Source organism: Nannobrachium achirus (genome assembly GCF_963921795.1).
Source record: "Nannobrachium achirus genome assembly, chromosome: 23".
NCBI classification, from domain to species: Eukaryota; Metazoa; Chordata; class Actinopteri; order Myctophiformes; family Myctophidae; genus Nannobrachium; species Nannobrachium achirus.
The window spans coordinates 36,337,485-36,409,573 of record NC_137830.1 but is presented as its reverse complement, the minus strand read 5'-3'; the positions used below and the strand labels follow the sequence as shown (position 1 = coordinate 36,409,573).

Sequence of the window (72,089 nt, the reverse complement as noted above, 5' to 3'; positions counted from 1 at the left end):
CTTCACATGAAAAAGTTTGAGAACCACTGACATAGTAGTCTCTCGAGAACAGACTAACTGAGCTCCATTTAAGTGAAAAGGACCTTTATTTTGACCATGGCTGGTCAGATTGCTGACATAGAAACATAGGTTTTTCAAAAAACCTTAGAAGGATTCAAAAGACACTTATAGAATGGGGTCAAAATTCAAATTTTCACGATTTAAAAAAAATAGCAGATATACAAGCTCGCAGCGCGGCACTCGGTAATATCTGTTATTTTTTTATAGTTAAAGCATAAAATAATGATACACAATAATGTGTACCCGTTCTAAATGGGTTTAGGCGTAACCACTTGGAAATAGTTGATCTACAAGCTCACAACGTGCTGCGATGAGATGTCCTGTGAGCTCTTGTAGATCTGTTGTTTTCGTATGATGAAGTAGAAAATGGGGCTTACATAGCCCTGAATACATGACTCTCATATGCATGAGAGTCATGCTGTGCCCTTAACATGAGGACCAGTCGGGAATCGAGCCCTCAACGGTTTGAGCTAGGAACGTCAGATTTAAAAAATAAAGTGCTTACCCAAGCCAACTCTGCTAACGATTTGACGCCATGCAACGTTCATTACACGCCGCTGCCGGATTGTTGAATAAAAAGCATTTTTGTCCGAAATTATTTTGCTTAAAGGGGTGGTGACATCCAAAAATAAATTTTGAGTTTTTTATGCTTTTTTTTAATGTTCCCTGGCCTCAATTACACCAAAAAAAACACAACTTTTGACATGCAGTGGTTTTCCTGCTATCTGTGTGTTTGTGCCGGTTTCTGCATAATGAGTCTCAAACGCGCAGTTCATTGGATACTGGACTCATACGTCGTCAGTCCTCCTCTAGTCTCTCCCAGTCTCCCTGTCTGTATTTCTCCCATAGAGTTATTTCTCCACAGCCCAAGTTTTGAGGAAGTGACCTCTTACATTATATCGTCCTTTAATTGTAAATATGGGCATATAAAATACATTTATCCATTCAAATATCTTATTTACATCAATATCCTTCATATCAAGTAGTCTGTTTATGCTTTAGTGAAATAATTAAAATCGCTATGTATTTGCGCACAGCGGAACCTCTCTCCTTCTTACCGACACTCTGTGTCGGCTGTGTCCGACTAACAGTGCACTGCTCCCCGGGGTAGAGCTAAGTGGAAACCTCCCTCCTTTTACCGACACTCTGTCGTTGCTGTGACAGTGCACAGCGCACCCACACACACACACACACACAGACAGACAGTAATGCGAGCAGACAGTAAAACGCTATAACACAAGCAATAGGTGTTTCTCTAAACTGAGGCATTTAGCCAAAATATGTTGCTATAACTACAAAGGACCATGACGTTTTTCTGCATTGCGGAGCGGAGCTGAACGTTACCGCGGCGCCGACGGTCTAAATTGAACTCCGCGAAGGTACATAGTAACCGCAGGGCTCCGGTAATGTATCGTTCCCGGGGTAAGAAAAAACACCCGCGCCTCGGCTCGTAATGACACAATTCCCCGCTGATCATGCAGACGCGTATGCCTCAGGCCAGGGCTTAGCTCAGCCTCTTTAGCTGCCATGGTTGTGTGTGTGTCTGTGTCACAGCCACTGTCTTGTGCGAAAGCAACAAAAAATGCGAACACGCATCTCTGTGTGTTGGAGCCGGGGCGGCCGCAGATCTGTATGTGCGTGCGCGTGCGTGTGTGCGTGCGTGTGTGTGTGTGTGGCCACTTTGGGTACCATAGTTTGAGAATCGCTGTCCTATAAGGGCTGAAGTGATTGATTTGTATTAATAATCAAAATCTACAAAGTTACTAGTAACTAAAGCCTCCAAATGATTGTAGTGGAGAGATAAAGTGCATTTGCCTCTGAGATGTAGTGGAGTAGAAGTATAAGAATTGAAAATTGGAAAGGGTTAGGGTTAGGGTTAGGGCTAATACTCAAAATTGTACTCAAGTACATGTACTTACTGCACTATAGGCCTACTAATATTTATTTTGTTAGAATGAGTGGGAGAGAGAGGCTCCCCTGGTGGTGAGTTTAGAGTATTTCAGGTGACAGACCGTTTTTCATGACACCTAAACAGAGAGAGACACCATGGCTCCATGGAGTGGATTTTCAAGTTTAAACATTTTAAAACATGTTTTTAGGACCAGGGCAAAGACTTTTATGATTGGTAAAAACAGAATGTCATTTAACCTTTAACATTAGACTTCCGCCTCTAGTGGACAGTCGCGTCATCGCATCATCTCCGTTCACTACAATGATCAACCGGAGATGACGCGACTGTCCACTAGAGGCGGAAGTCCTATGTTAAGCAAAATAATTTCGGACAAAAATGCTTTTTATTCAACAATCCGGCAGCGGCGTGTAATGAACGTTGCACGGCGTCAAATCGTTATCAAAGTTGGCTTGGGTAAGCACTTTATTTTTGAAATCTGACGTTCCTAGCGCAAACCGTTGAGGGCTCGATTCCCGACTGGTCCTCATGTTAAGGGCACAGCATGACTCTCATGCATATGAGAGTCATGTATTCAGGGCTAGGGGCTTACACAGTATATGGTTAGAGCTACTTCACTATTCAATGGCGTGGCTCAACGAACAAGAATTGATTTTCTAGTGAAAAGGGGACAGGTTTGTGCGACAAAGTGTAACTGCCGTCGCTAGAGCCTTTGTTAACGTTTACCATGTTTCTTTATAGTACAAGCAGTGGTGCTCAGCCATGGACCAAGGGAAGATCCCTGCGGAGATCAAGGCTCTTCTCACAGGTGACGAGCAGAAAATGCCTCAAGGCAGCAGTACCAAGACATCCAAGAACAGCAAATCTAACATGCCCAGCAACGGCCAGGGATAACCTTCTCTGGAAGACCGCTCACCCTCTAGCCCTTGGAAAGAGGAACTCCTCCTACACAGAGAGTCAGTGCAACGGCCTGGGAGCAAACAAATCTAAACAAAAAATAATCAGGGGTGTTGTTGGTCCCCTTTCGTACATTTACAATCTGTTGTGTGGTTTAGAAGTGAGATTTGACTCCTCTTGTGCACGCGCCTCACAGGAAGGGGCACGTAGCTTGCAGTAAATCACCAGACCTCTGTTTGTGCAAAATATGAAGCATAGTTTTGCTTTTTGCAACTTTTCACTAAAGTTTAGGAGAGGTGTTCAGATGCATACTCAACCTTGTCTGAAGTTACATGTCATTTACAAATATAGATGCTTTATATCTGTGTCAGCAAAACAACACCTAATTAACCAGTATATTGCTGAGGCTTCCTACACACAGTAAAGTCATATACCCTCTCCTTGTCCTTTGGGAATGAGGGGGGGGGGGGAGTGTTGTCAATTAATTCTCTATGGAAGTCACATGGTTTCATGCCTCTTCCAAGCCTCTTGGCTTGAATCAAGCTTGATTTAAGCCATGAGGCTTGGAATAGGCATGACTTCCATAGTGAATGAATTGACTGAACGAATGAACACTCTCCACCCCCTCATTCTCAAAGGTCAAGGAGGGTTTATCACTCTTTTGTGTGAATGCAGCCTTAGTATTTCTTTGTTTCTGTACACAAGGAGTAACGCATGTAGAATGGTTGTGTAAGTTCACACATATGGTATAAGCAACAGGCTACTTCCTTTTGTTCTGTTTTCCACCTTTCATACTAGTTTTGAAGGGTTGGATCTAGAAATGACCAAAGGGATATTTGGGATTAGAAATAAGGTCTGGCTTACTGATATATGCTAATGGTGGTCGTTAAGAATGTTTGCCAAAAGATGTTGGCCTCACTCACTACTGGTATAGGAATTACAATGAATCCCAGAGGCAGGACGGAGCATGTAAGACCAAAACTGCTTAAATGCTGCATATAGATGAAAGTTTAGCACACGCGCCAGGAGTAAAAATGTATGTTAGTACTGATACGTTGATTGGATGTACAGTATGTATGTGTGGATCTATTTTTGTATTCGTATTTTATATATTGGAAAAAAGCACTTTGTGGATCTTTTGTAGTGTGATCGTTATCACAAAACCTGGCCCATGTCGGGTCGGGTCTGTTGGATTGGCCGAACAGAGAAAGTTGCAATTTCCTTTTCTTTTTTTTTTTTCTTTTTTAAAGATGTAGCTTCTGCTTTTATGTGAAAAATCTATTACAATTATAATGTGGCAACTGTTTGAACTTTGACTGGGAAATTAAGTATCTTAACAACAATGGGGTTAAGAAGCCGATTCCATGGAAAAGCAGAACAGTTATTATACAGCGACTCTTTTTTTCCCATTGTTCTTTGCAAATTAAAGCAGTTTGATGCTTAATTACAAATTAGCTTATAGCTTTTTTTCTGTTCAAGTTGTTCTAAAATGTAAATTCCTTAATCCATGGAACAGAGGATAATATACTAACTTTTGCTTCTTATGTTCCTTAAACCAGTGGTTCTCAACATGGGGACCCTGGTACAATATATTTTGATTTGCGTGTGAGATGAAAGTTTGAGAACCACTGTTTAAAACATCATTAGCCTCAGGTAAACACTTTGCACCTTGTTAAATTGGGAAGAACTAATTGGGTCAGTTCATCAGCACGTGCGCACGTGCGTGTGTGTGTGTGTGTGTGTGTATTACTGTACTTAAGTTGCGAGTCCCAAATGTCCCCACAAGTATAGTAGAATATGAGAAATGGATGTTTCTGGTCTGTTTTATGGTTGAGAAAATAGATGAGCTTAAAATGAATTAGGACAAGATTCAGGTTAGGATTAAACATTTAGAAGTTTGGTTTAGGGATCAGTGATAGAGTTGCGACATTTACATTTACTTGCGAGACACGTCATGCTATTATTTTGCTTCAGGCTTTCGTGTGTGTGTGTGTGTGTGTGTGTGTGTGTGTGTGTGTGTGTGTGTGTGTGTGTGTGTGTGTGTGTGTGTGTGTGTGTGTGTGTGTGTGTGTGTGTGTGTGTGTGTGTGTGTGTGTGTGTGTGTGTGTGTGTGTGTGTGTGTGTGTGTGTGTACACGTGCGCGCCACTGTCCACAATGACAGTCAAACCCAGAAATCAAGTCCTCCTGTGTTGGCAAGAGGTGAAAGAAGTACTCAGATCTTTACTGAATTAAAGTAGCAACACTGCAATGTATTAATACTTTGTTAGAAGTGAAAGACCTCAGTTCAAAATTTTACCTGAGTAAAAGTACAAAAGCATTGGCATGAATATGTACTAAAATACCATAGTACTTTAAGTACATCTTCATGCCAATGCTTTTGTACTTTTATTCACGTCAAATTTTGAACTGAGGTCTTTTACTTCTAAAGTACCATAGTAGCTGTGGGTGCTGGGGGCGTGTTTCTCCCTCCGCATCATCAGCGCCCACACCCTAGGTGGGGTCGGCGATGGGGACTTTCTGTGTGGAGTTTGCATGTTCTCCCCGTGTCTCCAAGGGTAGATACCCTCGCAAAAACATGCAGTAATCCTGGTCTCAAAAATGCCTCCCCCTGGCCAGCCGGGGCGCTTGATGGAGGGGAAAGGAACTGGTTGGAATAACGTGTTCCTTCCACGTGCTACGTCCATCCCGGGGAAATCCCCCGTCAGGTGAAAAGAAACAACTTGGACTACTCATGCATTGAAGGAAGCATGAGGTTTGTCCGTTGTCTCCCCAGGCGTGGCAGAGGGAGAGCAGAGCCCAGGATTACATAGGCAATTGGCACTGGGTGAAAATGGATTGCAAAATCGTGGTATAAAAATTATAGTTTAAAAAAAAAAGTACCATAGTAGTATTCAAATGTTTCCAAATTGACAAAGTTATATATTTTTTTTAAATAGCTGATCTACTGTACAAGCTCACTGTTATGAGCTTGTAGATCTAATTCCAACATGGGGCTTTATTAACCTTGCGTCACCAGGCCTTTCCACCATGGAAGGTTTTATTGGATGTATGTTTTGGAACAACAATCGAAATCTTCAAAGTAACTTGTAACTGAAGTTTTCAAATAATGGTAGCGAGATGTGGTGGAGCAGAAGTATAAAGCATTTAAAAATGGAAATACACAGACAGGGATCTTAAACGTTTTCACCCCTTAGGTGAGAGAAGCAGGGCCCCCAACTACATATCTTAACTATTCATTTAGCGAATGTCCGTCCGTCTGACCATGCATGCTGACATCACTGATACTACACAGTTTCGCCACTATGGTAACCGCCTGTCTGCATGTTGACATCACTGATACTAATTCAGCGAATGTCTTTCTGTCGTCTGTCTGCAGTACTCTGACGTCATAGTACTGACATCACAGACTGGCCTGGACACGGAACACCATGTATGGGCATAAAGATCTCCAACATGGAACACCATATATGGGCATAAAGATCTGCCCAACTTCTGAGACTCCTACATTCAATCCCTCAGATACTGTGCCCCCCCGGGCACAGGACTAGTTATATAAAATGTTGCAGACTCAACTTTTTCATAGATTTCATAGATAGCTTCAGACTTGTTGTGTTGGATTCATGTTAAACCCTTAGAAAACGTGTACTTTGTCTGCTCTTTTTTCCCCTCTACGCCATAACCTCTTTGCCGAAAATAGCCCAGGCTCAAGCTTGTAGATCTGCCATTTCAGGATGCTAGGGTTCAAGTGATTAATGTAAAAACATTTAGCAATCATATTGATATCACACAAAGATTTGGCCAGACACCCTGTAGTCACTCTGAGGACGCCATAGGTACATTAAAGTACCAAAAAAGGGTTGGATACCCTCAAACTTTGTGGATAATGATCTTTGGGTTCTGTAATACTTTGTGCACAGAAGAGCGTTTAGCCTTCTGTCCTTATTAGAGGAAATGGGAAAATAAAGTGGTTAAGTGGCTAGTTCTTGATCTCTGCAATATTACTGTTAATCTACGAAGCCTCTGTATTTCGTGCAATATAATTCAATAATTAAGGGGAGGAATTGGTAAGATTGTACTTTTAACAACATTTGCAACTGTAAACAAACCACACAGTGATAAATAAAGTGGACATACACACCTTTTGTGTCCTTGTGTAGTGTTTAGCTTGTCACAATTATTACATAATCGCCCTATCACAATTATTTAATTGCCATTATTGTTGCATAATCGTTTCCATTTGATAAATGAACATTTGTTGTCTCCACCAGCCGAAGGCAGGGGGAGAGTATGTTTTCGCCCCTGTCCGTGAGTCCGTCTGTCCTCCAAGTTTGTTACCAGCTAATCTCCGGCGCCGTTGGCCCGGTCGATGCCAAAATGAGCACACACACTCCCTGGATGCCAATTCAGAACCTCTGCCCCACATTTTTCAAATGGCCCTGTTCTAGCGCCACCATGAGGCCGATGTTTGCAAAGCACATTTCTGAACACTACTACAGATTTTTTCCAAAAATCACGCAAATCGGTAGACAGTATCTCTACAGTCATGTGATCGACATGGATCTGTCTGATTGTCCATATTCCATCCTGATTGGCTGAGATTGGCTTTCAAAGTTTGTAAGATTGGTCCGTTTTGGACAAAATGCCTCAAATCACAAACTGGTCTACTGCCTGTTCATCACCGCTACAGACCTACAGTACTTCATCATGTTCTGGACGGTAAGCAGGCTCTGATATTTTTCTCAGTAATTTCATGAATAGACTAGAAAGAAGTGTGGTTGCCGTGATGCGAGTCACACTTGAATTCCGCCCTTGTCGTTTTATGCCCAAAAATGTCTTATTTTTATTATTCCCAGTGTATTTTTCCACCCCAAAAAATACAATTCATTAACTTTAAGCCTTGGTTTTCATTTCTGTGATTTTCTGAGTGAGTGTGTCCGAACAGTTCTCCTGAAATGGGCCCTGGTGTGACATCATTTCACACCAGGGCCCATTTCCTATTGGACCCCCTTGAGAAGGGGGTGGTACTTTTTGGGAGACATTGGGGACATTTTTGACACTTCACTGTCTCTGAAGCTAACTTGTCCACTCACCTTGGATTGCGTTTGACCCCGCTCATTCTAACCATCTAATTCAATACCACCCAATGCACACCCACAACCAACATACCACACCTGGTGGAGAGACCTGTGCTCGGAAGAGCACTGCTTCTAGTTATTAGAATATTTTGATCATATAAAAGTATTAAATATGTCAGCCAAGTTATCTGTCATATCTGCCCTGGGCCATTCTGGGTTACAAAGCCTAAAATGCAAACAAGGATGACATTTCTATTAATATGTTCCAATGTTTAGCATCTTAACTAAGGTTCATAAGTATATATCATGCACAGTATACATCTGCTGCTATGCATAAGCATAAGCATATCATGTATATAACCTATCCTGTACATAAGTATATCATGTACAGTATATAGGTATACATCTGCTGCTATGCTCATGCTGCCCCAACTGATTCCGTCTCCTTTTGATGGCCTTCCCGCCCCGGGCACATGGCTTCTGTGCCCTCAAAAAACGCACAACACCAAAAGCCAAGAAGTCTCATCCCTCTAGGTATAGCTTGTTTCTGATTATAATTATTGAGTGTGTTACATTTGCCCATATTAATACATACACATTGTAATATAATGCTTAGGAATTGTAGCTATTTGAATAGATTTTATTGTTGAGTTCTTCTGTAGAAAGCATTGGCCTTGAAATCACAGTTGACAGAACACACAAGACTTTGACATTAACAATGTCTTTTTGCACAATGCGGTGCTAGCATTTTTTAAAGGTGAGAACATGGCTGCCAGACAGTAGTCATGGCGTCCTTTTCAGGGAGCTAACCTCGATGTGCGGGTGTCAGCTCTCGAACCTGAATGGGGTTTAGCCCTCATTTAAAAACGGGAATCACAAGAATTACAAGTACAAGTGAAGGTAACGCAAGTGTGACAAACGTTACAGAATGAACTCCCTCTACAATCTCCTTGGTAAGCTCTCCTTAACTTGGCGGTCCGGGAAATGTGATAACAATAGACTACCGTATACTGCACGACCTGAGAAATCCATTGAACTGCAACGCACATTAAATCTACACACATTCAAGATTTGGCTGGTGGTCAAACATATAGACTAAACAAGACACTAATTCGCTTTGCTCTAAGTTTCAATTGAATGTAGGGCACAAATACCCCTACTTTTCACTTTTGACAAAAACTTCAGGTCTACACAAAAGTATTAGGAGGATTGGCGTTGATGGGCCAGGCTAGTTTCTTTTCCTTTGCTTCTCGGTCGAAAGTGTCATAAACAGAGTCCTTTGTCAGGGTCTTTGTTGACGACACAGGAACGTCGACCACCCCGACATAGTTCTTCTTGGCCATCCGTGTGCTGGCCGTGATCGTGTAGGCATTGCTCCGGTAGCATTTCATGGACGACATGCAGAACGTCTCCCTCATGCCCCGTCTGAAGTTTGCGTTGTACACAGAGTACAGCGTGGGCTTAGACGCCGTGGAGCTGAAGGAAATCCACGAGATGGCGGTGAAGAACAGCGCCACCTGCCTGCTGGGGCCGTCAGCCTCGCTGGGATGCCACAGCTGGGCCACGTAGAACGGGGTCCAGGTGAGAAGGAACACCGAGTTTAGCATGAGGAACATCTTGATGGTCTTCACTTTAGTCCTGGGAACGATGTTCATGGTGCGCCGCACCGTGTGGCCGTCGGCGCTGATCCTCCAGATGTAGCGGACCACGCGCTGGTAGAAGGACACCACCAGCACCGCCGGCAGCAGGAACCCCAGGAGGAAGTGAGAGGCAGCGTAGGCCATGCCGCCCCAGCTGTCGGGAAGGAAAAAGTCACAGTGGCTGCCGCCGGCGTCCATGGACGAGGAGCCGTAGAAGAAGAGGCAGGGAGAGACGAAGGCCGCGTCGAACAGCCAGGAGGCCAAGATCATCCTCTTGGCTTTCTCCCGGGACACCTTGAAGCTCAGAGGGTAGACGATGGTGTAGAAGCGATCCACGCAGATGGAGAGCAGCACGTACACCTGCACGCCGGGACACAGGTGCTGGAGGTAGCGCACAGCCTTGCAGGCGGCGGCGCTCAGGGGCCACCGGCCCGAGGTGACCTGCAGCAGGACGAAGGGCGCGCAGCCCAGGCTCAGCAGCAGGTCGGCGCAGGCCATGGACACCACAAAGTAGTTGGTGGTGGACTGAGTCCTCCGGCTCCGGTGGATCACCAGGCACACCAGGGCGTTCCCCAGGATGGACACCAGCCACAGGACCCCGAACACCAGGCCCAGGACGGCCACCTCGCCAGAGGTGAGCTCGAAGGAGGCAAGGGTCCCGTTCTGCCGGCCACCGGAGGGACCATCCCGGTTGCAGAGGAGAGTTGTGGGTGAGCCGGCCTGGACCGTTGAGTTGTCCCTCTCGGAGAAGTTAAAGGACATCAGATATGTGAAGGCCGGGGAGTACAGGGAGGGATTGACGGCACTGGGATCTGTTGAATGTGCATACACCATAGCTGGACCAGCTGCGGAAACAGATTCAATAAATGGATGCTGGTTAGGAACTCAATGAAGGGAAGGTTTGTTACTGAAGTGTCCAACAGTCTGCACACCGAATTTAACAATGCTCAGTTGTAGGCAAATGATAACTGTTTTGTAAGAACCTTCAAAAAGCCGATCTTGCAGATCTGCTATTTTCAAATATCTGATATAGGGTTGAAGTGATTAGACTGATTTTTATTATAAATAATCAATAACCATTGGGTTTGAGAACCACTAGTCTATGATGATACAGAGAGATTTATTTACTTGTAATTCTCCAATAAGGAGTAACATGTGTTCCCAGAGAAGATGTGTTGTACATGTGGTACATGATACATTATTGTTCCATTTCTTATTTCTAGTCCTATACTATCTAGGAACCCATTCCATAAATAAATACAATACAATAAAATATGTTTTGTATACTGGAGGATCCGTCTTGAGAGATTAACTACTATATGTCTCTTATGCAGGCTAGCAAGGCAACCGTATATCGCTGGTTCTAACAAGGCTAGACCCAGGGGTCCTTGAGGGGGTTCCAGGGGGTCCCGACTCCCCAGCCAGTTTAACCATATACCGTAGCCTACTTCGGCTATTTTAAATCAATTTATGCCAGGTGCAGCCGTCCAGAAATGTTTTGCGTGTGTGTTCTTTTTATGCCTTTTTCTCCCCGGTTATACTAATTCAGGGGTCATCAACGTTTTCAGGCCAAGGACCCCTTAGTTGAGAGAGAGATGAAGCTTTTCATAGATTCCATATAGATTCATCGATTGACAGCACAATCATCAGTGTATTTTGGATTTGTGTCAATTTGTTTTCAGATATTTAATCACTTGAACCGTCAATACTTCTCCGTCAATACTTCTGCTCTTTCTCCCCTCTACACCAAACCTCTTTGCCAAAAATAGCCAATCCGAGGCGTTGTGAGCTTGTAGATCAGCTATTTTTGGCCAAAGTTCATAAAATATGGACGCTAGGGTTCTAATATAGAAAAGGAGGAAAAAAAGGTTTCTATCACACATAGATTTGAAGGACCCCCTTGTAGTAACTCTGAGGACCTCCTAGGGGTCCCGGACCCCCTGTTGAAGACTCCTGTACTAGTTTTCTTTCCAATTAACTCCTCCCCACACACATTTGTGTGTTGTATCCAATCCTACTGACTCACCTGCAAAATGTGGAACATAAATGCAACACAATGGCACAAAATAAATCAATAATGTTAATTATTATATCTTCCCTCCCCCGAACACAGGCCAATTATGTTCTGTGTCTTAGATCAAGGGTTTGCAAGTTTGAGGAGTTCTTTTTCTATCTACGACAACTCTCTTGTGAGGCGTTGTGAGCTTGTAAATCGTCTATTTTTGGTGAACCTTCCCCCCAGAATAGGCATGCTGGGGTTCAAGTGGTTAAACGTCAAGTATAACGTTATTTTCAGTCTGATGGAAACGGATATTTCTCCAATATGATGTAAGATTCAAAAAAATAACAGTGTAACTCAGGGGTGCCGTGGATGAAAAAGTTATTTACAGGGGTGCCCTGAGTCAAAAAAGTTTGAAAACCCCTGTGATAGATGCTCAACAAAGCTGGATGCACCATAGTGGAATTGAACCCACAACCTCTGCGGAGGTGGGCAGGGACTTGACCACTGCTCCACCTGAGCACTCATTATGTCTGTGGAACTTGACCCCAAACCCAGAAGGAATGCTGACAACAGTGGGTTGGCTTAACAAAATTATCGAAACGAAGCGGATAAAAGCGCCAAACTTTTTTTGAGGCTTCTTTAGGACCTGGATTTTAGCCTTGGGTACCAAACTTTATTTTGAAGTTTACCCATAGAATTATCCATATCAAGTTGGGCTCCCATCGACTTTCTATACAGGAGGAAAATACCCAGAAAAATAATCTGCTTTAAGTAGGATGTGAGGGGTCTAACTAGAGATTTGTCATGATTCTGAATCGATTGCAAGCATTTGTTTTGCACAAAAAACTTTCATTGGGCTAGAAATGGCCCCACAAAATGATGGTTTAGTGATGAGTCATAGTTTTTTGGGGTGTTTTGGGGGGCCATTTCTAGCCCAAGGAAAGTTTTTTGTGCAAAACAAATGCTTGCAATGGATTCAGAATAAAAAGGTCCTAAAGGGCGCTTTTATCCGCTTTGTTTCGATAATGTCAAAAACCAGGGTTAAGCAACCACACTTCAACAGGTGATTTCATTAGCACTCCACACAGGAGCACTGAATGAGTGTCACCAGAGAGCCTGCTTCTCTCTCTGAGGAGCTTAGCAATGATGCGTCTGCCGTTCACATGGGAGAGACGGATGCTTATTTATTGTCATGTTTACGCTACTGGTGCTTCTGTATTCCCCCAAGCAACCACCAGCTGCTATAACAATCAATTATCCAATTACATTTAGGCAGTCCCTCCAGGCTATGGGATCGAGCCTCTTTTCTTGACTAACCTCATTCTTTCCCATGCTTTCTGGGTGGAGTGCAGTTGCATAGAGCAGTGGTTCTGACATCTTGCTTTAATTGCATCAATGGTTCTCAATCAAAACATGAAAAGCTTGTAGATTTTAATAGCCAAAGACAAAGTGTAATTTCTCTTAACTTTATTTACTGATTATTCTGGGGACCACCAGGACCCCATGGGGGTCACCAGACCCCACTTTGAGAACCAGTGGCTTATCCTGTATGTCTGTCTGTGTGGAATAAAACACAACACTATGACAACCCAACAAGGCTTTGAAAGCCTTGTGTCAACAATCTGTTTGCTTGTGTGAGGGACACTGCTGCAGCACAAAACCTGACATTTGCTGCTGTCATTGTTAAGACCATTTAGAATAGGCTAATTGGCTAAATAAATAATGATATCGTTCTACTTTTCTTAGAAAGCGTGCAATGGAATTAGTGCTGCTATGGTTACTTTTTAGATTTCGATCATTATTGCAAAATATACATTACCCACTTCAGCCCTATTAAGGCCAAAGCGTTGTAGATTTGCTACAAAAGATTTTTAGACATTTGAAAACAGCCTGCATAAATAATGAGTAGGCCTACTTTCTACTTTTGGTACCTTAAAGGTATATTCAGTGATTGTATTTCATTCAAATAAAAATATAATTGGTACATTTTCCATTCATTCTCCTCACTAGAATGTGTGCTGACCATATAAGGACTTCCACCATGGCCCGTGTTATGAGCATAGCTAGATTCGGTTTTCAGAGGTGGCCAGCCAATCCTCGACCAATCAGGGTAGAGTATGGCCGTAGTTATGTTATGATGTTTAGTTATGATGGTCAAAATAAAAGTTTTGAGAACCACAGTCGCTCTGAATTAAGAACGTCTGCTAAATGCCTAGATTGTAAACTATACAGAACTCATAAAATGCCACAGTCTTGTTTTAAATCAGTATCATACATATCCTGAAGCTGGAGACGTAGGCCTACCGGTATTCAGTAATTGGGTCAAATGATCAAAACGAGAACATTATAATGGTGTTAAAAATCTATAAAAACTAAACATTTCCACGCTGTAAGGCCAGTAAGGGACAAGATGACCCCTGGCCACTTTCATTATCACTGAATACACCTTTAAGTAGCCCACCTTTTGATATAGGCTACCAATACTTTTGTACCCCAAATCCCCAATATCCAAGTAAATTGAATTCTAGACTTTTTCTTGTAACGGAGTATTTCTAATATTGCAGCATTGATACTTTTACTTAATAAGTACACATTTTGAGTACGTTTTTCCACCACTGAGAGATAGGCCTACATCTTCTTCCTGTAAAAGTGGACATTTCGTAGGTCTACATTTGTAATGGTCGACTGATGGCCACTGTCACGGATAGGGCTGATGTAGGCTAACGATAGGGCCAGTAATATGTGTAGTCTTATTATCACCCAATAGTTGTCTATGTATTCATTTTATTTGGGCGTTCAGGCCTGCTGTGACTTCATGTAACCATAATTATTGGAGCTCAAATATCAAATAGGAATTCACGCCGTAAATATAGGCATGGTCTCATAACCGTTTTCCCCTTTTAAATCAACAAAAGATATCATGTGCAAATGTAATGCCATTTAATTCACAACATGGTGTGCTACACACACACACACACACACACACACACACACACACACACACACACACACACACACACAACGAGCGATGCTTTTTAACGAGGGACATATACAAACGCACGCACCTGTTCTTCTCACCACCGCATGTTGTTCTTTAGAATTAATTGACGACCTTTTCTTTCCCTCTCAGTCGCTGAAGGTCCGTCCGTCATTCAAGACATGTTTTTTCTTCCCCTTCACAGCAGCAGCAGCCAAGTCAACAACATCCTCCTCCTCATCCTTCTACAGATGATGATGATGATGTTACAGCGCAGGACACAAGATGTCACACCGCTCCAGTCCTTCCTTCTAGAGAATCTAGACGATCATCATCATAGACCTGGTCCCTCTATGTTAGAGATGATGGGGCGTTCGTCAACGAATCGAGTCTTTTGGAACGGCTCTTTGAAATGAACGATGCATGGGATCAGGGTTCGCAGTAGGGAGGGAGCCGTTCCTTTCTAAATGAACAGTTGTGGAAAAAGTGCAAACATTGATTGATTGAAGACTTTATTAGAAGTTTGCATAGGAAAAGGTACAGTTTCATGACGGTACAGTTCACTGGTACAAGGTCTACTAAAAGGAGATCCTAGAAAAGACTAAGCTTATTTCCACAGGAAACCATTTAAGTATCTCGTATAACATTGAATGACAGACGAATAGAATACAGTACTATGCAGTAGATATGTATTATAATAGGCCTACATTCTTATATATATAGCCTATATATATATATATATATATATATATATATATATATATATATATATATATATATATATATACATATATATATATATATACATACACATTCTTTACTTGTGTAAAAGTATCAATGCTGCAACGTGGAAAGTTTGGAATTAAAATGTACTTGAGTAAAAGTAGATCTACAAAAGTATCGGTATCAAAATGCACTTAAAATACGAATAGTAGAAAATAGTCATTATGCAGAATGTCCCATTTCACAGTTTTTCCAATGTAGAAAATGTAGGAAAATAATTTGAAAATAGCAGATATGAATAGTTTATTTTCGGTGCCTTATACAAAACACAAAAAAATCACTTTGCACACATTTTGATTTATATGGCTGAAATGTATAGGGTTATATATAAGTGAATTTGTAATTATAATCAAAATCTACCGAGTAACAAGTAACTCAATTGAGCCAGTGTTTTGAACGGCTCTTTGAAAGGAACGGATCCCAGAGATCCGGCTCACTTCATAGAGCCATAAATCCCATCTGTACTCTACGTCTGGTCCACGGAGCGTTAGCGGGTTCTTTTCTCTCTGCGGCTAAACGTCCACTAACGCACTGCTTCCCAAACAGTGGGTCGGGCCCCATTTGTGGGTCGCGAACACATTTGGATCCCTTTGTTTCCTACATTTTGTTTTTGATTTAATTTCAAATAATTTCATAAATAATATTTTTTTTAATCTATAATTTTTCTAAGTAATTTCATTAAATAAAGAAACATCTAAGATATTCCAATAGTAAGACAAAAAAATGGAAGTAGTGTAGTGATCGGTCATCCGGTCATTAGAAAATAAATACCAGTTGACCAGTTCTGTAGGTGGCGCACTTGAGTAATTACAATAATATCCGACTGGTGGACATATCTTATATATCTTCTGTCCAAAAGCAAAAAGTGTAGTTATTTTACACAAACAAAAAGTTCAAGGGGTTCTGATCTGATAGCCATAGCCTACCTTTCCCACCGCGGAGAAGTCTTTCTCTTTCAACATCATAAAACCGCATTTGTTTCCCTGAGAGTATAGTGAAATAATATTCTTTAGTTTACTTTACTACATCAAGGGCCCGGGGGCCACTGGTGGGCCGTGAGGATATTGCAAGTGGGCCCTCACAATTTGGAAAAACACAATTTCAATATGAAGATTAATGTAAAAAAGAAAAAAAATACAAAACACACACACACACACACACACACACACACACACACACACACACACACACACACACACACACACACACACACACACACACACACACACACACACACAGTATGTAACATTTTCTATCTGATAAATGACCGAATATAAACTTATAGGATACACCTACTGTGTATAGTTCCATTGAACACATTCGATTGATTGATCACTGCTAGGGATGGGTATCGTTCACCTTTTAATCGATACGATACCTTTTTCGATACCTGGGAATCGATACGATACCTTTTTCGATACCATTTTCGATACTTTTTATTAATTATTATTATTATAATTATTATTTGCCTTTTTCTATGGGCTATTTTATAGACGTTGGATCATTATCATAATAATAAACATTATAGGCTATTGTCGGCTATTTTCACAGTAACGAGTGTAGCCTACTAAAGGAGTCATTAAACTCTCAGTAGCCCAACTGTTACAGATGCGACCGGCAAGGGGTGCATTCAAAAGTATCGAAACAAGGTATCGTTCGTTTTTACGTGAACCGATACCGATAGTATCAACGTCATTGAATCGATACCATTAAAAGTATCGCCGACGATACCCAACCCTAATCACTGCTGTGTTAATGGTCAGATGGGTGGACCGCTTTTGAGATTTTTCAAGTGGGCTCTGACGCGACCGAGTATTTCCCGGTGGATCTGTGCACAAGGGGCGGGGGCAACCCCGCCCACCGAAGATTTTGATTGGCTGAAGCGGAGCTAGGGAGCGCTCCATTGTAGTCGCTTGGACGGGGCGTTTATCGTGCGCTTGCCCAGGCCTTACGGCCTGGGCATAAATATAACGATTGCATTCACCACGGCTTCGTAACTCGCGCGGCGCTCCGCCGGCCGACCAAGGTCCGCTGGCCTTCGCGCCGCTTGCAGTGTCGTGGACAATCGAGCGGCTCCGCCCCTTGTGCTCAGATCCACCGGGAAATACTCGCTCGCGGCTCTGACCTGGTCCCTGGAGCGCAATTGGAAATCACACCACAGCTCCAGGCAGAGCCACCCGCTTCGTTTCACCAGCGTCGGCAGATAGGGTTAGGTTTAGGCATAGTTTGACTGAGGTTAGGGTTAAGGTTAGGTTTAGGTGGTCGGACCACCCGGCAGCTCCGCACGGTGCAAAAGAAGCGCTCCCTAGCTCCGGTTCAGCCAATCAAAAGCTTCCGTGGGTGGGGTTTGCCTGCGGTGTGATTTCCAATTACGTGTCCCTGGGCTACAGGATACACAATGTCACTGCTGGCAGGAGGCTGCAATCTGAGCAAAAACATTATGATAATGATCAGTCACATCATGGTCCCACTCCGAGTGCACAGACACGCACAAGAGCTTAGAGATGATGATGATGATGATGATGTTGTTTAGCAAAGAGGCTCAAGTCCAGTGGTTCTCAACGTAGGGACCTTTGGGAGGCTGAGGCTAACCCGGCCTAAGACTTGGTGCAGATCGAAAACAACGGTGAACCGGTGGCCCCCTGACGGGGCCACTGTGGCTGTGGGCATGACATCGTTGAGCGATGAAGTATAAAAAGGGCTTAAGAGGTTAATCGATTTGGTGGTATGTATAATATATAAAAATGCATATATCGTCACTGTCGGGCAGAAACCTTGTATCTCCAAGTTTCAAGTTTGTATGTTTTTTCACCAAGTAAAGCCCTGCTTCATCATACAAGGCTGTCGCACAAAAGTAGTGAAAACAGCCCATCTACAAGCACACAATGCCTCGCAACCGTGTGCTTGTAGATCTGCTATTTTCACTAGTTTAGTTCATTTTTAAAATGATAAATACAAAACGAATGGTCTTGGACATACAAGGTTTCCACCCAACAACGACGATAGCCTATATTACAAAAAAGAAAAATTGCTTCTTGATTATTCAACTAATGGAAAGTGTAATTGATAGAATGGCTAATGGACTGGGCTGTTTGGCATTGCCAACGACGGTACACTCTCTAAAGAGGGGGTCAGGTGGGTTGCATCATCATGCGCATGTATAATTACTGCTCCCATGCTGACGGGATGCTGTCGCAGCACATCGCCATGGCAACCGCAGCGACGAGAGGGAGAGATTGTCCAACAGGCAGGTTGTTGAGCGCTACCAAAAACGCTGCCCGGATGGGAGGAGGTGGCAAATGGAGAGAGAGAGAGAGATGGACAGAACAGAAAAGGGGGGAGAGGAAGGGGATTGTCCACAGAAGTCATGCACACATTAGCGCCAGCTGCAGGACCATTGATGAGAACTGCAGCATTGAGATAGACGTTAAAGGGATATTCCACTTTCAAAAGACCTTTTGGTCATTTTATCGTCTAATCAGGCTTTTGGGAACACCCTGAACAGTTTTTAATTTGCTTCATTCAGTATTTAGATATTTGATGTAAATGTTATCAGGCCCTCCTCCTCCAGGACCTTTCCCCATACACACCCATTGTAACTTCAAACTACATTTTAACCATGAAAGATTCATTAAAAACACCTATTATTTTTTTCTGGTGACTCGTCATAATACCATCCTAATACGTGAACAGGCCGTGTTCAATAACTGTTTTCAATTATTTGTTATATTTTGGGGAGGAAATGGAAAAAATGTCATACAATAAAAAATATTTAAAGATAATTGAAAAAGGTTATTGAAAAAATACAGCCTGCTCACGTAATAGGATGGTATCATGAGTCACCAGAAAAAAATAATGGGTGATTTTAATGAATCTATCGTGGTTAAAATGGAGTTTGAAGTTACAATGGGTGTGTATAGGGAAAGATCCTGAAGGAGGAGGGCCTGGCAACATGTACATCAAATATCTAAACACTGAATGAAGCCAATTGAAATCTGTCCAGGGTGTTCATAAAAGCCTGATTAGACGATATAATGACCAAAGTTTTTTTGAAAGTGGAATATCCCTTTAAGTGTTTGCAAGAAGAACACACCTCATGTCCTCCCGACCTTGAATAAGATTTAATATTTATTTACATGTCATGGAACAAATTATAAACAGAATCAGAGAAACGTCTATACAGGAAGGAAACGACGACGTGATCGACAGATTTCAACTGCAGTAGATGAAGTTTGTTCAGAATACACCAAAAATGAAACCTGTTGCACCAGAGCAAAACCATCTGGCAGACGATCAGTTCCATATGTACGGTCTATATACAATGACATAATACAACAATTAGACTTTTGCACTTAATCGAAATAAAACAGGCAAAAAAAGATTTTTTTAAACAGTGCATTAGGCATAATTTCAAGAACAAATAATTAATGTAAACGGCGAATGTTTTATAAACGTATTTGTAGGAGTATTAACCTGTATTTAGACATAAAAGGTGTAATATTCTGTGCTAAATAGGTTCAGTGGTTCTTAAAGTGGGGTCCGGGGACCCCCACGGGTCCTTGAGGCGGTTCCCAGCCAAAATATTGATAGTTAGGAAGCGAATGGGACCGTATGGGTCCGTAACTCAGTCAGTAGTCTCTAATGTATATCATATTGGGGGTCCTTCAAGTTAAAACGCTATAGCTGTAATCATCTTCTTATGGGGGTCTCTAAATAAATATTGTTGTGTTCCAGTTCCAATTTTGTCTGCTCATTTCTTCGCATCATCACTTCCAATTTCACTTGTTTATCCTGTATCCTGAGTGAGTTCTCCCTCCTCCTCATTGAATAAAAATGGTATCCCCACCTGAAAAACTATTTGTTTACTAAAAAAGCTGAAGAGACAGGGATACCCTTGTTACTGAACTCTACCCGCAAGTACAATAAAAAATATAGAGCTACACTTATTTGAACAAAAACCTAGCCTCTATCCCATTCCTTTGAGATAATATGGGCTACATTCTGTTTTATATCGTAGTTGTGTAAAAAGTGGGTATTCTATGGCTTAGAGCAGTGCTGGCCTATCATCTTTGGCTTCCCAAGTCCCACAGGACCATTGGATCAGCACTTCTGGTTCTGGCTGGAGCAGCTCCTCTTGTGACTGTAGAGTCCAATATGGGAGTGCCAGTCCTTCTGACACAGCTCACATATTAAGGGGGTGGCAGGTCTTTCTGCCTGGTTTGGATATTTGTTTGTGTTCGCGGTTATCCACAGTTAAACTTTTACTTTAGCACCACCCTAAGGTCAACTAATCAATCTGAATCGATTATAAAGATTTATATCAATAATCAATACTTTAATAAGAGAATCAATTAATAATAGAGAATCCCAAAAATTAAGAGAATCTTAAAATAAATTGTGAAAATAACAAATCCACAAGTGTAGATCGGCTACTTTCTCCATTTCTTCACGTCGTTCACGATACAATTGTACTTAAAAAAAATAAAGAAAATAAAATGTTTAAGTGGTTAACCGATTCATTGATATGTAAAAATACAAAAGAAAGCAAGCTTCTCAATAGTTAGATTAAAAGTAATCTAAAGCAAAGCAACGGAGAGAAAGACCAGATACAGTCCAGTTTGACCAGTTATAGAGCAGCCATAACAACCTGACCGGACACGATGGTTACTTACAGTCCAGATATAACCAGAAAGTAATACGTAATCTAAGAAAAGAATGACAAGTAATTTTAGGCCAAAATTAGGCTAAACCTAAAACAAATTGCAATAGTAGCACAACTCAACTGATTCTGTATCCTCATTATGTCCTTAGTGAGGGAAAAAAGTCCCAAGGAATCCCACCGGGGCAAAGTTTTGAAAACGACCTACCTACCTTCACTTACTATACACTACACTATAAAGGAAAAATGACTCCCAAAAAAATCTGCTTTAAGTGGGATGTGAGGGGTCAAACTAGGGGTTTTTAATTATTCTGAATCCATTGCAAGCATTTGTTTTGCATGAAAAACATTCTTTGGGCAAGAAATGGCCCCTCAAAATGATGGTTTAGTGATGAGTCATCAATTTTCACAGTCTTTTGGGGTCCGTTTTTAGCCCAAGGAATGTTTTTCATGCAAAACAAATGCTTGCAATGGATTCAGAATAATTAAAAACCCCTAGTTTGACCCCTCACATCCCACTTAAAGCAGATTTTTTTTGGGAGTCATTTTTCCTTTATACTGTAGTGTAGTGTATAGTAAGTGAAGGTAGGTAGGTCGTTTTCAAAACTTTGCCCCGATGGGATTCCTTGGGACTTTTTTTCCCTCACTAAGGACATAATGAGGATACAGAATCAGTTGAGTTTGCTACTATTGCAATTTGTTTTAGGTTTTTTCATATAATGACTGGACTGTAATTCCTTTAAGGTTAATCATGTAACCGCCCCATCCCTGTTTTAATTTCAAGGACCCCCTTAACTGTGAGAGTGTACCATTTGAATACTCTCAAAGTTACAGGCTTGTAAGGGTCCATTTGGAACCCCCTCTCAATGAACACTGAGGGTCCTTAGACCCCACTTTGAGAACATCACATTTTAACAACTGGACGAGGCTTCCATAGGAATGTGTGTGGAAAGTGTTGCATCTTAACCTGTGTTATCGGTAAATGTTCACCTGCATGAGAAATTGTAATGTTTTTGATTTAGGCTTGGCAGATGAGTGAAAAAAAAAAATCCTTTCTTCTATATTTCTTCGTTGACAACTAGGTGACATAATGATCTTCATCTTTTGGGTTTTGATTACAGACCCAATTATATGTGACAGAATCAGGAAAATTCCAGCAGATAAAAAAAGGAAAAGAAAAAAACATCTTACATTTTGAACACAGAGTATTTACAAAAATGAAGACACAGCATAGAGTTATGTACATTACATATCACTGGCCGTCTCTGTCCAGTGCAGAAAGGTAAAAGCAGAGACTGACGGAGACACTTTGTCTCAGATTCTGTCCACGTTTCTCAGCCCTCCTTCCAGCGTCAGCGTGCCGAATCTGGACATGAACCAAAAGCAACAGTTAAATTATGGCTAGAGCCCGACCGACACATCGGCCATCATTAGAGGGACGTTGACATCGATATCGGCAGTTTCAGATGTCTTCCGATTTTTAACTGCTTTTGGGCACGTCATTGTTGGTGAAAACGTTTGTTTTTTAATGAATGAACATAATTTTTGATTAGCGATTGCTGGTGTATTCAGTATATATAGGGCTCACGCTTGTTTATTGTGTGCACAGGTTCGCACGTGACTGTTCTGGTCCAAACGAAGAAAACAGCAAGGATTTTTATTTATTATAGTATATTATAATTAAATATTCAAATATCTTTTGACCCAAAATGTTTCATGGTCAAGATTCATGTCCATAAAACATTTTGGTTTCATCAGGAGCCTGGATGGCTTGCTTCCCGGCTTAAAAATAATTTATATAAATATTTTCTGAAATCTCTATGGGGAAAATGAGGTACAGTATATAGGGTTGAAGTGTACTGGTGTCACAGGTTGTCAATGGAAGGTTACTATAAACAGTAGGGTTGAAGTTTACTGATGTCTCACCTCTCTAAGAAATGGTTGTTCTCTGCCAGCTCTTTGACTACACCTTCCATTTCCTCCTTCAGTTTCTTCATCCTAAAACAGCAAAATAAGTGCAAAGTACTTTTACTTAAGTAAATCTTTGAATACAGTAAATATGTCTACGTTGTGGTATTGAAGCCGAGTACTACTACCACTGTGAATCACAGACCCTGACTGTAATGATAAGGAGGGGGAGTGCCCATAAGTCCTACATCTCATTAGTCCCAATTTGGTTAGGGTAAGGTTTAGGTTTAGGCATAGTTTTACTGAGGCTAGGGTTAGGGTTAGGTTTAGGCATAGTATTTTCACCAGGTTAACATTCACCAGATTCTGACTAATGGGATGTAGGAACAATGAAATGTGTGACCAATGCGATGGCAACGATAAGGAGTGGGGGCTCAAACATTCTCGTTGACAAATCCTCTCTTACGGGGGTCCATGGCACAAAATCTCCTTAAAAGGGGGTCCGCCACAGCTAAATACATATCAACTTGGGGGTCCTTGACATTAAATGGGAGATCCACAGCGTTACAGGAGAACAAAGTGCATCATTGGCCTTCAGGCATGGTGCTGCTCACCCCAGGGTCATCTCCACCAGTGTGTTCTGACTCAGGTACGCCTGCGGTTTCATCCCACTGGACGCCAGTGGCATAACCTTCTGAGGGAGCTGCTCCTGGAGCTACACACGCACACACGCACGCACGCGCGTACATGCGCGCACACACACACACACACGCACACGCACACGCACACGCACACACACACACACACACACACACACACACACACACACACACACACGTTTGTATTACTATACATTTTAGGACCGCATTGAAAATAGCAGAACAAAAGCTAAAATATAGCAGATCGACCGGCTATTTCATAACTAATATTGTGCATCAGCAAGCCTAATAAATCAGGTAACCCTTTCTTCTACCACCCACCCCCACTTTATATAATGTAAATTCTTTTTTTTTGTAAATGCAACGAATGTTATCGTGTTTTTGTTGCTATGTTTGCAAACTGAGTGCCAAGGACTTCGGATGTAAAAAAGACTGTAAAAGGCCTTATTAGGGATGTTCCTCTTGGGCAGGATGTTCCAACTGTATCTGTACCGGACTGCATCTTAAATGTGACTACTGTGTTGTTTGTTCATTGTGATCAATAAAATATTCAATCAATTCGTCAATTCACGTTTTTCTCTAAAGAAAATAACATTGGTCATCTCAGAATCATCTCATATAAAGAATTGTGGCTTAGTGTCGTTTACGATAGTCAGTCACACATATTTGATACAGTCCGTTTCTGGCGAAAATGTATACATTTGGCGGCGGTGACGACATTAGTGTTTTCTTACAGCCTATGGGAATTCAGAATGGGGACGGAAAAAAAACTGTGATTCTGGGTGCAGATGCGTCTGCATCTGCACCCAGAATCACAGTTAATGTGCAACTAGCCTCGGAAACCCAGGCTTATTTTGGTGATCGGAAGAAAAATAAAGCCAGAGCAAGCCCCCCTGTAACTGTGCTGGTTCATGACATTTTAATTGTATATAAAATAAATGTAGCCGTTCAGATATCTTATTTTACATCAGTATTGTTCATGTGAACTGGTTTGTTTAGGCTTATCCATTATAATTATAAAACTGCTATGATTTATCGCTCGTTTTCCACCGCGGATCACTTCCTCATTTACTCAAAGCGGACAGCAGCAGGAGTCATGTTCCCCTCCGCGTCATTTCGAGACGCCGGAGGACCCGGCGAGAGGACTCGCCGGGCAGCATAGAATGTGCCGCGTTAGGTTAGACTACTGTGCAACAGGTGTAAAGGTAAACCCTACGGGAAACTTGTATTGTGGTATGGGACGAAGTTTCAATCTAGTGCATCGGTCCCTGGCATTCTATTAAGTGTTAGTGATGATGTGCAGTACCTTGATGACTCTCTCCATGACCATGGACACCTCCTTCTCCATGCTGATCAGCTGACTGGACAGGCTCACCAGCTGTTTCCTCACATGGTGGACCTTCCTGCGAACACAGCCCCCAGTCAATGTTGCCAGTGAACAATAAGAAACCAGGTCTATGAGAACAAGCCCAGAATACTTTGCACTTTAAACCTATGTGCATCGGTTATTTTCAAACATATCTTAAAAAAGAAAAAAATATATATATTCGAGATATTTTAACCACACAAAACTGCTACAGGTGTCCCTGGACAATACATATTAATTTGAGGGTACCATGCCTTGAAAATGTTTGAGAACCACTAAGGATTTAGGAAATTTACAGAAAAACAAGCCAAAAGTTGCTTATAATAAGCAGACATGGCAACATAGTCAGTGGTGGACAGTAACTAAGTAGTACATTTACTTGAGTATTGCACGCAAAAATGTTCTATTTTTTTATTTTCTGCTAATGACTCTCACTCCACTACATTTCAAATAGAAATACGGGACTTCTGACTTTCTAGGAAGGGACTCTTGGGAGCGAAACATATGAATTAACCTTAAAGGGGCCACACCATGCTTTTAAAAATATATATGTTATATAAATATTGGTCCATAATACGGTTTTATACAGGTTTTAGCCTAAACAACCACTCAGATATTAAAATGTCATGTTCTGTCTGTCTCTAATTCCAAGCCATTTCAGATGCAATACCAAAATGCCCTTTGTTGGCAACTGGGCGCTGTCTTTGGGCTAAAATTGGAAAGATACAGAGAATATTAGAGAACCACAATGAGAACCATGTAGAGTCAATCGTAATCTTCTCTGTATCGTTGCAATTTTAGCACCACTTTACCTCATGGTTCTACCTCATATAAATAGTCTCAATAGAATATAGCCTCCCAAAAAGTACCGCCTCCTTCTCGAGGGGGCCCAATAGGAAATGAGCCCCCTGTGACATAGAATGGGGCCCGATTTCAAAAGAGTATGTTCAGTCACGCCCATTCTGAAAATCACTGAAATGAAAGGCAAGGCTAATGAATGGGAAGAGACACTGGGAAGACCAAAAAACAAGGAAAAAAATGAAAATGTTGAAATTCATGGTGGGGCCCCTGTAAGCCCCATTTCAAATATGGTGAAAATAACTCAAAACGAAATAAAAACTAATGGAACAAGAAAAACAAACGATAAACAACATTGTCATGATAATATGCAAACACACTTGGGCAAAGGGACAATATTGCATCTGTGCAGCCCCCCTACTGCCCACTAGGTTGCATTGCAGCTGAGGAGGGATTTATATGAGAACAAATGAGGCTGACATCCTGATCAACAAGACTCACACATGTTCCATTTAGTGTACTGCAGGTTGATGAGCACGCATGCACACACGCGCGCGCACACACACATGCGCAATGGCGAGCTCAGTTCGGTTGTAGTGATTAATTACGGCACAAAGGCAAACGTAAGAGCAGGTAACCATGGAGACCATGGTGTTCCACAGAGCACATTGGTATATAAACAAGCCCATACGTCAGTATCAGTAGCATCATCTCACAATGCTTTGTCTAGCACATACATGGGCAACTGGCGGCCCGGGGGCCACATGCGGCCCTCACCTTCACTTAATGTGGCCCTCAGGTTAATACCAGACTACTGATATATTATTGATTCAGACACGAACTGCTTTAATTCCATCCGTCTATATAAGTAGAGTCTATAATAGTAGAATTAAAATGTATTTTTTTATGTACAATGTATTTGTATTTAGGTTCATGAATATATAACTAAATGCGTTTGAAATTAAATCAAAATGTTACATTTCAGGATTCCAATAAAAAACTAGACCAGGTCAACCTGGTTGTGCCAGACCCCGGTTCTGCCAACCCTCTGGGCCTATAAATTTAATGGTACATTTATAGGCTGTCTGTCCCTTTATAGGCTGTCTGTCCCTCCCTCATGTCATCATCATTTGTGACATCATTGAGAAAAGAGGGAGGGACAGACCGACAGACAAAGCAAAAGGCATGTCATCATTGTGATGACATGAAGGCTTTGTCTGTCGGTCTATCCCTCCCTCATGTCATCATCATGTCATCATCATGACCATCTATGGAGAAAAACCGGACAGACCGACATTTGCTTATGTAGGCCTACCCATTTCATGGGTCTGGCAAATAAAATTCAGGATTCCAATGCAAAAGATGCGTTTTGAGCTTGTAGATCGGCTCTTTTTGCTTCTTTTGTATGAGATACTAGAATGATAAAGTAGGACATAGCAATATGCAATGTAGCCCTCTGGAGTGAAGGTGGAAATATAGTGGCCCTCGCCATCATCAAAGTTGCCCACCTCTGGTCTAGCATTAGTGGAGTCCCAGTCCACAGAACAACTCACCTCATCCACTCCTCGCTCTTGGAGATGAAGAGGCGGTATTTCATAGCACACTCCTCTGTGAACAGAGACCTGGCCTTGCTAGCATGGAGGACCAACTTCTGCCTGCGGAGAAAGGAAACACGTACAGATGTAAGGAACCAACGGAACCAAAACAGTTTGAGAATCCCTGCTTTAGAAGCTGAGGTTGTCCATAAGAACAGGAGGGTATTAACTCATTCTGAGCCCCAGACATTAACGGATTATAAAGTCCAGAGTGCCTCGCTCAGGCCCCGTTAACGGCCATACTCTTATTTTGAAGGCCAGAAGTCCATAGCGTCATCGCGTCCTGCGCCGGAATCGATCATTGTTTACGTGGTGTCATGGCGGCTCGGATCGACCCTTTTTAACATGTGCTTTATAAGCGAGCATCTGCCTCCATCTTCGCTTCTAAAGTGTAGTTTTGAGATAATGGACATTAAAGATGAGATCCCCCGTCCACCTCAATGTTATGGATGGGACTATTTTGTGCTCGTGGAGCCGTGATGATGCGAAATCAGCGACGGATTTCGTCTCCGGACCTCCGCCCATTGTACTCGGTAATGTATCCGCCGTTACAGTAATATATTACTTTTCACGAGATATCTCGGGAATGGCACTCCAGATACTCGAGTACATTTCACGAGATATCTCGGGAATGGCACTAAATCGGTTAACAACGGATGTTCAGAGCCATGTGCGAATAAAAGTCAACTAGGACGGACGGATGCGCACGCACACACACACACATTACACACACTGGGCTTACTTGTCAAATTTGTGGATCTGTTCCTCATTGTAGGGTAGACCTAAATGGAGAGGACAGGAAGAGCAGAGCTGGAATCACATATTGTCTTCTATCAGGGTTCCCACACATTTTTACCAATTAATTTCCAAAACATTTCCAAAAAAATTCCAGAATATTTAACCCAATTTCCAGGACTATATAACAATAATTCAGCTCATTAACAGGTCCCTTATTCCTATGCGCAATGCCCAAAGACAGGTAGTGTATGCCAGTTGTTCTCAACCTTTTCAGGCTGTGACCCCCGAAATAATCATATTTTAACTGGCGAGCACTAAGAGATGAGGAACTTTGTATAACACTGATCTATTGTATAACACTGATCTAAATTGTGAAAATAGCAGAGGCGTTGTGAGCATGTAGATCGGCTATTTTCACAATTTCTGCCTCTAATATTTGACAATTTGGCCCATGTTTAATTTGTCATTTCAGAGGTATCAACAAAATCAATAACCAAAGACAATGCATAGCTATTTCTTCCAGGACCTTCCAGGACCCTTGATAAATTCCAAAACATTTCCAGTACTGGAAAAATATTTTTCTAATTTCAAAATATTTCCAGGAATTTCACCGTGGGAACCCTGTTTTTTCTATGCATAGAGCACAGGAACAGGAACATGGATCGATCGCCACTCTGACAGTGTACACATGTAACCAAATGGACCCATAACATTTGTGCACTCACTGATAGAAGCTTGTAGATCTGATAGCAGATCTACAAGCTCTCAACGCCTCGCAGCTTGTAGATCGGCTATTTTCAGCAAATAGGTTTGGTGTGGAGGGGAAAAAGAGCAGACCAAGTACAGAGTGAAAGGTCAAGTTAACTAAAAACACGAATCCAACAGACTGATGACAGTGCTGTCAAACAAGTCTATGAATCCATCGATGAAATTGATGAAAATCTGCATCACACATATACACTATGTAGAGGGGGTCCCTGCTTCACCTCTCTCTCAGCTAAGGGGTCCTTGGCCTAAAAACGTTGGAGACCCCTGCTTTAACCCATTTAGGCCTAGATTTATTGAATGCTTTAGCGATTGAAAAATAGCAGATATACAAGCTCACAGCGGGGCACCGAGTGCCGCGCTGCGAGCTTGTAGACCTGCTATTTTTGAAAAAAGTCGTGAAGATTTGTGCAAATCTTTGAATATACTGTATGTATTTTTAAAGCGAATGTTTGCAACTCAAATTTTGCTTCTGGGGGGTCCCTGGAACTAAATATTTTGAGATGCGGGTCCGTGGCCAAATGCATATAATTTTGGGGGTCCTTCACATGAAAAAGTCTGAGAACCACTGACATAGTAGTCTCTCAAGAACAGACTAACTGAGCTCCAGTTAAGTGAAAAGGACCTTTTCTTTGACGATGGCTGGCCAGATTGCTGCCATAGAAACATAGGGTTTTTTCAAAAATCACACCCGTGTGAACTGAGCGGTGGTTTACCCACCAACCCCTAACTGTACTGTATACTGTACTCTACTGTACCTAACTGTACTGTACTGTACATATTCTGTGTTCTATATCTATGAATTTGATGTGTTCTAGATCTATGAATTCTGTCACCCCCCCCCCCCCCCCCCCAGGCTAGTCTCAACAGCACCCTCTTACCCACCAACCCCTCCCCCCCTGTGTGTGTGTGTGTGTGTGTGTGTGTGTGTGTGTGTGTGTGTGTGTGTGTGTGTGTGTGTGTGTGCCTGGCCTGGCCTGAAAACAGCGCCCCTCCCTTAACATGTGTGGTCATAAAAGGTACTACACCACAGGCTTGAGGCTACATACAGACCCACCCACCCACATACAAACATACCTACACACACGGCCACGCTATGGAGACAGTGTGACCACCGCTCAAAAAACCTTAGAAGGATTCAAAAGACACTAAGGGGCCTTTTCCACCGGCAAAGAACCGGTTCGGGTTCTTTCTCCCGCCTATGGGATGAACCAGAGGTGAGCTTTTCCACCGAGAACGGAGTTGGTTTCCGAACCGTAAAAGTTGGTTACGAACGGCAACCACAAAATCCTTGGTTCCTCTGGTTCAATCATGGTTCAATCTGGTGGAAAACGCAATCCGGTTCGCAAGAACGAACCAAGGTTACAAGAAAGTTGAACCGGCACTGGTTCCGGAACCAAGGTTCTTTTGGTGGAAAAGGCCCCTTATAGAATCAGTCAAAATTCAAATTTTCACAATTTTTTAAAAATAGCAGATCTACAAGCTCGCAGCGCGGCACTCGGTGCCGCGCTGTGAGCTTGTATATCTGCTATTTTTCAATAGTTAAAGCATAAAATAATGATACACAATACTGTGTACCCATTCTGAATGGGTCAGGAAGCATAATTTTCCTGCGTTGGGTCGGCTCATGTACTCACGCCTCTCTGCCTTGTCCTTCTTGAACTGCTGGTAGATGGCTGTGATGGCATCCAGCAGCACTTTGATCTTCTCCACACTGCAGAGACATGACAACACAAGTCACACTGAGAACCTGCTTTGATGTGTGCACTGCATGTCACTGGACGCCCGCACGCACGTACACACACACACACACACACACACACACACACACACACACACACACACACACACACACACACACACACACACACACACACACACACACACACACACACACACACACACACCAGTGTTGATTTTGACAGCAGATTTTTTGTTTTAGTCATAGTCTTTTGAATAAAATGTATTTTAGTTTTAGTCATAATTTAGTCACCTGAAAAGTTTTAGTCTAATTTTAGTCGACTGAATATCATACGATTTTAGGCGACTAAATCTACAGTTGATTTGATCCACTGAAATGCATTTTGTCAGGCCTTGCCAAAATACGCGGCATTGTAATGGCTGATTTTACAATTGGTTGTGTGCTGAAAATAGCCGATCTACAAGCTCACAACGCGTCGCAGACAACTGAGAGCAACCAAACATAAAATGACTCTCTTCTCCACTAGTCCCTCGTTTTAGTCTAGTTTTTATTTTGTTGACGAAATTGTCAACATATTTAGTCTTAGTTTTAGTCAGCACAGCTTAATTTTTATTTCGTTTTCGTCAGTGAAACGCAGTCGGCAAACATTTCTCGTCATAGTTTTAGTTGACAAAATCAACACTGACACACACACATACTTGCGATCTTCTGGGTGCGTCCCCACTTGCTGTATCCATGCATCCGTCAACTGGCCGCCCGGCAGGATCTTGTTCTTGATGTCCTGTGTTGTCCTCTCCATGGGCTCCAGAGAGCTGGAGAGCTGCAGCGTGCACGCACACACGCACACCAAACATGTCACAAAGGCGAGGCTTTACTGCGTATGTATGCATGTCGGTATGAACAAGGAACTCCATGTATGGAGATAACTAACGCCACGGACAGAACGGCCCATACAAGGAGATATGTGCGTGTGTCGGTTTGATTCCATCGCACAGGTGCGATTGTTTTTACTCATTTTGATATTTGTATTTTGGGTTATTGCACCGGGCTGCTCCAAGCACAAAAGGACATAGGAAATATAGAGAACACAAAAGGAATGAGGAAATATACAGTACAGTAAAATAAAAGGGTGCAATTGGGATATTATCATTGTACATAAAGTGTTGCTGGATGCCAAGAGGAACTTGAGGAACCAAAGGCTGCTGTGCGAGCACGTCAAGACTAACTTGAGTACAAATGCCACCGTGAAAACTGAACGGTGGCATAGCAGTTGGTCACAACAGGCCTGACGTGGCACATGACGGTGTTGCACGTCAAAACTCGCAGATCTACAAGCTGAGCTTGCAGCTCTGCTGTGTTTGACAACACACAACGCTGTCTTGCCGCGGAGCTTAGACTGGCGTTCAGGGTTAGCGGTTGAACTCACTCTCAAAACCTTCTTGCGCATGTCGGAGATCTGGTCGTATTCTGACGACAGCATGTTGGCCTGCATCAACACCTCGAACCTAGAGGAGGACACAATGAGACAAACAATGATGCCTCGCAGATACCATGAGTCATACAAACCTATAGAAAGATACTGTGGGAGTCCCTCTGTAGTGTACAGAAATACTCCATAGTAGGGGTGGGCGATATGGAAAAATACAATATCACGATATTTTCCCAAGCTGTAACATGATGATACACGATTTTATCACGATTCTTTTTTCAAGTTGGTTTTTATGGATATTTTTCAAGTTACTTGACAAAAACTAGACGCTCTGGGTTCCTTTTGGGAGGTCTAAATTGAATTTTACAAGTATGTAACTTTGTCAGTATACAAATGAAACCAAATCCATTTGGTTTCATTTGTATACTATCAGAGTTAAGTGGAGACCTTGAAATTTAAAATTTTGAGAACTACTAATTTAGACCAAAATGCAGGTTTAAATTGAATTCTGCAATGAATCTCTGTATTAACGATTAAACAGGATTTTTTACAAGGCTCCCTCAATTGTATCACGACTAGAAATTCGCGGCCGCTAACGCGGCCGCTCATATCTAGAAATCGCATTAAAGTAGCAGTGTCTCTGGCAATATCAGCAAAAAGACAAACGAACAGACAGACAGAGGAAATGTAATAGTCTCTCTCTCTCTCGATACAGTAACAGAGAGAGGGGTCTCTGTTACTGTATCGTTTGAGAGAGAGAGAAATGTATATCTGTGCACAAAGACGTAAAGTTACGGAGCTGCTGTGCGATGTACTGTCCCTGCCACCAAGGGACACAGTAGGCCTACTACACTCATAAGTACACTGCACCGTGGAACTATTTGTAAGTCTGTGTTTCGGCCGGAAGGTTTATAATGGACGTACTATGATCGTCATGGGTTCTGAAGGCAAAGGTGAATTCAGTGACGTAACGGCGGCTCCGGCAGAGAAGTATAGGTTCCACTTGCGCAAAGGCACGTCGCATCCGCATACGTCATGGACGTTTACTTGAGAGACACGGAAGAAGGAGAGACTGTAAAGGATAAGTAATTATCGTCTCAGGAAGAAGGACAGACCTTTCAGGAAGAAGGATATGTGACGTAGCACCGTTCGCGGTTGAGGCAGAAAAGCGTGGCAAAGAAGGTAAAAGAATGCATAAAGACCCAAGAAATAGCGACGGTCCAAAAGCGAGAGGTATGATTGTGCTATCAGTGAAATGGTTTTGGGAATTGGGCCGTGGGTCTGTGCTAACATATATGTAGTGTAGCAGCGGGATACAGTACAGGGGGCGTGATTAACTTCTCAGGGAGTGGCTAACTTCTAAGTTGTATATAAGGATATATACGATATCTCTGAAAAGGCATATCGTGGAGACATTGTATCGTCTCAACGATAATTATCACCATATCGCCCACCCCTACTCCATAGTGTGTGTGTGTGTGTGTGTGTGTGTGTGTGTGTGTGTGTGTGTGTGTGTGTGTGTAACTCACAGCTGTTCTGTCCTCTCCAGGATCTGGGTGCAGTAGTTACATAGATGGATAACCTCTGATGTCTTGTGCATGATCTCGCTGTAGTCCTCCTTCATCAACTCCCTGACGGATGGAAAAGTGGGGTGACAGAGAAGGTTGTAGAATAGATGTATAGAGAGACAGAAGGAATGCATAAGTTACACACTCGTCTACTCATGAATGAGCCATGTTCAAAGCCATTGTTAAATGCTCCAAAAAGAAACACACACCTGTGACTGTATTAAATCAGTATTTCTGCACCAAACAATACACACACAAGACATCTCACATCCGAGGTGAAGTTGATGATGTCATATGTCAAACGTATACTCCCGTTATAGGGCGGTGTCCTAAAAATAGCAGATCTACAAGCTCACATACAAAAAGGGGATTTGGCAGGACTCACATCAAGCCACGCACTCCTTTTCTCACCAGCTCCTGATACACCAACAGTGACTCTGAGGTCTTCCATAGGTGCCCGATGTCACCTGCAAAGGTCTGGACGGGAAGAAAAACACCACACAAGCACCTGTGAATGTGTACAGTATGTCTGCCACTTGCAGGTAGGGATGGGACGATATGAAAATTTCATGTCACTATTATTGTGACAATTAAGAAATCGCGATTTACAATATTATCACGATAATCAAAATCCATTATCCTGGGGTGGAACATTTGCCAAAAAATAGCCGATCGACAAGCTCACAATGCAAACGCGACGCGTTGTGAGCTTGTAGATTTGCTATTTTTTGGCAAAGACATTTGATAGAGAGAGACAAAAAAGACTGTATCAAATACATTTATTATAAGTTCCTTTTACCAATAAATTATTATAGAGGGTTTAAATGGTACTGGATATGCAGCTTGGCAAATAAAAGGTGAATTGATCCCAGTGCATGACAGAGGGCGATATCACGATAAATGAAATCTACACAATACGATTATCGTGAGTGTTTTTTATCACGATAAACGATAATATCGCGTATCGTCCCATCTCTACTTGCAGGTGCATGTGTGCCACTGCCTGCATGAATGCAACATATGGGTTTGTCTAAGCAGTGGCAGGATTTTCCAATCTGTGCCTCTTTGAATAAAAAATCTAGATCGGTAAAGGATCTTTTGCATAATTTAGTTGCATTCCAATTAAACAACCTGGAAACAGTAATACAACTTTGTCTTGAGAACAAAATCCTGGCTACTGGACAGGGTAACAGATTGATTTTATTTTCTTGTTTGGGGGGTATTAGATTTATTTTGGTCTATAAACCTCATTGTTTGAAGTGAGTACCTTTTATTTGCCGAGCAGCTTTCAGAGAAGTGCTTCACAGGTTTAAAACATATCAATATGAAACAAATCAATAAAATAAGCAGTCGAACATCCAATCATTAAAGGACGTCGCAAAAAGGATTATTGTATGGCATTTCATTTGCTAAGTATTTGATGTTGTTCAATAGCTAATTGTTTCAGCTATTGAGTGAGTATAGTAAAGCTGGGTCCATTTCTATTCACAATCAATATTCATGATCAAACAGCCTACAAAAACCCAGCAGCCTTTTGCAATTGTAATGTTGTACTCTTTGTCTGGATAGTAATCAATTTTCTGTGATGCGCCTGCCATCACAATTGTTACATAATCACCTGATCACAATTACTTGAAATAATCAGATATTCTTTGCATAATTGTTTTGATTACAGTAAACTGTTTGCACCCCTACTTCTGTGTGTGCTGCCTTCTTGGAATGAGACATGGTTGGTTTATATTATTACACATTAGAACAATGGGGAATATAAAAGTGGAGAAGAGAAACTACATCCTACTCCTTCATTTAGTCAGAAAGTGGCAACATTTCTTAATCGGTGCATTTGTTTTATTGCGACCGTAGGTCGCATTTACTATCAAAACCTGCACAAACTGTGAGTGAGTCCGTCAGTCCGTCAGTCTGTCTGTCACACCTCACACTTTTTCCCTGCTTATATCTCCGCAACCGTTGCCCCGATCCATGCCAAATTTTGCACACACGTTCCTTGGCTGCCAAACTACAACCTCCAAGGACCCCCGGAGCTCCAGGGACCCCCAGGTCCCTGGGGGACCCCCAGATGTAAAAAATGACCAAATGCGCAAACATGACCAAATGACCACCCCAACGGGGCTGCTCACGGGGAATTCCCGGGGACCACCGACTCCTGGTGCTCCAGAACGGATGCAAAAGTGGTGGCGCCCCCAGTGGAGGACCCCCTACACTGCAGCTCACATAAAATGCCGTAACTCCGGCTAGGAGCGACCGGGACAGCCGGGGCCGGTACCTATTCGTCCGCCTTGCCGGCGCGGAGACCCCACCCCTCATTTCTCACATGGCCCTCTTCTAGCGCCACCATGAGGCCGATTCTTGCAAAACACATTTTTGGACACTGCTCCTACAATTTTCGCCCTAAAATCACGCAAATCGGTACACAGTATGTCTACACTCATCCCATCAACATGAATCTGTCCCATATAGCGGCACCTCCAGGCCGATTTTTAAAAACACATTTTTGGACACTGCTCCTACAGATTTTGCCCTAAAATCACGAAAATCATTACACAGTATGTCTACACTCATGTCATCAACATGGATCAGGAAGATTTTGGCAAAACACATTTTTGCCCTATTTGTGGAGATAAGTGACCTACGGTCGCTTATCTCCCGATTAGGGAGCCTTACTGGTTTATGTTGTATACAGTAGGTAGTGTGTGTGTGTGTGTGTGTGTGTGTGTGTGTGTGTGTGTGTGTGTGTGTGTGTGTGTGTGTGTGTGTGTGTGTGTGTGTTAGGGCATTCACAAATAGTGATTTTTAGTATTCAAATTATTCGACCTCAAAGTGTTCTAATAGTCGAATATTCGAATATTTGGTGAATGCCCTAGTGTGTGTGTGTGTGTGTGTGTGTGTACCTTTGCATAGCTGGCGTCCAGGTCCAAGTCATAGCGAGGCTGGACTTTAGGTGGGCTGGCTGTTAACAACAGGGGTCAAAGTTCAGGGGCATTGTTGTGCAGTTCTTCCAGCGCAGTGATTCTCAACCAGTGGAGTAAAGCAGTGGTTCTCAACCTTTTCAGGCCGCGACCCCCAAAATAATCATATTTTAACTGGGGACCCCCCACCCTGACGAGCACTAAGAGTTGAGGTATTACATTTTGTATAACACGGTTCTATTGTGATAATAGCAGATCTACATGCTCATGTAGATCGGCTATTTTCACAATTTCTGCCTCTAATATTTGACATTTTGGCCAATGTTTAATTTGTCATTTTAGAGGTACTAAAAAGTCCTTAAATCATCACTTTAGAAATGTGCTTATACCCTCCAAACCCTTAAACCTTATGTTGGTTTGTTTGTTTGACCCATAGGTTGAGAACCACTGGCGTAACTCAAGTACTGTACTTAAGTATGGTACAATTCCTCCTAATATGCGATTTGTCAAACAGCACTATGTTTTGTAAACAATTAGCACAGTGTGTAGAATGATGGTGTTTTGGTAGCCATACAGCCACCAAGTTGAAGAACTTCTGCACTGCCAAAAGAAAGGACAGTCCCTTTTGTATTTTGAAACAAAATGCAAGACTCCAGACGTTTAACCTTCGCTTTTAAGAAATATCTTTCATCATCAGGATTTTCTGGAAGATAGAACATGCTATTTTGCTAGTTTGACCTCTCTTTAATCTTAAAATAAATGCATTGTATAGAAGACATGCTGACTTTTAAGTACAGGTAATTCAAAAGACTGAAATCGGTCATGGTGACTGAGAACTTTAAATGCCTAGAATTATTGACTGCTTTAACCAGTGAAAATATACAATTTTTTTTGTAGATCTACTATTTTTGAAAAAGTCGTGAAAATGTGTGCAAATCTTTGAATATATGTATTTTCAAAGCGAACGTTTGTAACTCAAATTTTGCTTCTGGGTGGTCCCTGGAACGAAATATTTTGAGATGGGAGTCCGCGGCCAAATACATATCATTTTGGGGGTCCTTCACATGGAAAGGTTTGAGAACCACTGACATAGTAGTCTCTCAAGAACAGACCAACTGAGCTTTACGTATGTTTATACAAGGGTTTTCCAAGTGTGCAATGCATGCGTGTGTGTGTGTGTGTGTGTGTGTGTGTGTGTGTGTGTGTGTGTGTGTGTGTGTGATAGATAGATAGATAGAGGTTTTTATTAAAGTGTCCTGCACCAAACGATGCCCAGCCCGTACGGGCTTACAAGACACTCACAAACATAGTACATACATACACCAAGATAAACCATAAACATGCAAAAGAAAAACGTAATGATTGTCCATGCCGTTATTTACGGATACAATGTTCTCCAACGCAACTGCCATGTGTGTGTGTACTTGTATTGCCATAGTTGTGAGGGCCAACTGTCCTCACAAGTATAGTAGAATTTGACAAATGACCATTGTTATGACCACTTTCCTGGTCCTCACAAGAGATTTCTTTGTTTGTTTTTCGTTAGGCCTAGAATTATTGAATGCTTTAACTATTGAAAAATAGCAGATATACAAGCTCACAGCGCAGCACTCTGCTGCGCTGCGAGCTTGTATATCTGCTATTTTTGAAAAAGTTGTGAAAATGTGTGCAAATCTTTGAATATCTGTGTTTTTAAAGCAAATGTTTGTAACTAAAATTTTGCTTCTGGGGGTCCCTGGAACTAGATATTTTGAGATGTGGGTCCGTGGCCAAATACATATAATTTTGGGGGTCCTTCACATGAAAAGGTTTGAGAACCACTGACATAGTAGTCTCTCAATGACAGACTAACTGAGCTCCAGTTAAGTGAAAAGGACCTTTTCTTTGACGATGGCTGGCCAGATTGCTGACATAAAAACATAGGGTTTTTCAAAAAAAATCTTAGAAGGATTCAAAAGACACTTATAGAATCGGGTCAAAATTCTAATTTCCACGATTTAAAAAAAACAGCAGATCTACAAGCTCGCAGCGCGGCACTCGGTGCCGCGCTGTGAGCTTGTATATCTGCTGTTTTTCAATAGTTAAAGCATAACATAATGATACACAATAATGTGTACCCGTTCTAAATAGGTTCAATCCATGGGTAAAACTGGCGTGTCGCTGTCACAGACGGTACTCACGGTCCTCAAAGATGAGCCCCACGGTGGCGACCGACTCGCGGCCCACCAGCATGATGGGGTTGTCCCGGGTGGTCCTGGGGAAGTTCTTGGCCTGCCGGTTGGGGTCCAGCACCAGGCGGCGCCCCTCGTACAGCAGCTCCTGGTTGTGAGGGGCGATGCTGGTCCTGCGGGACATCAGCTCCTGGAACAGTGTCGCCCTGCGGTGGACAAAACGTGGAACATGAGAAATTGGTGGACAAACCCAGACAGCTGAGCGTGGGATAATAACTATAAGCTGTAATGTTTTATGGTGATTGTTGTTTATGATAATATAACAAAAGATTTTTATTATACCAATTCTCCAATAATAATTAAAAACTAAAGGTAGGAAACAAAAACATTTAAGGAGTAATTCACCCCCAAAATGACTTTTTTTTGCTATTCATTACTCACGCCATGGAGTTCAATAATTTGTTGGAATCAATTGGGTACATTTATTGTAATCAAATTATTCTTAGGAATGCAACAAATACAAATAAATATTATTGAACTCAAGTCTCCATGGCATGAGTAATCAATAGAAAAAAAGGCATTTTGGGGGTGAACTACTCCTGAGGGACCAATGAAAATGTGTCCGCGATCCCCACGCGGGTCCCGACCCAGTGTTTGGGGAAAAGTGCAGTAGCATATCGTCGTTGTCGGGTGGAAACCTCGTATTTCCAAGTTTCAAATTTGCACGTTCTTTCGCAAAGTAAAGCCCTGCTTCATCGTACAAGGCCGTCGCACAAAAGTTGTGAAAACAGCGGATCTACAAGCACACAACGCCTCGCGGTGCAAGGCGTTGTGTGCTTGTAGATCGGCTGTTTTCACTAGTTGAAATCATTTTTTAAAATGATAAATGCAAAACGAACGGTTTTGGACATACAATGTTTTCATACAACCATGACGATATAGCCCGTGACCCAAAAGCGAAATTAGACCCAGGACCCAACCTGGTGAAAACAGCAGATCTTACGTGTTGTACTCGTGGATGTAGACGGTGTGCAGCGTGGCCTGCTGCAGGCTGAACACGTACACCACGGTGCGGTGGAGGATGTCACTGGTCTCGGCGAAGAACTGGTCGAAGCCCCAGCACTTCTCCTGGTCCGCCTCCAGGATGTTGGCCAGCACTGGGGTCAGCAGGCTCTGGAGACCCCTGGAGGACAAGCGAGGCAAGGCAGGTTTTATTTGTAAGGACAATCTTTGAACGGGTAAGGGCTAGTTTCAACAAAAAGGGCGATGTGCTTTACATAAAACATTAAGCAACTAAAGACAGGGTTCCCACACATTTTTACCAATTAATTTCCAAAACTTTTCCAAAACTTTTCCATAATATTTAACCCAATTTCCAGGACTATATAACAATAATTCATAATTCAGCTCAATAACAAGTCACTTACTCCTATGCGCAATGCCCAAAGACAGGTAGTGTATGCCAGTGGTTCTCAACCTTTTCAGGATGTGACCCCCGAAATAATCATATTTTAACTGGGGACCCCCCATCCTGACGAGCACTAAGAGTTGAGGAATTTTGTATGACACGTTTCTATTGTGAAAATAGCAGATCTACATACTCACAACGCCTCACGTTGCGAGGCGTTGTGAGCACATGTAGATCGGCTATTTTCACAATTTCTGCCTCTAATATTTGACAATTTGGCCAATGTTTAATTTGTCATTTCAGAGGTATTAACAAAATCAATCACCAAAGACAATGCATAGCTATTTTTCCAGGACCTTCCAGGACCCTTGATCAATTCCAAAACTTTTCCAGTACTGGAAAAATATTTCCAGGAATTTCATGACCGTGGGAACCCTGTAAAGAGTTGCAGTTTTCTAGGAGTTTTTTTCCAGATATGTGGAGCATACAAACTAAATGCTACTTCTCCATAGCCTGGGTGCCAGCCTGCTTGCTCCGTTCCGTGATTTGTTTTGTCACTCCTCATCTCAGTCTGGCCATGATTCGGGTTGACTCGTATTTCTGAACGTCAGTTGTGACGTAGGCGACATCGTTGCTGATTGGATATTGTTCCAACGAACGAGTAGGGTTAGGGTTGCTACGTCATCAGCCAGCCAATACACATAGGTGTATTTGTTCCGCCCCGCACCACAGACCAATCGGAAGCCGCAGAATGTGTTCCAGCCGCTTTCTATGTCCCACCTCACCATGGAGATAGGAGGCTTTCCAGACAAATCACGGAACGGAGCGAACAGGCTGGCACCCAGACTAACTTCTCCATGTCTTAGTTCTGATTCTAGGTACAGAAAGCAGATCGTGTCACATGAGAGGGCGTGATATTTTTTTGTAGCGAGAATCGGGCAAGCCGCACCCTGCCAGTGTCTGATTGGCTGAAAGACTTGCATGCAGCAGTCCAACGCACTACAGTCCCTTTGAGCCGCATTCGGACGCAGAAGCCCCTTCCCTGGTCAATATTTACTATTCTGTCCATAACGGCACATACCCTGGTAACTGCACTGAGTCGGTTCATGCGACCTTCGCACCACTCGACACGCTCGCTCGGCGGTGTCTCAAAGGGCTCAAGGTCGCCTGAGACGGCGTGCAGCCGTCATGGATAATAATACTTTATCGCCAAAAAAAAAAAAATGAGTTGTCCGCGGTGGCAGAAAAAAAGTGACACAAGCGGGATGCGAACTCGGGGTGCATTGATTGGAAGCGCCTTGACTAGTCCACTAAGCCACTGAATCCGGGGCCAGGAACGGCATTCAGTCTGAATTAGTAGGAGAGGAAAAGCCTCACGTAGGGGAGGGGCCTCATTCAAATGACGCCTGGCCAATCATAGCGCATCTTTTCCGGGACTTGCCCGATTCTCGCGACGTTTAGATATCACGCCGTGAGAGGTCTATGGTTCATATCACATCACACAAGATCAGAAATGTATTTTGATTCAAAGCTTTATAGACCAACAGCAGTATCTTAAAATCGATTCACAAGAAGCGCTGGGGGCGAGCGGTTTTGGCTCTTTAACGTTTAAAGAGACAATTTATTTTTTGTGAGGTCAGTGAACATTTGCGATGCAGAGGAAGGAACGTACTTGGAGAGGCTGCAGGACACGGGCATCTCCGTGCTCCACTCGATCTTTCCATTCTCAAACTTCTGCTGACCAGAGATGGTTCCAGAGGGCTTCTCTGTGATGATCTTATACCTGGACAACAATATAGGAGCAAATTTCGGAGCATGTAAATAAAGAAATCAACCTCACGTTATGTCAATCACGCTTGCACACTGCCGCCCGTTTCGTATTTATTTTCGGACCACTGGGTCCCTTGCTCTCAATCTCTCTCCTAGCCCTGAAAAACGCATTTCACCACGAAAAAAACGCAGCAGTGTGCAACCAGCTTAAGTGTCTATACCCTTAAACTGTCAATACAATATCCAATCAGTCAGTTAATCGAGTAATAAACTACAGTTTGTCATAAAAATCATAGAGAATTCCACTTAATCGAGACAAACGTTCAGATGGATTGCGTAAGACAGTGTTCTGGTCATGTAGAGTGCTCTGCAACCACGCCCGCTACTCACATGACTTCCTTGTTCCGGCGCGGCCCTTCGAAGGGCCGGAACGGGAGGCTGCCGGTGGCGGCGTGGAAGAAGGTCACACCGATGCTCCACAGGTCCACTGTGGCCCCGTACTTCTTCTGGTGGTCCTTCCGCAGCACAGCCCGCTCATACATATCTGGATGCTACAACACACACACACACACACACACACACACACACACACACACACACACACACACACACACACACACACACACACACACACACACACACACACACACACACACACACACACACACACACACACACACACACACACACACACACACACACAAAAGCTTGTAGATCGGCTATTTTTTGGCAAAGACATTTGATAGAGTGAAAAAAGACTGTATCAAGTACGTATATTAGAAGTACCTTTTACCAATTATAGTGTGAAATAATTAAGTGGTACCGGATATGCAGCTCGGCAACTAAAAGGTGAATTGACCCCAGTGCGTGATGGAGGACGATATCACGATAAATTAAATCTCCACGATACGATTATCGTGAGTGTTTTTTATCACGATAAACGATAATATCGCGTATCGTTTGAGTAGGCTTTTTTAATGATACCAGTTCACGATGAAAAATAAAGATGGAAGATTGAGCTGTCTTTCTGTGAATTTATTCAAACCAGTAAAATAGTGTGTACACACGTTTGCTTTTCAGGCAGAGGCATGAAGTTCTCCTAGAAAGCAACAGAGGAAAATATGAAAACCAGAGCATATATACAGAATGGGTCTATGGGACGGGAGGGGCCCTTCTCTCTATCAGCCAGCAGGCAGAGGAGTGTGCGTTGCTATGCCAACGAAGTGACCTTGAAGCGTCCACAGAGGCTCTCAGTGAAGGAAAAAATGCTACTTTTCTGGGATCAGGAGACCAGAGAGTGGTCAAGTGAATTGAACTATTTAGCTAGTAGTCGTAAACGTGTCACAGTGAAGTGCTAAAGTTGACATATAGATTACGATCCCAGCAATCAATTAGGCACGGAGATAAAGATGCATATACTGTATGACCTACACATGAACTAATGCAAGTGAAGATGAGCACAACGACTGTTTGTAACTGTACATAAAGCATGGGTCAAAAGGCCACGTTTCAGAGCCCCTCAACCAGTAGGGAATTTACCCCATATGTAGTCTGGTAGGATTCACCTTGAAACATGGGCTGCATATTGTTGTAGTGTTTTTGGTTGGTTTCTGTTCTGAATGTTTTGAAGGTTTGCACAGGGCTCTACTTCCTGTATTGTCCCAGCTCAGATTCTGAGCCTGGGACAACTTCCTGCCCAGGAATATCATAGTTTTGGCCCAGAGGTTCTTCTCGCCCCCCTAGTGGCGAGAAAAAGAACCTCTGGGAACTCAGATTGCCCCATATGATAAATGAAAGTAAAAGGTTAGAAGTAAAAATAGTATTACAGTATCACAAGGTTAGAAAAATCCATATCAGTCCCATCCCTAGTCTGAAGACTTTTTAATCCATGGGTGCCTCTGTGCCATACAGAGAGCCTTTCTTACCAGGTACTCCTCTGTGCCGTAGAGGGCCTTTCTTACCAGGTACTCCTCTGTGCCGTAGAGGGCCTTTCTTACCAGGTACTCCTCTGTGCCGTAGAGGGCCTTTCTTACCAGGTACTCCTCTGTGCCGTAGAGGGCCTTTCTTACCAGGTACTCCTCTGTGCCGTAGAGGGCCTTTCTTACCAGGTACTCCTCTGTGCCGTAGAGGGAGACAAACTGCTCGTCGTCCTCCAGCTCTCTGGCGGCACCGAAGTCTGTCAGCTTATAAACAGAGCGTCCGTCCTCGCCGATGACGCGCATTATGTTCCCGGGTTTGATGTCGCGGTGGACGATGCCGTACTCTCGCAGGTGGTTCATCCCCGCAACTGGAATCACACAGAGGGGAGGAATCACAGTTACAGAAGTGACAACAACCAGTGTCGAGACAATTTCCTCTCCCATCGATTGATTAAATGACTCTACAATGTAGGGCATTAATGGAAAAGTCGACAAGTCGACTTCATTACACAAGTCGACTCCCACCAGAGAAAGTCGAAAGTCGAAGTTGAAAAAAATAATCCTTTGTATTTTTGTCTCCACCAGCCGAAGGCTGAGGGAGAGTATGTTTTCCCCTCCGTCCGTCCGTCCGTCCGTGCGTCCTCGCAGTTTGTGAACAGCTAATCTCAGTCACCGTTGGCCCGATCGCTGCCAAACTGAGCACACACACTCCCTGGATGCCAATCTAGAACCTCTGCCCCACATTTTTCAAATCAGCCTCATGGTGGCGCTATAACAGGCCGATTTGTGTGGCCTGGTTGTTACCAGCTAATCTCCGGCGCCGTTGGCCCGATCGCTGCCAAACTGAGCACACACACTCCCTGGATGCTAATTCAGAACCTCTGCCCCACATTTTTTAAATCAGCCTCATGGTGGCGCTATAACAGGCCGATTTGTGTGGCCTGGTGGAGACCTGTGCTCGGAAGAGCACTGCTTCTAGTTTTCTATCATTTTTGCTGCATGTGTGCGCCTGTACAGCATTCAAACCAGCGTTCAAACAGTAGGATTGCTTATTGTCAAGAACGGAATGATCCAATATTACAGTGCTACATTACATTTGGTATAACATGGTTCTATTGTGAAAATAGCAGATCTACATGCTCACAACGCCTCGCATCAGCATGTAGATTGGCTATTTTCACATCTATATATTTGACAATTTGGACAATGTTTAATTTCTCATTTTAGAGGTATTAAAAAGTCCTTAAATTGGCACTTTAGAAATGTGAAGATACCCTCTATACACTTAAACGTTATGTTGGTTTGTTTACAGTTGAGTGAGAGAACAATGTTGCACTTTAAGTTAATCATCTGGTGACCCCCCAAAATAATTGGGGGGTCGTGTGTGATGTGATGACGTCATCAAACGATAACGTCGACTTCAACTCAACTTTTTACTGAGTCGAGTTGACTCAGTAAAAAATCACAAGTCGTTAATGGCCTACTACAATGTAAACTTTTACTGCAGTGACAACAACCAGCGACGATGCACTTGGTTACTGTCCACCACTGATTGGTACAGAAGGTAAAGTGATGGTGTTGCTCACCCACGTCCTGCAGAACGATGAGGAACTCGTCCTCTGGCAGACCGTAGGCGTTGGACGACTCCTCCAGCACGGTGTAGAGACTCCCACAGGGACAGTACTCCATCACCAGGACCTTGTGACGGGTGTTGGACTGGGGAGGACAATATCTATCCGTTAACACTTTATGACACGACTCCAGGAACCAGAGCCAAACGGAACCAGGATCTGTTTTACAGACTCCACCTCCAACAAACTGTGATGCATATTTTCTGCATAATATATATCCATTTGGGGGTACAGAAAAAGCTTTAAGAAGCAGTGTTTTAAAGAGCTCTGACTGACCTCTTCCTCCACAGCGAAGAGCTTGACGATATTCTTGTGGTTGAGTTTCTTCAGCACCTCAAACTCCCTCATCTGCACGTCCAGCGGCCTCAGGAAGCTCAGGTTGTTGAACACCTTGACCGCAAACAGGTCACCTGTTTTCTACAATAAGGAAAAAAAGCTTTAAAATGTAAAATGACATTGACTCAACTTGTACACAATTATTACATAATTGCCCGATTGCATTTTTTAGTTGCGGGCAGGAACTCGTTGTTCCTCACTTTAGCCTTATTTGCTTGATGTGCCGACCACCATTAATTCGATTAATCGAAAAAGTAATCAATAAAATAATTGCTAAGAATCTTAATTGATAACTACATCCCTACTCACAAGGACTTGTAAATTGGTTATTTTCCTAGCGTGAGACACCGTGGTACAACTCTAGTAAACCTAAATCAAGCAATAAGGGGGTTCCACACGGTACGCAGTCACCGCTTGCTAAAAAATCATTTTCAATGAGAGGCGGGTGGCTTTTTCGTCCGAGCAGCGAAGTTTTGGGGCGGCGAGGCGAGCGGGCGCGGTCCGTGAAATCTACCGTGAGCGTGCTTGTTTGTGCATGCGGGCGGTGAGAGATGGATTGTGTTCATCTTTGTGAAATACCGCGCGTCGTTTACTCACTGAGCGAGTGTGTTTGTGTCTCACCGCGGTGTGGCCACTGCTGATCCTAGCGGCAGCCCCGACGGCAACCGCGTACCGCGTGGAACCCCCTATAGTCTCCACTGCTAGATCAGACAGTGTTGTTGACTGTCAAACAGGCCAAACCAATCTAAGCAGCTAATCATTTAAAACGTGAGACATATGATCTGTCTGCCAATGTAAAATCCATACAGACAAAACAAACAGGGCGTCAGGTCCAGGCCTATCCTCATACCTGTAGCTACAGCACAGTACGCACATAAGAGAGAGGTGCTGGGAAACTCCCCGCAAAATATACAGGCTGGGGCTAGGGGTGGGGGAGTTACGTCGTCACTGTCGGGTGGAAATCTTGTACGTCCAAAACTGTTAAAGGGATATTTCACTTTTGGTAATTTTATCGTCTAATCAGGCTTTTATGAACACCCTGTTATTTAGATATTTGATGTAAATGTTACCAGGCCCTCCAGGCCCAGGGTCTCTCCCCACACACATCCATTGTAACTTCAAACTTCATTTTAACCATGATAGTTTCATTAAAAACACCCATTGTTTCTTCTGGTGACTCATAATACCCTCCTAATACGTGAGCAGGCCGATTTTTGAACTTTTTTCATTTATTTTTAATAAATATTTTTTGTATTTCATTTTTTCCATTTCCCCAAATAATTACCTACCGGTATTTAAAATAAATGAAAAAAGTTATGGATAAAACACGGCCTGCTCACCTATTAGCAGGGTATTATGAGTCACCAGAAAATAATGGGTGTTTTTAATGAATCTATCATGGTTAAAATGAAGTTTGAAGTTACAATGGGTGTGTGTGGGGAGAAAAGCCCATAAGGTGTTTCCCTTTTTAAAGTGGAATATCCCTTTAAGCTGGTTGCACACTGCACTGCAGTTTTTCGTTGCGTTTTGGAAATCCGAAATCCGGAGGCCAGGGAGAGAGAGAGGAAAGAGAGAGAGAGAGCAAGGGACTCAGTGGCGACAGCTGGGAAGATCCGAAAAAAATCAGCGGCAGTGTGCAAACGTGATGACATAACGCGAGGTTGATTTCTTTTACGTGCTCCGAAATTCACTCCGTTATTCGGCCCGAAAAACGCAGCAGTGTGCAAAGACCTTTACTTTTCAAGAAAGGGTAGAAAAAAAAGAATGCATCCTATGTATGTATGTATTATGCACGCACGCACACACACACACACACACACACACACACACACACACACACACACACACACACACACACACACACACACACACACACACACACACACACACACACACACACACACACACACACACACACACACACACACACACACACACACACACACACACTTTCACTTTAAAATCAATTCCAACAAGGCAAAAAATAGCAGGTCTACAAGCTTGTAGATCTGTTATTTTTGCTACTCTTGTTTTGTGTGACACCGTAGTAGGGCTGTCACGATTATGACATTTTACATGACGATTAATTTTCACTCAAATAATTGCGATTAACAATATAATTGTGTATTTGTCGTTGACAATGGACCAATCCCCAATCACATACACACCCATTGTAACAGTTACAATGGGTGTGTATGTGATTGGGGATTGGTCCATTACATTTCTGTTTGGCTTGTAGGCTTTGAAGTTGCACATGGTAGATATGACACATAACCTAAATATACAAAGAAATTACTGAATATATTTGACAACTTAATACTTAAAAGATAACCTTGACAGTGGAAATAGCCGAACTACAAGCTCACAACGCATTGTGAGCTTGTAGATCTACTATTTCCACTATCGTTGGACTTTTTTGGAAACGATTATGACGATTATGAAAAATAATCACGATTATTTCAAATAATTACGATTAGATGGGTATGACAGAGTAGGGTGTTATCTTGCAAAAAAGGAAACGATGAAAAGTTTAAATACGGAGATAAGAGGTTTCTGCCCGACGGCAACGATATGCTGCTGAAATGATGGATTTCAAAGGAGAGCAAGAAATGAAAGATAAGAGGTTAATAGTTTAATCTATGGGTGGGTTAGAACTTGTGCAATGCACGCATAACCACACACACGCACGCACGCACGCACGCACGCACACGCACACGCACACACACACACACACAGTGCAGAGAATCAAACCTCTACATTTTCAAAGGCTGAACAGAGATGGAAAAAAAGGCAGCAACACACAATGTGTAAGTACAGTATATGTATCCATGTGCAGGCACCTTTCTCTGTTAAGTCCCTTTATGTACAGTATACACACAGGGGAGAGAGAGAGAGAGACAGAGAGAGAATATTATTCTCTAGAGATGTCGATACAGTACAGTACTGATCCGATGCCAGTGTGTAATTTAAACAAATCTACGACAGTGGTTCTCAAAAAGGGGTTTCTTGGCTTGAGGGGGTTTCGAGGTCTGTAACTCTGAGTTATGGCGCTACCCACACTTAAAGTTAAAAATCAAACCTCTGTTCGAAGTGGAGCTGTGTGTGTGTGTGTGTGTGTGTGTGTGTGTGTGTGTGTGTGTGTGTGTGTGTGTGTGTGTATTGCAGTTGATGCTCAGGGCAGGCTAGACTCAACAGCACCTCTCTGGTCACCCAGGATCATGTGTACCGATTTTTGTGACATTTGAAGAAAATATGTAGGAAAAGGAGCAAAAAGTGTGTTTTGGAGAAAATTCAAGATGGCGGAAAATCTATCCTGGCGCAAATGGGCGTGGCCTATATGGGGGGATGCGTCTTGACCCAAGGAATCCAGGGAAAAAAGAATTTTAATTTTCCGATATACGGTTCAAGAGTTACGGGGCAAAACGTAAAGTGGGCCGTTATAGCGCCACCATGAGGCCGAGTGATGTAATTATTTTTCGATTCATTCTTAAAATCATTATGAATCTCCTCTCCGAGGTTTGAAACTGTAGCTCCTATGGTTTACGAGAGAAAAATACTTGAAAGTGATTTCTTGCATTGTCCCATTATAAGTCAATGGGGACAATTAAGCATCGTTTTTTGCCGATTACGTCGGCATGGTAAGGCGGATCGGAACGAAAGGTAATAGAACACCATTCCCGGCCGAGCCGCACATTTTGATGTATATATTGCGCGAGTGGCGTAAATGGTGCGGCACTAGTTATGCGCCGAATTTAGGCTACATACACGGACGGAGACAGACAGACAGACAGACCCACACACACGGCCACGTATAGGGAGCTTGTGTTCCACACAGCTCCAAAAGGTTTGAGAACCATAATGTAAACAGTAAAGTGAGAGAATAAAACAGTCATGAAACATCAACTGAGAGGCATTCAAAATATGACTGTAAATGAAACACGATCATGTGATAAATGACGTGGTATCAGATCGGCATAGACTATACTCTGCGATACCAGCATTTTAGGCAGTAAATACAGTAAATGCTCTTATCGGTATCGGAACAACTTATTATCATTCTCGTCCTCTGTATGCATATGCATGCCTAGGATTTATTCTATCCTAGCCAAGGCCTTGATACCTCGGTACCCGATTTAAAATAGTACCAGGTTACAGAAGGGCGTCTTGATGTAGTCTTGATCCAACGGGCACAATAGTTAATCAAACTAATCCCTTGTAGCGATATTTTCGCTACCAAGTTATCAACAGAATAATAGCTATGAAAATAACTGATACAGAGGCAGGGATGGGGAGGTTTGGCAAGTCGAGGAAGACAAGAAACAGGTTCATAGGCACCGTCTCTAGGCCGGGGTCACCGACCGCACCATTTTTGAGTGGTGCTAACCGCTCCTATGTCTGGCTTTGTGTGTAGGTCCCTCCCTATGTATCAGTGTCCGTATGTGCACGGAACTCCGTCTATGGAGATAACTAACGTCACAGACAGAACGGCCCATACAAGGAGATATGCACGTGTGTCGTGTTTGATACCATTTGTATATCTGCTATTTTTCACTGGTTAAAGCATTCAATTAATATTTGACACCTGGAGTGCCCAACACGTTCCTATGCGTGTTAACGATTCCCCCTGTGAAGCGCCGCGGCCCCATTACCTGACGTTTGATTTATTTGATTGAAAACACTCGTACAAGGTCAACTAAAATGATTTACACCTCACGAAAGCTTTTGGGCTTATTTAAATTGGGGTCCCTTTGTGTTAACTGGTTACCATGGTAACCAATAGCCCCTGCGCCACCGCATAATGGGCATGATGCGCCACGTGCACAGAGCCGCCGAAAATCAGGTAAATACAATAGGAAAAAGCCTTGGCAGCTAAAGACAAATTAGTTAAGGCAGAATTATGGCAATCAAAGTGTTAATCACTAATCGATCCATATTTTAGGATAGGGGAAAAAATTCTAAACATTTCAAATTAATATAGTGGAAAATCTACAAGCTCACAACAATGTGACACGTTGTGAGCTTGAAGATCTGCTATTTTGACAATTTTACTGCATGACAAAGTATAAAACAACGCTTAAATAGTTAATGGATTCATAAGACGATTATGGGTAGTTGCAGACCTAGTTGATATATGATATGATGATATAGTACTTTATTGTCAGTTCACACTGAAATTTATCTTGCGACACAGCAGCCATGTATGCAAAACATATATACAAACATTTGACACAAGGGAACAAAAACAAGACAGGTTTACATACATAAGGATAATACAGACAAGAGCGATGTCCACCGCTAAGCCTACCTCTGGCCAAACTCCTGATTAAGCCTTAAAGTCGACTGATGGACAAAGGACCTTTTTTGTCTGACCTTATTGTATTCTGGAACACTGTATCTCCAGCAGCCTATATTCTCTATGCAACACATGGCTACTATTAGAGGGAATATTTCTTGCCAACCTTAGAATGCTGTTGTCATACATAGTCGTATATAGCCTCTGAAGTAGTTGTCCAACTATCTTTGAACAAATGTACAGTTGTTGCAGCAGTTGTGACTTAAGGGCTGCAGACAAGCATCCATACCAGGTGGTGCTACAGTACTGAAGAACAGTCAGTGATGTCATTACGTGCGCAACCCGCATCAAAAACTCATTCAAGTCGCCCAGGGACTCATTCATGTCATGGTCCTGGGGTCCCGGGGATGCGCCTCCATTGGAGTCCATGTTAAAATAATTTACTTCTTCTACTTAAGTTGCTATATTAGTTTAGATAGTTTAATTCGTTTTTTAATGTATTGTGTAAGATAAACACTGTAAAGATTTATTATCAGTTAAACCTGGAACAGCTAAAAACAATTTTCACTAGTGGTTCTCAAAGTGGGGTCCTCGGTCCTTGAGGGAGTTCCAGGGGGTCCCCAGATAAATGATAGTTAGGAACCAAATAGAACTTTATGGGTCTGTAACTCGGTGAACAAATGGAACCAAATGGACCTGTTCCATTTATACTCTAGTATTTTAACATTTAATATAAATTGGGGTCCCAGTGATATAAATATAATTAAATGGGTGTCTGTAGCCTAGTGTATTTAGACATCCTAGTTCTAAGTTCAAACATTAGCCAAATTGTAAAATAAATATAAGAAATAGGCAAACATTTTGAAAATAGCCGATCTACAAGCGCTCGAAAACATTGTATTGAGTACTCATAAAACTTTTCTGGGACCCATTACATTGAAAACCTAGTAACATCACTGAACAGTCATAATAGCAGTCTACTAGCACCAAATGATCTTAAACGGCGAAGGAAGTAGATTCTTTGCTTTGTTTTGCATACTTAGTTCAAAAGAGGGTGTCAATCTCACGAGGCTTGAACAGGAGTGAAACGTCTTATTGAGGCATGTCCTCATAACGGCATCGCTGCTGGAGGTGAGAGAGTGAGCGGCGCTAAAAGGGGAAATTTGAGAATGTGGTTTTCTCAAAGCCTCAGCAGAACCACAAAAACAGTGTTCAGGTTTGCTCCTGTCTGCTTGTGCATGTTGCCTGCAGTGTCGCCTATGAGCCAGGAACACTCTGCTCAGCCTCTGACACTACTGCAACTCGCACAGAAACCAGGTAGAATGCTGTTTGGTTCGGGGGTGCAACAGTTAATCAATAGAGGCACACATACGGTATCCACCTGTTTCCGCCAGCATTAGCATTATCTGTGGGACACTTCCGGAGAACAGCAGATATACAAGCTCACGTCGCGTCGCAGATGCAACCGTTGTGAGCTTGTAGATCACACTCGGCTGCGGCGCCGGAAGCTGCCGCACACCTTCTGCGCAATGCACGATGGGACGTTGCAAAGTTGTGGATACAGAGCATCGCAGTTTAAGCCCCAGTATTTATTTAAACGTCTTTTAAGCCTCTGACAAAGCCTTCCAGGCTTGTGAAGAATCATGACAATAAACACTATTTTTTGCATGCAACGATTAATTAGAAAGCTGAAAAAAGGGCAGGGTACAACACTGTGTACTGTACATACTTTTTGTCAAACTGCAGGAACTACTCCCAGAGAGCATTGCGAATGATTTATTTCCTGAAATATATCCCATAAATCACGCTCAGTTTAGTTATCCAGGCCAGCATATGGCCTGACATGTAGTGATTTTCATCTCTGTGGACGCTCTTATCGTCATTGAATTGTTACGATTGTATGGCTGATAATGAAATCCCCTATGGAGTAAATGAATGGGCAGTTAACTTCCGACACCTCACTGCGACGCTCTATAGAGGCTGGCTGATGTACAAGTACACCCCCTGGACATGACGCTAGTATGTCGCAGGGATTTACCCCCAATCCAACCCTTGATGCTGAGTGTCAAGCAGGGAGGCACTGGGGTCCCGTTTTTCCCGAGTCTTTGGTATGACCCGTCCGGGGATCAAACCCCAACCTCCCAGTCTCAGGGTGGACACTCTAGAATCTGGAAGACATGAATTAAAGTGAAATCCATGTCCATGTATGAGGTGATTGTGTAGGCGCTTACCTTGTGTCTCCCACGGTAAACATTAGCTGTGGCTCCCTGACCCAGCAGGTCTGATATAAGCCACAGGTAGTTGGTTGTGCTCTGCATGGTGGCTTTGGTTGACCGGCTGGTCACTAGATCACCGACAAGTACGTTGACCCTGAGAGGGAAGAGACAGCTGGTTAACCAATTCAAATTTCAATTACATTTTATTATTATGCCAAATCACAAGTTGTAAGACACTTAAGATATATAGCAGAGAAACAACACCGTCCCATTCCGAGGAAGCAATTTGTGTGGAAAGTGGCAACGCAAAACAGGCAGACCCGGGCACTGGGATTCTCAGTGAAATGGACCTGAGCTCTACTCTACTTGGTCGGTCTGCTTTTTCCCGTCCCCAGTATACCTAATCTCTCCGCCGAAAATAGCCGATCTACAAACTCACAACACATCATGTTGCCTGCTATGTTTCCCCCAGAATAGGGTGTGATGGCGTTCAAGTGGTTCATAGATCACTAACTAGTAGGTTGAAGGACCATGTTTGCCATACCAGAGAGCAGGAACCACGCCTGTGTAAAAGAACAGGCTCTGTGTATTACGGCCGGACTACACCAAGCCGTTTCGCGCGCGTCAGTGCGTATGCAGGTCGTGCGCGCGTTTGCGCGTTTTGGATAGATCCAATGTATATCAATTCAGCCGGCTACACCAGGCGTACGGATAGCGCGAACCACGGATACGCATTCCCTAAAAATAGGATCGGTTCTATTTTTTAAGCACGCGTATGCGTTTTGTACACAGACTATCTGGTCTTCCTCACATATACTCCCTCCTTGGTGTAGCCTGGAGCATTTACGCATACGCGAGCCTCTTCACGGACAGTACGCGCGTATGTGCACATTTTTTGGTGTAGTCCGGCCGTTACTGTAGTCCCAGGTTTCAGAAGGTGGCTTACAGTATGTACGGACAGTACGGTATGCATGGATTAAAGCAAACATTAAATCTCATGACTAAAATTGTGTCCTAAATGTGCGATTTGGGAAACCGTGTGAAAGAAGCCCCCCACACTAGCGCTGTTTCCTAAAAAAATAACACAAACGCAATATGTAAAATAAAATGTTTCAGTAATATTGTTTCTGTTATTCTCTAATCTACATACTGCCAACCAGGTTAAGAAATCACAGATTGCGGCTTTAACATTTGCTTATATGAAATATACCAGACCGGTTTTATGGAAGAAGTTTCTGAATATATTATTGCTAGTTTGACCACTTCAAATAATATAATCTTAAAATAATAACCAACAGTAACCAATCTACAAGCTCTCAATGTGTCAGACCCTATATAGCATTCAGAGATTGTGGAATAGTTGTCTGGCTAGTGGCTAGTGGTTTTGTGCAGACTACTGTCTGCACAAAACGTTATAATAATGTCTAAAATAAGAATTTTGGCATGCTTTGACTTTGGATTATAGTGTATTATAATTATCATAGAAGTAAAACATTAATACTTTATAGTGTATTATAATCACAGTTATAATATATTATAGTGTATTATAATTTAGGATAGTCATAATACTATTGTATTATAATCACAGTTAAAAGGGTCAATTTGTTTCTTACCGATAGGGGTACTTTTGTGTAATGGAAAATTGTACAAGCAAACAACCAAACATCGTAACCTTTTTTTTGTTTGTTTGTTTGTTTTTAAAAGGGGAATTTCCACATAGTACCAATCTGTGTCGGCAGTGTGACCAATTATCTTCATAATATGTACATTTAGCTGCAACACAATAGAACATGAAGCATAAAGCATTTCCCTGCAGGAGCTTTGGTTGTGGTCGGTGTCAATAGAAAACAGGACCTTTGCAGTCTTCCTCATTCAAAGCCCAAATGACAACACTACACTCACTGTTATTACTGTAGGAGTAAAATGCTTCTAAATTAAAAGGTCTGTCTGTCTGTCTGTCTGTCTGTCTGTCTGTCTGTCTGTCTGTCTGTCTGTCTGTCTGTCTGTCTAGTCACTTGTGTCTACACTACCTGACTTGGAACACAGACCCTGGACTACTTTTGTATTGTGGGAGCCACCCAGCAACAACCCTCTTGGCAGTAGCCTACCACAACAAGTCAACAGTGAATATAGTGATATTTTAGTCTTCATTGTCTTACATTTATACTCTATACACCAATGAGTGGGAATCTCAAAGTGGGGTCAGGCTCAGCACTCCATGAGGGGTTTCCGCATGGATGGGGGTCTCCAATACTCCCCAGCAAAAGGAGTTTAATAATATATAATCAAAATCTGTTTTAACCTCTTGGGTGGGGGGGGGGGGGGGGGGGAGAGAAAAAGAAAATAATTTGGACATTTCGGAATTATTTTAAAACATGAACACCAATCTTTAAAATGTAGTTTTGTTTGTTAGTCAGGTCAGGTTACACACTGACGTCACCGCATAACACGGGAAATTCCCCCTGGGCCTCAAGCAGTGCGTTGATACACAACTGATCAAATAACACACTGCTGTATTATATTATATTATATTATATTATGTATGTAACAAACACATGCTTCCTTCCATTTGAAAGGTATTGAACGTGGACACAAATAAGGGGCACATATTTATGTTGTTTTACGTAAAGACAACATGAGCATATTATAGATAGATGTCAGCTAGTTTAGAAGTAAAATTAGACTAAACTGTGGCGAATCGTAGATATTTGACTTTTTTTAAGTTTCGAATTTTTTCCGTTTCTAACATGACGACATATGAGAATGTACATTTCACTTTCCTTTCTGACATGGTGGTCTGACAGTGACAACAACGGAACTAAAGAAAACACACGCTAAAAAACATTAAAACGTCGACTGTAATCTTACTTGACTGCAGCTGGATGCTGGAACATTCATTTAAACACACAGCAGTAAAGGAAACGACGTTTATTCGTTACTACGCAGCTAAAAAAGAACGATGATATTTTGTTTATTTCCTCACCCGTTCACCAAGTCCTCTCTTCCGGCTGTCTCGGGTCACGTGGTGTGGAATGATTCAATCAGAGGAGGTCGAGCTGCTGCTGTGTTGCCGTAATGTGTAGAATACGGGAGCACTTAGTAGTACCGTAACCTTTAGAGTAGTGGTCTATGGCAGTAGTGGTTGGGTTCATGTCAGAGGAGGAAGAGGAGCCCCAAATTATGATGTATTTATTTGGCCATGGATCCCATCCAATCCGAAAATAGTTTGTTTGTGCCAGCCTTAGGAGGACCTCCATATAGGCCAGGGGGTCTTCAACGTTTTCAGGCCAAGGACCCCTTAGTCAAGAGAGAGAGACGAGCTAGGGACCCCCACAACCCATAGATTCCATATAGTTTCATCGTTTGACAGCACAATCAATCATCAGTGTATTTTGGATTCATGTCAATTTGTGTTTTCAGATATTTAACCACTTGAACTGTCAATACAATACACTTGACCTTTCACTCTGTAGTCTGTACTTGGTCTGCTTTTTCCCCCCTCTACACCAAAGCTTTTTGCCAAAAATAGCCGATCTATTGCGAGGCGTTGTGAGCTTGTAGATCCGCTATTTTTGGATAACTTTCTCAGAATATGGACGCTAGGGTTCAAGTGGTTAATATAAAAAAGGAGAAAAATAAAACGTTTGTCACACAAAGATTTGGAGGACTCCTTGTAGTGACTCTGAGGACCCCCTATGTGTTGTTAAAAGAACTATCCCTTTAAGTACCAGACAAAAAAGTACTCATTATGACTTATTTAACAATTACATTATATCTTTTATCTGTCAAAATATTAAAACAGAATGCAGATCTCAAAGCTCTGCTATTTTTGAATAGGCAAAGTATAAAATAGCGCTTAATTGGTTCATGTATGTTTCGTAATCCAACTATTAATTTACCAAATGTCAACCCGCGCATGCTGACATCACTGATACCGCCGCCTGTACTGCGCATGCGTCCCCGCCATGGTAACAGCCACTACTGATACGGCCGCCATGGTAACAGCCACGCATTACTTGACACTACATTCAATCCCTCGTCATGTACAAACAGTGACCAAATTTGGAGATGACCAAATTTGGATCAGGATCACTGACTGACATCACTGACTGACGTCAGTCCAGTCAGCCCACATTTGGAGCCGCGCGACACGTTGTCTAACTTGTCTTGGAGGTCTGCTATTTTCGAGATTTTCACCAAAAGGCCCTTTTAGAAATGTCAGCCCCTGCCTCTCTAACATTCTCTGCACGTCCCTGACATCAGTCAACCCATCATTTGGAGATGACTGACATCACTGATACTAAACAGTGCCCAAATTTGGAGATGACTTCATGACTGACATCACTGACAATCCTCAGTACACAGTGGACAGGATGACATCTACTCACTCTAAAGGCCCTTTTCCACCGGCAGCGATAACGATGACGATAACGATTTAAAAAAAATTGTTTTCAATTGAAGTCGATCGGCAGCATCCACCCAACACCGTTGTTGATCCTAACGATATAGTTGTCGGCTATCATTGTCTTTATCGGTGTTGGGTGGATGCTGCCGATCCACTTCAATTGAAAACACATTTTTTTAAATCGTTATCGTCATCGTTATCGCTGCCGGTGGAAAAGGGCCTTAAGGGCCCATTCCCACTGGGCCAGATAAACAGATAAAAAATATATATCTTTCTCCGTTCAAGTGGATGGTAAAATACAGATAAAAAATATCAGTCACAGATTTTTATCAGTTGAGTGGAAGTTAAGATGTTGAAAAATAGACATACTCAAAGTAAAGTAAAATTACCTAAAATTACAAGTGTAGTTCTTGAGCAATGTACATAGATAATACTTTCCACCACTTTGTGTCTGACTTAGGACGGGATGTTCTGCTATTGCCTTATCGTGTCTGTATAGACTTTGACTCCTGACTATACCAAGTACTGTAGGTCAAAACATTCTTAGCAAATTAAATGGACGATGACTCATGGACATCTCTGTGACGTCATATAGGCAGATTATGGGAAAACAAGAAACAAACAAATGATATTCATAATTTATATAGCCCTTACTAGGCTTGTAATAAAAAAAATCTAAATAACATTATGCAACTCCTTTGAACACTGTTTCAGAGACAGCACATCATGCATCGGCAGACTGCGAGCCTGAGCAGTCTGACGAACACATAATTAACACCTGCCCTGTGTACAGACCACCCTCGGAGGTCGGAGGCCGGCCTCATCCAATTGGGACCAGAGACAAGGGCGTGGCTAGAGGATACGGAGTTGGACATTTGACGATGATACATGAAAGAAGAAGAGATACATAGTGAATTTCATTCTTATTTATCTATGAATTTTTATGTTTCAACTTTAAAATCTGTAGTTCATTTCTTTGGCCTGTCAGGTTAGCGTTGTATAAAGCCACGCCTGCCTGAAATGAAGGGCACGCTGCCATTTTGGACGGACATGCCTACGTTCCATAGACCAGCTTCAGCAAGCTGGTAAAAAGTCTTGTAAAAGCCCCGCCACCAACGCCGGATAGGTTGACTTACTTGCAGTCAGCACCAACATATTTTCAATATACACAGACCACCAACCACATTAACACACCTGTCTCAAACTGATTTTTTTAGTGATTCCAAAGGATAATTTGGCAATACATATATTTGCCTGCCCAAAGACCTAAAGGCGGCATGACACACCACACTATTCACTTACACCAGGGGGTCCGGGACCCCTAGGGCGTCCTCAGAGTTACTGTACTACAGGTGGGCTGCCAAATCTTTGTGTGACAGGAACATTTTAACATTAACCACTTGCAGCACACAGCACCCTATGCTGAGGAGAACTTTAGTCAAAAGCTGATCTACAAGCTCACAACACCCCACAGTTGTGAGCTTGTAGATTGTCTATTTTTGGCAAAGAGGTTTAGTGTAGACTAGAGGGCTGATCAAGTGTACGGGGTGAATGAATGACACCTGAACTCCACTACTTGTGAGTTGTGACACAAATACATCTAGTTCTACAATCTGGAAGCAAAATGGGATCTGATTATTATTTCTTTAAAGGGTATTATACATTTCTGGCTGAGGAAGTCTTGTGGAATGCCCATTGGCAATATTTGTATCAACTGTACATACAACTGTACACTGTAATAATTTGCATATTACCCACACCATAATAAAAGTTAAATAAAAGTATATTGTTTATGCCACTTCATAACAAAAAAAAAATTAGTCAAGTTCAAATTTCACTCAACTTTTATTAAAAAAAAAGAAAAAAAAAGAAGAGAATCTTTTCATTTGTTACAACAGCTTATAGTAGTAACTGAATGGGCTGTACAGGTCCATTGTATACACTGTTTTACATGTAAAGCAATCAATGTACAAAAGAAAGTAGAGTTAGTGGAAATCAAATGAGTAGGATTAACCAAATGTTGGTCACCTTGAAATATATCCTTGCAAAAGCACCATGGTATCAAAACGGATGAATGACAAAATATTCAAAAACAAACTCTCCTGTATTCCCCATCTCAATCACAGACCTCCGGTAGCATGGAGACAAAGTGCTTTTATATTATAAAAAATTAAATAAAAATTACCCTCACTGATCCACCTTGGATCCATCATTTTACAATTAAACAACTTTCTTGGACCTTTTTCTCCCCTAATGCTTTCTGCACAATCTGTACGACGCACAACACTTTCCAGACGACATCACAGAACTTGACATGGCGACTTTTCAGTGGTGTAAAGGTGTGTGCACACACCAGGATTTAAACTGCTTTTTTATGTTAAGAGTGCATCTACACAGAACACGAATAAAACACAGCGGTAAAAAAGCGACATATTTGTTTTGAAACTAGGCCGATTTTTTCACAGCAAGTTTTTTTTTACGCCTGTATAAATTAGGCATCGTCAAATTAATAGTTTAATATTAAATAATCACGTCGCAATTTTCATATAGTTTTTTAGTAGGACCGTAGACCTAAAACCTTGACGAAGGAAGGCTAGCTGTAGTTTACACACAGTTTACTACACACCACCAGGTGGGTCTCAAGCCCCTATCAGAGTCCAAGGTGAAGAGCTATCCACCGCAAATTTTAGGTGGAAAGCTTTCCACCTCAAGTCAGAAAATAAGTGGAGGCCATCATAGTCAGTCACAGTGAAGTCCTATTCACCGTGACTGACTGGTCTAGATCGACCAATCAGTGAACGGGGTGAAGAGCCTATCTGTCTGAAAGTAAAACATAGAGATGTGTCGGGACTCGCGGAGGAAAGCTCTTCACCGCGAGGAATGACGTAACGTTGTAGTTTTATGACTCAAAAAGACTACACCGCGGTGGATAGCTCTGAACAGACTCTGGTAGGGGCTTCACCCCTCCCTGCCTGGTGCTCCCCTGCCGTTGTCGCCATGTGCCTGTGCTGATGTGTGCACCTTTCAATTCACTCCACCACGTGATGGTGACTTGTTGTCCACAAGAACCGATCTAGTCGGCACTGGCACGGTTGTGCTACAAATCATCAATTAGACTCAATTCTTGACACTTTCTCTCCTGACCGGGGTCATTCTTGTTTTATCTTTAGACGTACAACATGCACACACAAATAAACATCCAACTTTTATGAGATTCTGTGTTGTTGATGATGTGATGATGATGCGTTTAAGTGTTTGTACCGGTAAATCAGTAAAACTGTTAAAGTGCAGTTAAGAGAACGAGAACCTCTCCGAACAATGCTTGATGGAAGCCTCATTTGTAATTTGTCATAATAATGGCCGTTGTCACTAGCACCTGCCCCCCAAAAAAAACAAGTTATTTTCAGCACAGCATGTGACGCGGTCGTACTGTATGACAAAGTATGAAATGAGGTTTAGAAGGGTTGCAGAGGACGGGAACATTCAGACAGGGCTTGAGAACACGCACATCGAGACATCGTGCAGGTCAATGATTGTACCACAGGCAGTTTCTTGGCTCATTTACACGACACGAAAGAAGACACAGACAGCGTCTGCGATAGAGGTTAGCGGGTGAGCTTAGACACTAGTCTGGACAATACATCTGGAGACATTAAGGGTTTTGGTGAACTGGATTCCAATGCAGGTCAACAGACCTGTTTCTCAGAGTAAGGCTATATGGGCCCAATGTGTGACCTGAACGTGAAAATAAAAACAAACGGTGTTACGTCTGTGATTAAATGGCATTTCTATCAATGAATGTTTAACACATCGGCCCAAAACAAGCAACGGAATCCCCTATAATAATGCTGAAATTGAGAATGTTGCACTTTGAACAGGAGATGCATTTGGGCTTTTTGATTTAATGAATCTAATGAAGAGTTCGTGAGGTGTGAGAGAGTAGAGTATTATACGATTGTCATCAAATCCATGCTGGTGTGTTTTAACTCTTCACTCCACGGACATTAAGATGTTGTGAAAGAGCAACGTGAAAAGAAAACCATGAATGTCATCTTCCAGAGCCCATAAGGTATTGACCCCTCTGTTTAAACGTTCACTTCAGAAGACCCTAATAATACCCATTCCAGACTCCACAACATTTGAGGATAATTCGACCATGTTGTGTGGAAACCTTATGTCCAAAACCGTTCATTTTTTATTACTTTATCATTTTCAAAACTATTTAATATAGACGATCAACACCTCACGATGCGAGGCACAGTGAGATTGTAGATTGTCTATTTTCACGACATTTAGCTTGACACTCTTGTATGATGATTGAAGTAGGGCATTAAACGACGAAGTTGAAATTTGGATACCGTTATACAAGGTTTCTGCCCGACAATATCCAAACCAACAAAACAAAGCCTCACTCGGGACAAAACTGTTCCAACAATGCAACCAAGTTTTCCTTGAAAAATATATATTTTTCGCTCATCACAAGACAGCCCAAAAAAAAAAAAAAAAAACACAACAGAACAGGTTTTTTTCTTTTTTACAAAAGAGATTGTTGATACAAGCATAAAGGCAATAAGAATGAGTGCCACCTCAATGTGTAGACCGACAGTCCTAGCTGAGCATTTCTGTCTCTCTTCCTGCCTCCCATTCGTGAAACAAAGGCCTCAAAGTTCACATGCTGACTGGACCTGGAGGACATGGGAGGGAAACCTGCCGTTGGATTGTAAAAACTTGCGATTTGGCACAAAAGTCCTTCAAAAAGAGATGGGATTGACCTGTTGCAACAGTATACATATCATCATTACTCTTGACACAAAGGTACAGGGAATACCCTGGCTGGATATGCTCTGCATGTTTGACTGATCTGTCGGATAAGATTGTCACCGTGTAAGTTTTGGAGTGATATATATATTTTTTGTAGAAAAATATAATGATGCATATTACAAAAAAAAAAAAAAAAAAAAGACGGAATGAAATTAAAGTACTGCAAGAATTCAATGGATAGATTTACAATGATATTTTTTCTTCTATATAGCTTATAAATATGTTATCTACACAATATGTGGTACAAAAATACTATAGCATTTGTAGTGGGCACTGGATTTTCCTTTGTGTATTCTCAAAAACGACGACAACGGAAAAAGAAACGATATGAAGTTGTATAAATGGTCAGGCACGAGAACTTGTCCTTGGTGGGGGTGGGGTCATACCCCGATTAAGGGGTTAAAAAGAAGCCTAAAAACATGGTTGTGAGGATTAAAAGCAAGGAGCAGACCTCTGTAGTTCATGTGCTTTGGGTTGAGGTTCACCCACACAGGGTTTTCAACAGTTGCAGTCAGGCATTAATAAAATAAAAGAAAAAAATATATATCATTGTGTTTACTCTGTGCACCAGTGGTTCTCAAACCTTTTTCATGTCAAGGACCCCCAAATTAACTTGTATTTGGCCGTAGACCCCCTCCTGAAATATTTTGTGCCAGGGATCCCCAGAAGAGAAGCCCCCCAAAATCAAAATTATTCAAAAATGTCAAGACTTTTCCAAATATTTAAAAAATAGCCGATGTACAAGCTTTTGAATATCCAAAGTATAAAAAAGGATAAGGATAAAGTGGTTAAAATGATTGTGACGCTGCAGTATATCTATATTACCCCACTTTGAGAACCACTGATGTACACAGTAAAACTCAGTTAGGGGTGGGCGATATGGTGATAATTATCATTGCGACGATACAATGTCCCCACGATATGCCTTTTCAGAGGTATCGTATATATCGTGATACAATTGAGGGAGCCTTGTAAAAGATCCTGTTTAATCGTTAATACAGAGATTCATTGCAGAATTCAATTTAAACCTGCATTTTGGTCTAAATCAGTAGTTCTCAAAATGTAAAATGTCAAGGTCTCCACTTAACTCTGACAGTATACAAATGAAACCAAATGGACCCGTAAGGGTCCATTTGGTTTCATTTGTATACTGTCAAGAGTTACATACTTTCAGTTCAGTTCAATTTAGACCTCCCAAAAGGAACCCAGAGAGTCTAGTTTTTGTCAAGTAACTTGAAAAATATCCATAAAAACCAACTTGAAAAAAGAATTGTGATAAAATCGTGATACAGCTTGGGAAAATATTGTGATATTGTATTTCTCCATATCGCCCACCCCTACCCTCAGTCTTCATGTCTAACTCTGGACTGTGTACTTAGTACTCTCAATAGTTTAACACAGAGGATTTCACTGCGTATGTGGATTGTGAATTGGAGATGTGAGCCTCCATTGCGTTGATCCCCGTCACTTGGGGGCTCTGTCCACATGGAGCGCCTTTAGAGCGGGCAGCTGCAGTCTTCCATGAATTTCAATTGAGCGCCCCTATTTTCCCAGTACCCAAGCATCGCGCTCCAGATTTGTGCGTTGCGTGAGCGCTATGGACAACATATCCAAGTCGCTCCTCAGTTCAAAAGGCGTTCTCCACAGTGACACATTAGCCTACTGTAGCTTGCTCTGGGTCTTCCAACGTGACCCAAGCTAACCCCAAATAATGATGATGTGTAGGCCAAATTTAAAGTAGCTACGTGGACCACGACAGGTGAAGGGCAGTGACAACATGGCCTCACATAAATATGTGCCGTTGCGTTATTGCTTCAGGTGAGAGAAACTGCTGTCTTGGTGCTGTGACCACCAGCGAAAAGAGGCTCACATATACAATTCAAGTGTAAAATAAAAAATAAAATAAAAAAAGGATACAGACAGGATAGTAGCAACCGCATTTGTCAATGAAAAGGGTAGTATAAAATAATAAAAAGAGCCAGTACCACATTCTTCACCACTGAAAAAAGGGCAGGCTTTCAAACCAGCCACTCCTAACCACTTTATGGGTGGGGGGGGGACCATAGAAATGATGAGTGCTCCAGTGCTGACAAAATGGCTGCCCCCAAAGCCGAGGAGGAGCTCAATGGTGCAGCGCCTCTGAATGACATCCAGGGGGAGCTCTTCTCCTTCCCATTCCCATCACTTAGTGCTGTGGTTCTCAAACCTTTTCATTTGAGTGTACAAATGGAACCAAATGGTTCTATCCAAATGGAACCAAATGGTTCTATCTAAATGGAACCAAATGGTTCTATCCAAATGGAACCAACTGGTTCTATCCAAATGGAACCAAATGGTTCCTTGTGCGCTCTCAGAGTTACAATACAGACCGGTAAGGGTCTGTTTGGAAACCCCCTGAAGGAACCCTGAGGGTCTCCCTACCCCACTTTGAGGAGCACTGTCGTAGAGTTGAGCTAATGCTAGCATCTCATTATTTGGCATCAGATTGTGTCTTGTGTTCATGTGCTTTTAGTTTGTCCTTCAGCCTGGTGTGGAAGGTCATATTCTCATCTCCTGGATTTTTTATTTTTTTTGTTCTTTTTAAGGCAACTTATCACGTTTGATGATTTTAATTAAAACTTTGTCTTTTTCTTTAAAAAAAGAATAAAAGAAAAGAAAAATGTACAAATTTCAATAATACAAAACCTCTATGGCATTATCATCAGTAAACGCTGTATAGAAAATATATAAATATGTTTTTTTTTTCTTCTTTTCAATGTACAAGTGTTCTGCTGCAGCTCCATCTCATTTTCATTTTTTCTTTCCATAAATTTGTGTTTGTTTTTTCTCTCTCTCTGTATCTGTACAGGATGCTGGACCCCCTTCAAAATGTGCTCTCCTCCATATTTTATAGACGTCTCTCTTTCTCCATTACAAAAAAAAATCATTATGCACAATTGATATTTACAAGTGAAGGTGAGGGGTGGTGAGGGGCGGGGCTTTTTTCCTGCAAGGGGGGGGTAAACCGGACGAATGGGCACTTTAAACATTGTAGGCAACTCAACGTTACATTTGCTATTCCTTTCCAAAAAGTAGGGAAAAAAGAATACATTAATATGCATGTATGCTTTGGAAAATGGTATGAAGTCATGTAAAAGTAGACATGATTTGAACATGCTTGGTACATTAATACCATACCTAAATTTACCCTTCAACTTCTTGCTTGTGCCCATAGTGACTGGCTACTAGCCACATCTTTTGTAACAATTTGCAGCAATTGTAGAAATATTAGGCCCTAAATGTGTTCAAGCATGTTCAAATAATGTACATATAATATATATTACTCGACATTTTAGGCCCAATAACAGTCGCTACAAATTGCTACAAAACCTGTGTGTACACATCCAATCATTTTGGGCAAAATGTAGGCCTGATAATGAGGTTCAGTACATGTTCAAATCATGAATACATATCGTCGTTGTCGGGTGGAAACCTCGTATCTCCAAGTTTCAAATTTGTATGTTCTCTCGCAAAGTAAAGCCCTGCTTCATCGGACAAGGCCGTCGCACAAAAGTAGTGAAAACAGCAGATCTACAAGCACACAACGCCTCGCGGTGCGAGGCGTTGTGTGCTTGTAGATCGGCTGTTTTCACTAGTTTAATTTAAGTCATTTTTTAAATGAAAAATGCGAAACGAACGGTTTTGGACATACAAGGTTTCCACCCGACAACGACGATATACATTACTTCAGACCATTTTCTTTTTCTTCTTTTTTTTTTTGTACACTTTGGAAAAAAATGCCAATTTGAGGTGCCCACAATGTTTAGGCGCCCCCACTCTTCCCGGGTATCCCGGGGAGGGGGTGGGTGTTCGGGGGGGGGGGAGGGGGGCAGCCAGGCTCACGAGGAGTCCGTACACGGCGAGGGGGGCGGCGGGTAGAGGTGGTGCGAGTAGCTGCGCTCCGTGTAGGGCGAGGGGGGGCAGCTCTCGCAGTTCTCCTCGGCCGACAGGTACTGGCTCCGCGGCGTGGGTGGCGGCGGGAAGGGCTCCGAGTCGTAGTTGAGGTCACTGGTGTAGCCCGCCTTGCTGGCCAGCACGCCGTTGGCCGAGGCAGACATGGCGGCGGCGCCGGCCGCGGCGCCGTTGGCGGACTTGGGCGGCCCGGCGCGGCGTCCCGGCGTGTAGTCGCTGTCGCACACGTCCGTGCTGCACGGCGTGGTGGGCGGGGCGAAGTGGCGGTACGTGTAGGGCCTGTAGCTGTGGAGTTGTTGAGAGAGAGACACGGGGAGGAAAGTCACCGTCAGGACAGAGGGAAGGATTAGAAAAAAGACAAATGCAACTCAACCACGACGTTCGGTAAACAACCAGCGCCGCTGCGTTTACCAATCTCATTTTGGACTGAAAACCTTTTCTTCCCCCCACTTCTTCTTATGTAAATAAAACATTTTGATCACGGATGAAAAGCGACACGAAGCGGTACAAATGCTCACCACATTCGGGGTGTGTGTGTGTGTGTGTGTGTGTGTGTGTGTGTGTGTGTGTCACTCAAGGCTGTGCCGTTTCAAAATGCATGGGGAAAAGGGTAAACAAAAGGAAAGCGAAGTTCTCTTTGAAAGCCGGGCCCCTGAGCCCAGAAAAAGGGGCTTGTTATAAGTGCTAGCATGTGCCTGAGGAATTCCTGCCATCTCTAGCAGGGCAGCACACTGCAATCCTGCAAGGTTTAATTACATTTCCACCAAACCAGAAGATTTCACTGGTATTCTCTCTGAAATACTCCATGGTTTCCTTCTTGATTTCAGGTTGATGCCTGCGACAGCCGTTCAGACAGCTTGGACTTTCAAAAAGACAGTGGAGATGGAATAAGCAATCTAAGTGGTGGAGCTTTGGTAAAATTATCATGATAATACAATAATAATAATAATAATAATAACATTTCAATGTGGGTTATTTTCATGGATGAAATGTTTTCTATTGTTGATAAATTGACAGAAAGCTACCAGCTATGGGTTAACACACATTGTTAACCCATTAAAACCGGGAAAGCATCTGTGTAATTTTAGATTTTGATTACACACTCCATTGAAGCCTTGAATTAATGGAGTTTTTTGTTTTGTTTTTGTGTCGCATTCTTTTTAGGACAATAATTTGATGACGTTCCGTCCGTCATCAAATTATTGTCTTAAAATGCGACACAAACAAACAAAAAATCTCCAAAAGTCTCAATGGAGACTCTTAAATAACCTTTGGATTGAGGTCACACTCGCACGTCATCACAGTGTGAGGAGGATAAAAACGTATCGTCGCCGTTCCTTTTCAGAAAACGTAAAATAGATCCTACGTTGAGACACACTTGATCACCGTCAAACTCTGCAAGCTCAAATTGAGGCAAAAGTTTGAATTAAACGTGATATTGATTTGAAGTCATATCACCCAGTCCTACTATCCGTGCATGTGCATGTGTGTGCGTATGTGTATGTGTGTGCGTATGTGTATGTGCGTGCGGTGCTAGGGCATTCACCAAATATTCGAATATTCGAATATCAAAGTCACTATTCGACGTTGTTCACCAAAGTCGAATATTCTTTTTTTTTGTTTTTGTTTTCTCTTTAAATAATACAGTTTATAAAGCTTGGCTAGATAGGAAGTCATAAGAATGAGTTGTCAATGCCCCTGGTGGATAATGCTCTATACCAGGGGTTCTCAAACCTTTTTAGGCCGTGACCCCCAAAATAAACATATTTGAACTGGGGACCCCCACCCTGACAAGCACTTGGAATTGTAGGTATTACATTTAATGTGACTCGGTTCCGCAGATAAATATTGTGAAAATAGCCGATCTACATGCTCACAACGCCTCGCAACGGGAGGCGTTGTGAGCATGTAGATCGGCTATTTTCACAATGTTCGCCTCTTGCTTACTTTGGCCAGTTTGGCCAGTCCTGTCGAGTATTCGACTATTCGAATACTTTGAGGTTGAATAATTCGAATACTAAAAATCACTATTCGTGAATGCCCTAGTGCGTGCTAGGGATGGGATCATGATATGAACATGTCTTATCACGATGATTGTGACAAAAGAAGACGTGATTTACGATATTATCTCCATGATACGATTATTGTGAGTGGTTTTATCACAATAAACGATAATACCGCTCATCGTTCCATCGCCAGTGCGCGCATGCGTGTCCCAGGACATACCTGTAGGAGTGGTGTGTGGAGGGGCTGTTGGAGGAGTAGCCAAACTCCATGGTGTACTGGGAGCGCACCGTTGCCGGCGAAGGTGGCGGGTTCAGGATCTGGGAGAAACAAGCGGAAAACAAACACCTTTTTAGCTTCTCTCTTCATTTCATTCACATCTGGAACAACAAAGCTTCAGATCACATTTTTCTCTTCAGTCAAACTTCTATAATATCATCAAAAATGACCCGAGGGGAAAAAAAAGAAAGAAAAGAAAAATCACACTCGTGTGAACTGAGCGGTGGAGGCTGCGTGTGTGTGTGCGTGCATGGGTGCGTGTGTGTGTGTGTATGTGTATGCGTGTGTGTGAATGTGAGTGTGCCTGGCCTGAACAACAGCGCCCCTCCCTTAACATGTGTGGTCAGAAAAGGTATTACAGGCTACATACAGACTCAGGCTACATACAGACAGACACGCACGCACGCATACCCACACACACGGCCACGTATAGGAGACGGTGTGACCACCGCTCAAAAAGAAATGAAGGACACGAATCTTCCACATCTAAGTGTAAATCCATACATATTCATAAAACCACTTTCTCATCCTTAACACATTGACCGCCATTTTAACATACCTCCGTACTCCCACCTGCCATTCGTCTCCATAGACTTCCATGTAATTGGGTGTGCACGGATCATGCACACCCATGCCTAGATAATGCACCACGTGTGTCCACATTGCTCACAGCTTTCAAACAAAAAAATCCGAATGGAAATCCGTTCAGGCATTCATGAGATAACAGCCACTATGTTTAACAAAGATGGCTGCCAAAATGGCTGCCATGCTTGAAAGATGGGGTTGCTATGGGGGTTAAACATGCAATTTCGCGATTGCTATCATGCCTACTCCATTTTTGGGGGTCAAAAAAAAATTTGAAAAAAAAAATTTTTGAATTTTTTTTTTTTTTTAATTCTCGGGACTATCGGGCCTGGCGGGGAAAGACATTGGAATAATCTCGGGACTATCGGGCCTGGCAGGGAATGAGTTAATGGGACATTTTATTGCAAAAATGTTACAAATAAAATCTCTTTAGCTGTACAGTCAAATCATTACGGAAACATGTTTTCAGTATTGCGCCCGAATATCCATTACCATTAACAGGACTGTCAAATAAAATATATTTGTTTTCCTTTTATCCCCGCAGAAGTGAGTTATTATTATTCCTTTTATGTGACACGTACAACCCGACTATATTCGATTCGCGCTAGCTCTGCCGTTTCTTGAAACGGCATAATTGAAACGGAGGCAATTAACTGGTTAAAAAAGTAGTGCCTGGCACAGACAGGACCCTGGCCTGTTCACCAGTTTCACACGCTCTCGCAGGCTCTGCTTTCCTCGCTGGGGAAAGAAAACAGGTACGTGCTGGGCCCCTAATTCAGCCCGGGAAAAAGAGTTGGAGAGGCCCTCATTGCGCGCTATAGAGAGAGAGAGATCTCTCTCTATAGCGCTGCTGCTACTTAAAGATTTGTGACGAAGTGACAAGCCAGTGGGCCAATTACATGAGTTATATTTCGTCATTGTCGGGTGGAAACCTTGTATGTCCAAAACTGTTTGTTTTGTATTTATCATTGTAAAAATGATTTAAACTAGTGAAAACAGCCGATCTACAAGCACACAACGTGCGAGGCGTTGTGTGCTTGTAGATCTGCTGTTTTCACTACTTTTGTGCGACGGCCTTGTATGATGGAGGGCTTTGCTTTGCGAAAAAATGTACAAATTTAAAACTTGGAGATACAGGGTTTCTGCCCGACAGTGACGATTTACTTTGTTGGCCGCCCAGCCCCCAAAATGGAACGAAGGCCGACATGTTATCTTTATTTTTTTCCTAATGGCCGGCCTGGACCGGCCGGGCATGAACCGGCCGTTCGGGAGTTGTCCCGCTTTTCCCAATGGCCAGCACGTCCCTGAAAGAAAAGCCTGGGGTTTCACACAAACACATATGGCTGTGTGGTTTTTACATGTTATACCCCCCCCTCACCCCCAATTGGTAAGTCGCTCAAATCTGGGCCAATTAATAGCGGAGGTAGACGATCGTGAAAAAGAAAAACTGCAGCCAAAAAAAAAAAAAAAAAAGAAAAAAGGCAGCATTTTTAAATGATGCTTGGAAGAAGTGACTCAAATAGAGGTAACATTTTCCACATGGCGGAGGAGGGCGTGCCTCAGGGCTGGGATGCTGTGCCCTCCTGAGGCAGTGGTTCTCAAGGTGGGGGTCCGTGGACCCCCAGGGGTCCTCAATTTGGCTTTAAAAAAGGTTTGAGAACAATGGCGCTAAGGCAGCCATTCCCAACCTGTGGCCCATGAGGATTATTGCAAGAGAGTCCCCAAATAATTGGCTTTTAGATTAAACGAGTTTTCCTCGTGATACCGATGAATCGTAACTTAAAGTATACTACGTTAGTTCCATTGATCCAAGCCTAAAATAAACATCAACATGAGTCAGATTTGACTGAGCAACTGTCAGTTTTAGTCGAGTAATGTTCACGCTCTCGAGACAGTCTCAACCCGAGTGGGCGTTCCCTTTTCTTTGACGATGGCTAGCCAGATTGAGTAATGTTTGACTAGGAGTACCAATACTTTGACTTAGGAACTGGGGCTGAGTACATTGTCCACCCCTGTGGTTCATTGTTTTACCTTGTATCCAGATTGTTATATAAATAGGACATTGCTAGACTGATGCTAGGTTCAGGGTTTACCTGGGAACCTACAGTTTCATTGTGCAGGTTGTTATTTAGATACTATTTTGATTAGACTGATGCAAGGCTCATAGTTTTCCCGGTACTAGTTTCCTGAGGCACTACACATGGGATCGGCAAGTAAGTTTGGCCTTGGGCAAAAAAAAAAAAAAATCTCATTAGATTGTAGACCAGAACATATTAATCGATGTCATTTAAGAACTGGAAATGGCAGCAAGCCATCTTATATAATGTCCAATAATCACAATATTGCATTATTATAATTACATCTAAAGATGCTTCTCCTTCATTCACATTTGGTGAATGTAGATGTCTTCCCATCGTTGTTTTGACCCTGAACCACTACTAGACCCTCCCGATGGCGGGTTGGCAGTGGTGGCCAAATCACTGCCTGCCCAAGTCCTCCTCTTGGCCAAGGCTAAACTCCTCTCTCCTGCCATAGTTTTATTTTTTCAACAAGAGGCATACACTAAATATTGTCCAAACTATATAATAACTAGATACACAGTAAGTTAATAAAGTGTGTGGTGTAAATGCATGTGTGTGTGTGTGTGTGTGTGTGTGTGTGTGTGTGTGTGTGTGTGTGTGTGTGTGTGTGTGTGTGTGTGTGTTCAAATATATAACAGGTGCAGATATAAATGTGTGTGGCAATCACTTTGTGCAGGAGGCCACATCCTTGAATGAGGACATTTAGTTAATTAAAAAGTTAAAAGAGAACATTTTATCTGGAGCCAGACAGTCACACTCCC

The 72,089-nt window shown here is 42.5% G+C and overlaps 4 protein-coding genes across 5 annotated transcripts in view; 1 reads left to right on the top strand and 3 right to left on the bottom strand.

Moving 5' to 3' along the window:
- The window catches only part of crebl2 (cAMP responsive element binding protein-like 2), a 7,273-nt gene extending 2,134 nt beyond the window's left edge, over window positions 1-5,139 (top strand). Inside the window, exon 3 of the mRNA XM_080754635.1 lies at window positions 2,711-5,139. Within this exon, the coding sequence (XP_080610761.1) occupies window positions 2,711-2,863 (153 nt within the window). The 3' untranslated portion in view covers window positions 2,864-5,139. The remainder of the gene's footprint in view (window positions 1-2,710) is intronic.
- Window positions 5,140-9,129: 3,990 nt separating this feature from the next.
- On the bottom strand, window positions 9,130-10,416 carry gpr19 (G protein-coupled receptor 19; the record flags this gene model as incomplete). The annotated part of the gene is made up of 1 exon (XM_080754515.1): window positions 9,130-10,416. The coding sequence occupies one exon, from the start codon at window positions 10,414-10,416 to the stop codon at window positions 9,130-9,132; it is 1,287 nt and encodes a 428-aa protein (XP_080610641.1).
- Window positions 10,417-19,435: 9,019 nt separating this feature from the next.
- tbk1 (TANK-binding kinase 1) lies at window positions 19,436-56,218 on the bottom strand. Of its 2 annotated transcripts, none has more exons than XM_080754735.1 (21): window positions 56,186-56,218; window positions 53,218-53,356; window positions 45,634-45,774; window positions 45,313-45,442; window positions 43,913-44,094; window positions 42,198-42,358; window positions 41,710-41,820; window positions 39,633-39,812; window positions 38,639-38,835; window positions 36,441-36,499; window positions 33,917-34,008; window positions 33,493-33,594; window positions 31,961-32,039; window positions 31,233-31,354; window positions 30,470-30,546; window positions 28,072-28,111; window positions 27,288-27,389; window positions 24,877-24,973; window positions 23,526-23,626; window positions 22,930-23,001; window positions 19,436-22,369 (listed from the first exon to the last, which is right to left on the bottom strand). In XM_080754735.1, the coding sequence occupies exons 2-21, from the start codon at window positions 53,302-53,304 to the stop codon at window positions 22,318-22,320; spliced, it is 2,184 nt and encodes a 727-aa protein (XP_080610861.1). In that variant the 5' UTR covers window positions 53,305-53,356; window positions 56,186-56,218; the 3' UTR covers window positions 19,436-22,317. The 2 variants fall into 2 exon arrangements, with proteins under 2 accessions (XP_080610861.1, XP_080610860.1); XM_080754734.1 differs by having other exon boundaries at window positions 56,071-56,199.
- Window positions 56,219-66,303: 10,085 nt separating this feature from the next.
- lrp6 (low density lipoprotein receptor-related protein 6) overlaps window positions 66,304-72,089 on the bottom strand; it is a 135,386-nt gene continuing 129,600 nt past the window's right edge. The window contains exons 22-23 of the mRNA XM_080754485.1: window positions 68,606-68,703; window positions 66,304-66,664 (exon numbers count right to left, since the gene is read on the bottom strand). Of these exons, the coding sequence (XP_080610611.1) occupies window positions 66,307-66,664; window positions 68,606-68,703 (456 nt within the window). The 3' untranslated portion in view covers window positions 66,304-66,306. The remainder of the gene's footprint in view (window positions 66,665-68,605; window positions 68,704-72,089) is intronic.

Excerpts from the sequence above, each read along its gene's own strand:
- tbk1 (XM_080754734.1), bottom strand. The coding sequence starts at position 56,096 with ATGTTCCAGCATCCAGCTGCAGTCAA. Across the intron at positions 45,775-53,217 it reads TTTACCGTGGGAGACACAAG|AAAACAGGTGACCTGTTTGC; the intron begins GTAAGCGCCTAC and ends TCCTTATTGTAG. Across the intron at positions 22,370-22,929 it reads AACAACCATTTCTTAGAGAG|ATTCGGCACGCTGACGCTGG; the intron begins GTGAGACATCAG and ends GTTCATGTCCAG.